This window comes from Nycticebus coucang, chromosome 16 (genome assembly GCF_027406575.1).
Source record: "Nycticebus coucang isolate mNycCou1 chromosome 16, mNycCou1.pri, whole genome shotgun sequence".
Lineage (NCBI taxonomy): Eukaryota > Metazoa > Chordata > Mammalia > Primates > Lorisidae > Nycticebus > Nycticebus coucang.
In genome coordinates this window covers 46,869,219-46,941,307 of record NC_069795.1, presented here as the reverse complement: position 1 = coordinate 46,941,307, position 72,089 = coordinate 46,869,219, and the positions used below count along the sequence as shown (strand labels likewise).

At 36.8% G+C, this 72,089-nt stretch overlaps 2 protein-coding genes and 1 pseudogene across 2 annotated transcripts; 1 reads left to right on the top strand and 2 right to left on the bottom strand.

The window, feature by feature from the left end:
* Nucleotides 1–1,748: 1,748 nt before the first annotated feature.
* On the bottom strand, nt 1,749–2,702 carry LOC128567417 (olfactory receptor 5H8-like; the record flags this gene model as incomplete). Its single annotated transcript, XM_053564613.1, has 1 exon — nt 1,749–2,702. A coding segment is annotated over one exon (954 nt), but the record flags the coding sequence as incomplete, so codon positions are not given.
* A 48,181-nt stretch (nt 2,703–50,883) lies between these two features.
* LOC128567904 (olfactory receptor 5H8-like) lies at nt 50,884–51,834 on the bottom strand. Its single transcript, XM_053565510.1, has one exon. It carries the CDS (start codon nt 51,811–51,813, stop codon nt 50,884–50,886), a length of 930 nt encoding a protein of 309 aa, XP_053421485.1. The 5' UTR covers nt 51,814–51,834.
* Nucleotides 51,835–63,687: 11,853 nt separating this feature from the next.
* On the top strand, nt 63,688–66,005 carry LOC128567416 (olfactory receptor 5H8-like; annotated as a pseudogene).
* Nucleotides 66,006–72,089: the final 6,084 nt, after the last annotated feature.

Genomic DNA, 72,089 nt, shown 5'->3' with positions numbered 1-72,089 from the left:
CAGGTTGGGTTTGAACTCACCACCCTCGGTGTATGTGGCTGGTGCCATAACCACTGTACTACAGGCTCCAAGCCTATGAATGAATGATTTTTTCATTTGTGTTTTTTGTATTTTCCACTTTTTCTAAACTGACCAGGTATCACTCTCATAGAAAGGATGTCCTTTTCGTGATTTGTGATTTCTCTCTCCTCTTATTCACACAGCAGAGTCAGATTTTCTCCTTTTAAGCAGAATCCTGCTATGGTTACTAAGGAGCAGAGACTAAGTCTTCGACACCCAGTAAAGGACGGCTGCACTGGAGGTATTGACAGCAAGCTTGGAGCTGAGGGCACACCATGAAATTCACCAGGAGCGTTCTGTCCATCTCCCCTTCTGTACTGATGAGAGTTGAGAATCCCTTCACATGGGATCTCACCAACTCCAGCTGTGAACCCCCAAAAAGGCCAACTGTACAATCACCAAAATCTATGCCAGAGCCATCTGGTCCTTAAATGCAGCCTGAAGATTGTTTTGTTTGGAGAACATGCTACCTCCCGGACATTAAATTAAAACACACAATTAGATTTCCATTAAGTTACAGCAAATTCTGCTGAATTGATCTAATTGGCCTCCATTCCTATGTGACATCATGCTTTAAAGGCTTGGCCTGAACATAAATACTTAACGTAATAAATAAGTCTGAAATAAAAAAAAAAAGAGGAAATTTTATGTAAGCAAATTTTTCTGAGTTAGTGAAGGTCACTGGTGAGCAAGATATATAAGTGAATCATATTTAGAATACACAGCAGCTTTAGATGTATTTATTGGAGAATACAATGAAAGGTTCACCGGCTTTGAGGATCATGACACTCAAATTAGCATTTCAGCCTCACCTAGGTGTATATCACCAAGGCACCTAAACAAGCACAGATGGAATTGATTCAGCTCTCAGTAAATGACATAAAAGTCATGGGCTGATGCCAAGAAAACTCCAGTTGAAACATGGAAAAAGTCAGGAGGACACCTCCTGCAATGTTCCCCCAAAATGCATTCTTACTTTCCAACCATTTATCGCTGTGAAGCTACCTAACCCAAATCAAGATGCCCTTAATGTCACAAATGACCAATACCCACCTAGAAGATCAGCTGAAACTGGACCTCCATGTTGTAATCAAATATTCAAATGGTTTCTAACAAGAAGCGATGCAATAAAGTTCATTAAAAGGTTAGTTAATTTTAAAATTAACAAATAGTTTTCAGTTTTTGAAATACTTAAGCACATTGTAGGTAGAGTGTTACAAAATAACATACATTTTTAAGTACAACTAATTGCAATTTCTTGAATATAGCCTTATACGATTGCAGCTAAATTAATGCAGCCTTCCAATTTGAAAACATTCCTCACCCCTGATCCAGGCTATGTCAATTATTTGCTATATACTTTATCTTACTCAATTTCTGTTCAGGGAACAATACAATATTAGCATCTCATGAATTTATAAAGCCAAATGAAGAGGATATAACCTGTAAAATGTTTTTATTTGTTTTCTGCTCTAAATATTCTAGTAGGACAGGAATATAAGATTATAATTTCACATTGTTTTGAATAATAGATACATACATTTTAGTGTTTTAGGTACTAACACTTTAAGTCACTAAAAAGCTAGAACAATTGCAATTGCTATAAAGTTTCAACTTGTACAAAATCATACCCACATCTACACTATAAAAGTTTTGTAATGATTATACTAAAAACCAAAATAAAAGCCCTAAACTAATTTCTGTAATGTTTTTGTCAATGACTCTATGACTTTCTTATTTCTCAGACTGTAAATAATTGGATTTAAGAAAGGAATTATAACAGTGTAAAATAGAGAATCCATCATATCTCCATCATCAGCTTGTGGCGACCGAGGGTGCACATACATGAAGAGCAGAGGGCCATAGTACAAAGACACAGATAGGAGATGAGCCCCACAGGTGGAGAAGGCTTTCCTGATGCCTTTGGAAGACTTCCTTTTTAAGATGGTAAAGAGAACAAATGTATAAGAGATAAGAATTGTTCCAATAGTGAATACTTGAATTGAACCTGAGAAAATAAAAACCATTAGGTAATTAATAGAAGGATCAGTGCAAGAAATTTTACACAATGGGATGATATCACAGTAGAAGTGATGTATTACATTGGAGTCACAGAAAGTTAATCTGAATAAAAATCCTTCATGAAGTACAGCATGAAGAAAGCCACCTACAAAAGACAAGACTAATAGCCGGATGCACAGTGTGTTGTTCATAATCACTGGGTAGAGTAAAGGTTTGCATATGGCAACATAGCGATCATACGCCATTGTCGCCAAGAGAAAGCATTCTGTGGTTACACTGACTGCCAAGGAAAAAAACTGTATCATGCACTTGGAGAAAGAGATCATCTGACTCTCGGCTAAGAAGCCGACCAGCATGTTGGGGGTCACTGTGGATGATAACAAAGTGTCCACAAAGGCTAAATTCCCAAGGAATAAGTACATGGGGATGTGAAGGTGAGGGTCATTCCAGATGAGAGCAATCAGACCCAGGTTGCCCACAATTGTGATGAGATAGATCACTAAGAATGCCAGGAACAAGGGGATCTTCCACTCTGATTGATGTGTAAGTCCTGTGAGAATGAACCGTGTCAGCAACGTTGCATTTTCCTTTTCCACGCCCTCACTTGGTGTCCTCTGAAATAAAATGCAGAAAATGTAAAAAGTATATATTCACTATGTAATTATGACAAGTTGAAAATGGGGGATGGAAGTTGAAAGAAAATCAAACTGGTGCCAGATTGCCTGTTAATTAATTTTATTTTTTAATATTGAATTGAAGGAAAGTAAAGGAGGGAAAATACAATTAGTCTCCATTCAAAACTTGAGCAAGATTTACCATCTTTAGGAAAAGAAAAGGCATTCTGAGCCTGCGCTAAATTTGTGGGGGCCATGATTGAATATGGTAAAAAAAAAAAAAATCTTGTTCCTGAGACATGAATTCAACATCAAATGAAAAGATATTGGAAGGACCAGGAGGTGCCATATTAAGAGTCTTGAACTTTAATTCTCAAGTGATAGTCATGCATTGAAAACGTTTCATATTGTGCATGGCATTGTGAGGTATTTTTTGAATCAAATATTTCATGTGTAGAAAATACGCTGCAAGTAGAGGCAACTGGAGTTGGGAGCACGATCCAGGGAGCTGCTACTTTTTCCTAGTTCTCCAAATAGATAGCACATCATAATTGTCTGGCAGAGCTTGTGAGAAATATAGATTACAAGGTAACAGTGTAGAGATGCACACAATAGTGCAAGAATGAGGCTCAGGGGTCTTCATGTTGAAAACGCTCCTGGAAGGACATGAGCGCATGTGAGGTGATTAGACCGCGAGTAACAGGGCTTTGGAAGTGATGACAACAAAGAGATAGACAGGAGACACACAGAGTCACTAGGACTGGTGCATATTGGTTATGGAGGATGAATAGTGAAGGAGAGTTGTGTCACTGGAGACTGGGTAGATGATCATTAAATATTAAGATCGAGGACTTAATTGCATTAGCGGAATAGAGAAGGAGGGTCCCCTGAGTATTTATATGACTCGTACTTATAGCACAATCTATTAAATATTAATAAAAATGACTTTGGAGTCATGGGAGTAGTTATAGCACAAGGTATAGACCAAGTATCCATTGGAGACTTTACAAAAGAAAGGGAAAAAGAGGAGCTTATGTCAGAGAGATGAAAGTGTCAGAACAGTAGTCCCAGCTTTTGTGTAGTTTTGCTTTCCATGGTTCCAGTAACCTGTGACCAACTGCAGGCCAAAATGATCACAAACCAAAAAATATTTTGAGACACAGAAGGAAAGGTCACATTGACATAACTTTTATTACACTATATTGTTATAATTGTTGGATTTTATTATTAATTATTGTTGTTGATCTCTTACTGTGACTAACTTATAAATTAAACTTTATGACAGGTAGTATGTAAAAGAAAAGCATAGAGCAGAACAGATAGGGTTCAGTACTGCTTGACATTTCAGGCATCCACTGGGGGCCGTGGAAGGCATGCCTGCTAATAAGGGGGGCTACTGAATATGTCATTGATGACAACACCTGATCCCCTTTTCCACCACATAATGCTTGGAGGTGAGCAGAGTCTAGCACCCAGTCCAGAAGTCAACAAAGCTGGAAAGATATTTTTCCATCAACCTTGCACCTTGAGTAAGGGCATTTGATCTATGTTTGCCCTGTCAGAGTTCTCTAATAAGGACAGAAACAGAGATAGACAGTTAAATGATCAGAAGAGAATTTTGGTGGCAAAAACAGCAGGGCAGCAGTAAGCATCCTGCACCCATCACAATGACACTGACACTGTCCGGGCATCTGAGGCCAGCAGGAGCAGCAGCAGCTTCCACTGAGCTAATGTTGAACGTAGTTCTTGCTGGTGACTACATGTCCTGCTTCCTTCTTTTACTGCCCATTTTTCCAGCTCGTCTTCAAACCTTAGTACCTTTTTTGTGGGAGAGAAAATGCCCATTCAATCCACTCATCTCCTTTTGCAACTGAGGCCCTGCCTCCAACAAATGAAAGACTAGAAAGAGACCAGGAAAGGATACCGTGCAGAGTGGTCAGAGAAGCAGGAGGGATGTGGAAAAGCTGAGTTCAAGAGGACAAAGTGAGGGACAGGCCACATGCCAAAATAAGTGCTGTAGTAAAACAAGGAGTGAACAGAGATTATTTGCATAAGGAAATGTTTAGAACCTTTGAGGGAGCAGTTTCCATTTTGTGATAGAATTATAGTCAGAGAAAAATGAGAATTCAGTGGGTAACAAGGGACTTGATTGTAAATGAAACAAAATGGAGCATTCTAAGAAATGAGGAGCACAGTTGGCAGGTGTTTGCTCCATAGAGATTATAAATTTTTCCATAGAATATTTGGCTAAGATTTTAAGGAGATAAGACAGGAAAGTATGGAGAGGGGAAAGGAGACAGAGGTGGAAAAAACAACTTGGATGGATGAAAAAAGAACAAAGAGGAAGAAGAAAAATAGGTGGAAAAGAAGAAATGCGTACATGGATCAGTGTCAAAAAGACAAACCAAAAGCTGGAGTAGAGAAGATTAGAGAAAGGCTGATGACTAATAATGAGCAAGGTCCAAGGCTTAGGGTCATAAATGTTTGTCTTAACCCTAGGACTTATTAAAAGATGGAATTTTTCCTTTTGCTTTTATTCAAAATTCAGAGTTTACTTTCCTTTGCTGTTTTTGCATGAAAGAGAGCTTTGATTTTAAATTTTACCTTCAACACTTTGCATTGCAGGTACTAACACTGCCTGAAACGTCTTTGCATATTTAAAAGACAATTTATCATTGTTTTTTAAAATGATTACAACTGGCTTTCTGTGGGAATCTTATTGAATTTACTATGAGAAAACATTCTTTTCCCAATCAACTTTTTAACAGAATAAAATAAAGTCAAAGACTGGAACCTGATACAGGTTGTATGAATGGCAAAGCCAATGATTATAGCTGTTAAATATATTCTTATTTTATATGGCTTCCTTTTATGTATTCCTAAGTCACTACATGTCTGAAAATATTCAAATTTAATTTGTGTATGGGTGCTTACAAAGTCATAAACACCAGAACTTATAAAATAATAAACTGATCATTAGAAATATATTTTCTGCATGTTTCCTTTGACATACATATATGTGCATATTATTAATATTTTTACAAATATATAGCACAAAATTAAATCACTGTCAGAAGTAAGTTAAAGGATATAGAAGCTAACATATAAGTGACTTACCTTAAAAGTTTCAGAACATATATTTAATTCAACACAATGAGTTTTTATGTTTGAATTATCAGAGAGATTGCTTATTTAAGAATCATTATGACAGAAATTTTTAAACCTGGTTTTCAATTATTCACCCTTTCATATTACCAGAACTTATAAATTCATCATAGTTAGATTAATAAGATAACAAAACATTGTTAGAGAGGAACAGTCTTGCAACTATTTTGCTTATATAGATTAAGTCATGGAAAAATAAAATATACAGAAAATTTACAATTTGCTTCCCATTTCTCACCTATTTTGGCACTTTATGAATCCAATCTAAAGTTATTATAAATTAAACAGCATTTTTAACTTTCTATATGAAAGGCAGTAAATATTAAAGATTTCTCTTTTACCCATATCCTGAAAGAATTTGTGAAGATCTTTTAAAAGTGTTAGGCTTTTGAAAGCGCAAAAACTACAATGGCATAGGAATGCCGATTATAAAGGTAGCAATTTGTTGCACAGCGATTCATTTTGTAAGCTCCTTTCCCAAGCTCAGAAAAATATGGTTTATATAAATTTGCTTTCAACATAAGGGTCAACCAATGGTATAACTGTGTGCTTTTGCCAGAAGAGGAAGGAGTGGAAAACTGAAATTCCCCTAAGAGCACCTGAGGATTTCCTGTAGGACGATGAAGTGAAGCTGCTTGTACTGGGCATTGTGAATTCAGACAGATTGTCCCACAGGTCATCACAGTCTTTGTGATAAGCACCCACTAATTGTGATTCTTTTAACAACTGAAATTATACTTCATACCCCTATTTTCCACCACAGGTAAAATTTCTGATATTTCCAGGCAAAGCTCAGTATATATATATTTAAATTGTTGCTCCAAGTACCTTGATTACTATGATTTTGTCTGAACTAATTAAAACACAATTTTAATGCAGCTGAAGGTCTAGATTTCATTCAGGGGCCAACTCCTAAGTTGTCATTCTCATGCAAATTGCAACTTGAATGCAGACATATACCAGCTCCCCTGCTTTTAACTGATGAGAATTTAGCTAGAAAAATAAGGGAGGCCAAGTAGTAACAAATACCAAGGACCAAGTGGGATGACTAATAAAGTTGAGCATCACTTCCAGTTCTCATTTGCCATCCCTGATTCTTCTTTGCTTAAGTGTTCATATCTTTTGCCCATTTTAAAATTGTTCTGTTATTATTGAGTTCTGAGAACTCTGTGTATATTCTGGATACAAACTCTTTACCAAATATATGATTTCCAAATACTTTACGAAAGTCTACGTGTTGTTTTCTCATTTTAACAATGTTTTTGAGAAGCAGAAACTTTTCATGTGGATACAGTTAATTTAACACTTATCTTTTTACTTGTACAGTTTGTGCTGTAGGTGTTGTATTTCTGGGTTGTATGTTGAGGCCTATGATCCATTTGATTCAATTTTTGCCTATTAGCTGGACCAAAGTGGCTTATTTTTCCCTCACATAAATCCTATTGTTCCAGCATGATTTGTCATAAACCTCGACTTTCTCCATTGAATTACCTTTTTACCTTTGTTCAAAGTCAGTTGCTTATACATGATGGTTTTATGTGCCTATTCTCTGATCAGTTTCCTTTACTTGTATGTCTTTCCAACAGTCTCACACTATCTTGTTACTGAAGTTCTAAGTTTAGTCTTAGAATCAAATAGTGGTAGATTTCCAAACTTCTTCTGCAATGTGATCTTTTACCATTATGTATCTTCTACTATTTCATGAGGATATTACATTCATCTTGTCAATTTCTATAAGAAAGTCTTCTGGAATTTTGATATAGATTGTATTAACCTATAGATACATTACAGGAAAATTTACATTTCTTCAACATTGAGCCTTTCTTTTTTGTTGTTGGGGATTCATTGAGAGTACAAAGAACCAAGCTACATTGATTGCATTTGTTAGGTAAAGTCCCTCTTATAATCGTGTCCCACCCCCAAAAGGTTGTCACATATCGTGAACCCCCAGCCCCCTTCTCTCCTTCCCTCTCTCTGCTTTCCCTTCCCCCATCCCGTACTAGGGGGTCATTAATTGTCCTCATATCAAAATTGAGTACATAGGATTCTTGCTTCTCCATTCTTGTGAAGTCTCCATCTTTTTAAATGGATGAATAGTATTCCATGGTAGACATATACCACAGCTTGTTAATCCATTCCTGCGTTGGTGGGCATTTAGGCTGTTTCCACATTTTGGTGATTGTAAATTGAGCTGCAATAAACAGTGTAGTTTAAGTGTCCTTATGCTAAAAGGATTTTTTTCCTCCTGGGTAGATGCCCAGTAATGGGATTACAGGATCAAATGGGAGGTCTAGGTTGAGTTCTTTGAAGTTTCACCATACTTCTTCCAAAAAGGTTGTATTAGTTTGCAGTCCCACCAGCAGTGTAAAAGTGTTCCCTTCCCTCCACATCCACACCAGCATCTGCAGTTCTGAGATTTTGTGATGTGGGCCATTCTCGCTGGGTTTAGATGATATCTCAGGGCAGATTTGATTTGCATTTCTCTAATAATTAGGGATGATGAGCATTTTTTCCTATGTTTGCTAGCCATTCATCTGTCTTCTTTGGAGAAGTTTCTATTCATCTCTCCTGCCCATTGATATATGGGATTGTTAGCTTTGTTCATGTGGATTAATTTGAGTTCTCTATAGATCCTAGTTATCAAGCTTTTGTCTGCTTCAAAATATGCAAATATCCTTTCCCATTGTGGAGGTTGTCTATTTGCTTAGCTATATAGAAGCTTGTCTCCTTAGCTGTACAGAAGCTTTTAAGTTTAATAAAGTCCCATTTGTTTATTTTTGTTGTTGCAATTGCATGGCAGTCTTCTTCATAAAGTCTTTCTCCAGACTGATATCTTCCAGTGTTTTTTCCTATGCTTTTTTGAGGATTTTTACTGTTCCATGCCTTAAATTTAAGTCTTTTATTCATCTTGAATGAATTTTTGGGAGTGGAGAAAAGTGAGGGTGCAGTTTCAGTCTTTTACATGTGGATATCCAGTTCTCACAGCACCATTTATTGAATAGGGATTCTTTCCCCCAGTATATGTTCTTGTTTGATTTATTGAAAATTGGGTTGCTATAAGATGTTAGTTTTATTTCCTGGTTTTCTATTCAATTCCAAATGTCCATGTCTCTATTTTTATGCCAGTACCATGCTGTCTTTACCACTGCAGCATTATAGTACAGCCTAAAATCTAGTATGCTGATGCCCTTGGCTTTGTTTTTATTGCTTAGAACTGCCTTAGCTATATGGGGTTTTTTCTGCTTCCATACAAAATAAAGAATTTTGTTTTCCAAGTCTTGAAAATACTATGCTGATACTTTAATAGAGATGGCATTGAATCTGTAGATTGCTTTGGAAGTATAGACATTTTAACAATGTTGATTCTTCCCAGCCATAAGCATGGTATGTTCTTCCATTTGTTAATATCCTCTGCTATTTCCTTTCTTAGGGTTTCATAATTTTCTTTTCTTTTTTTTATTTCCTTTTGTAAAGATTATTATTATTTTTTTAACTGATTTTAAGGTATACATTGTGGTTTTTTGTTAGTTTCTTGTATGCTCTTTTTTATTGTTAAATAATAGCTGTGTACATTAGTGAAATCAAGGGGTACATGTGCTAGTTTCATGTACAATCTGAAATATTCTCATCAAACTGTTCAAAGTAGACTTTGTGGCATTTTCTTAGTTATTGTATTTAGACATTTGTCTTCTGCATTTAGTAGGTTTCTCCTGTACCCATTCTAAGATGCACCGTAGGTGTGGCCCCACCCATTGCCCTCCGTCCACCCTGACCTCCTCCCTCCTTTCCCCTCCCTTGGCCCTTTCCCCATATTCTTGTGCTATATTTGGGTTATAGCCTTCATATGAAAGCTATAAATTAGCTTCATAGTAGGGCTGAGTACATTGGATACTTTTTCTTCCATTCTTGAGATACTTTGCTAAGAAGAATATGTTCCAGCTCCATCCATGTAAACATGAAAGAGGTAAAGTCTCCATCTTTCTTTAAGGCTGCAAATTATTCCATGGTATACATGTACCACAGTTTGCTAGTCCCTTCGTGGGTCGATGGGCACTTGGGCTTCTCCCATGACTTAGCAATTATGAATTGGGCTGCAATAAACATTCTGGTACAGATGTCTTTGTTATATTGTGATTTTTGGTCTTCAGGGTATATACCCTGTAAAGGAATTATAGGATCGAAAGGCAGGTCTATTTTTAGATCTCTAAGTATTCTCCAAACATCCTTCAAAAAAAAAATGTATTGGTGTGCATTCCCACCAGCAGTGTAGAAGTGTGCCCTTTTCTCCACATCCATGCCAACATCTCTGGTTTGGGGATTTTGTTATGTGGGCTACTCTTACTGGGGTTAGGTGATATCTCAAAGTAGCTTTGATTTGCATTTCTCTGATGATTAAGGATGATGAGCTTTTTTCATGTGTCTGTAGATTGTGTTTCTGTCTTCTTTAAAGAATTTTCTTAAGCTGTGGTATATGTATACCATGGAATACTATTCAGCCATTAAAAAAATGGAGACTTGACATCCTTCGTATTAACCTGGATGGACGTGGAAGACATTATTCTTAGTAAAGCATCACAAGAATGGAGAAGCATAAATCCTATGTACTCAATTTTGATATGAGGACAATTAATGACAATTATGGTTATGGGGGGGAAGCAGAAAGAGGGAAGGAGGGAGGGGGTGGGGCCTTGGTGTGTGTCACACTTTATGGGGGCAAGACATGATTGCAAGAGCGACTTTACCTAACAATTGCAATCAGTGTAACCTGGCTTATTGTACCCTCAATGAATCCCCAACAATAAAAAAAAAAAGGAAATACGGGCTCAGGGTAGAGCACAGATAGCATCGTATGTCAAGGTAAGAAGTTCAGGCTTTATTTTGAAGGCAATGGGACAGCAGTGATTTTTTTTGAGCTTAGGGTGACCTGGCCAGGCTGGTGTTTTATGGAAATCAAGCTTGGGACAACTTACACCCCTGACATATTTTGTTAGATTTATATATAACACAATACACCACATTCTATGAGTCATTTCTTCTAAATAAATGTACTGTTCCATAAAAAAAAAAAAAGAAGTTTCTCTTCAAGTCCTTTGCCCACACTGAGATGGGATCACGTGTTCTTTTCTTGCTAATACGTTTGAGTTCTCTGTGGATTCTGGTTATTAAACCTTTATCAGAGGTATAACCTGCAAATATTTTCTCCCAGTCTGAGGGCTGTATGCTTGCTTTACTTACTATGTTCCTGGCTGTGCAGAAGCTTTTTAGTTTGATCAGGTCCCAGTAATGTATTTTTGATACTGCTTCAATTGCCTGGGGAGTCCTCCTCATAAAATATTCACCCAGGCTGATTCATTCAAGAGTTTTCCCTGAACTTTCTTCAAGTATTTTTATAGTTTCATGTCTTAAGTTTAGATCTTTTATCCAGCAAGAGTCTATCTTAGTTAATGGTGAAAGATGTAGGTTCACTTTCAGTCTTTTACAGATTGCCAGCCAGTTCACCTAGCACCATTTGTTAAATAGGGAATCATTTCCCCACTGAATGTTTTTAATTGGCTTGTCAAAGATCAAATAATGGTAAGTATCTGGGTTCATCTCTTGGTTCTCTATTCTGTTCCAGACATCTACGTCTCTGTTTTTGTGCCAGTACCATGCTGTTTGGATCACTATTGATTTAAAGTACAGTCTCAGGTCTGGTAGTGTGATTCATCCTGCTTTGTTTTTATTGCTAAGTAATGTTTTGGCTATTCGAGGTTTTTTCTGATTCCATATAAAACGAAGTATTATTTTTTTTGAGATCTTTAAAATATGACAATGGAGCTTTAATAGGAATTGCATTAAAATTATATATTGCTTTGGGTAGTATAGACATTTTAACAATGTTGATTCTTCCCAGCCATGAGCATGGTATGTTTTTCCATTTGTTAACATCTTCAGCTATTTCTTTTCTTAAAGTTTCATAGTTCTCTTTGTAGAGATCTTTCACATCCTTTGTTAGATAAACTCCCCAATATTTCATCTTCTTTGGCACTACTGTGAAAAGAATAGAGTCCTTAACTGTTTTTTCGGCTTGGCTATTGTTGGTATATATAAAGGCTACAGATTCATGGGTGTTAATTTTGTAGCCTGTGAGATTGCTGTATTCCTTGATCACTTCTATAAGTTTTGTAGTAGAATCCCTAGTGTTTTCCAGATATGCGATCATATCATCTGTGAAGAGTGAAAGTTTGATCTCTTCTGACCCTATGTGGATACCCTTGATCGCCTTTCCTTCCTTAATTGCAATGGCTAAAACTTTCATTACAATGTCAAAGAGCAATGGAGACAAAGGGCAACCTTGCCTGGTTCCTGATCTAAGTGGAAATGATTTCATTTTAACTCCATTCAATATAATATTGGCTGTGGGTTTGCTGTAGATGGCCTCTATTAGTTTAAGAAATGTCCCTTCTATACCAATTTTCTTAAGTGCTCTGATCATGAAAGGATGCTGGATATTATCAAAAGCTTTTTCTGCATCAATTGAGAGAATCATATGGTCTTTATTTTTTAGTTTGTTTATGTGCTGAATTACATTTATAGATTTATTTATGTTAAACCAGCCTTGAGACCCTGAGATAAATCCGACTTGGTCATGGTGTATAATTTTTTTGATGTGTTGTTGGATTCTGTTTGTTAGGATCTTATTGAGCAATTTTGCATCAATATTCATTAGTAATATTGGTGTATAATTTTCTTTTCTTCTTGGGTCTTTCCCTGGTTTAGGGATCAAGGTGATGTTTGCTTTGTAGAATGTGTTGGGTAATATTCCTTCTTTTTCTATATTTTGGAAGAGGTTTAGTAATATAGGTACTAGTTCTTCTTTAAAGGTTTGGTAGAATTCTGACATAAAACCATCTGGTCCTAGGCTTTTCTTTTTAGGGAAATTTTGTATAGTTGATGCTATTTCAGAACTTGATATAGGCCTGTTCAACATTTCCACTTCATTCTGGCTAAGTCTTGGTAGGTTGCGTACTTCCAAGTATTGGTCAATTTCTTTCAGATTTTCACATTTGTGAGAGTAGAGTTTCTTATAGTATTCGTTAAGGATGTTTTGAATTTCTGAGGGGTCTGTTGTTATTTCATCTTTACCATTTCTGATTGATAAAATTAGAGATTTTACTCTTTTTTTTCCTGGCTAGGTTGGCCAAATGTTTATCTATTTTATTGATTTAAAAAAAAAAAAAACAACTTTTGGATTTATTGATCTGTTGTATTACTCTTTTGTTTTCAATTTCATTTAATTCTGCTCTAATTTTGGTTATTTCTTTTCTTCTGCTAGGTTTGGGGTTGGAGTGTTCCTTCTTCTCCAGTTGCTTGATATGTCCCATTAAGCTATTAATTTCCTCTCTTTCTGTTTTCCTGAGGAAGGCTTGCGGTGCTATAAATTTCCCTTTTTGGACTGCCTTTGCAGTATCCCAGCGATTCTGGTAATTCATTTCTTGATTGTTGTTTTGTTCCAAAAATTTGGTGATTTCTTTCTGAATCTCGTATATAACCCATCTATCCTTCAGCATAAGGTTGTTTAGTTTGCAAGTTTTTGTATGGGTATGTAGGTTCCTGTTGTTATTGAGTTCAACTTTTATTCCATGATGGTCTGAGAAGATGCAAGGAATAATTTCTATTTTTTAAAATTTCCTGCAGTTAGATTTGTGGCCTAGGATGTGGTCGATTTTGGAGTATGTTCCGTGGGCTCATGAGAAGAATGTGTATTCAGTTTTGTTGGGATGAATTGTTCTGTAGATGTCTGTTAAGTCCAGATGTTGAATGGTTAAGTTTAAATTTAAAATTTCTTTGCTTAGCTTCTTTTTGGAGGATCTATCCAGCACTGCTAAAGGGATGTTAAAATCTCCAACTACTATGGAACTGGAGGAAATCAAGTTGCTCATGTTAGAGTTTCCCGTATAAATTGAGGTGCATTCTGGTTGGGTGCATAAATATTAATAATTGAAATCTCATCATATTGAGTATTACCTTTAACAAATATGAAGTGTCCATCCTTATCCTTCCTTATTTTGGTTGGTTTAAAGCCTATTGCGTCTGCGAATAGGATTGCAACACCTGCTTTTTTCTGCTTTCCATTTTCCTGGAGTATAGATGACCATCCCTTCACCTTGAGTCTATATTTGTCTTTTAATGTAAGATGCAATTCTTGGAAGCAGCAGATATCTGGCTCGAGTTTTTGTATCCAGTCAGCCAACCTGTGCCTCTATAGAGGACAATTTAAACCATTCACATTAATTGAGAATATTGATAAGCCTTTTGAGAGTCCTGTGAACATTTTTAATCCTTTTACAACTGTGGAAGTTGGAATTTGATCAAAATTTTCTGAGTGGGTTTACTTTTATGGTGGAGGATTATGGTGGTCTTTATGAAGGATAGGTCTGAGAATATCCTGGAGAGCTGGTTTAGTTATGGCAAATTTCTTCAACACGTGAATGTTATTAAAGTATTTAGTTTCTCCATCATAAATGAAACTCAGTTTAGCTGGATATAGGATCTTGGGTTGAAAGTTATTTTGTTTTAGGAGATTAAAAGTCGATTACCATCCTCTTCTAGCTTGAAAGGTTTCAGCAGAGAGATCTGCAGTTATTCTAATATTATTCCCCTTGTAGGTAATAGTTTTCTTTCCTCTGGCTGCTTTCAGAATTTTTCTCCTTCATATCAACTTTAGTGAAATTGATTATGATGTGTCTGGGGGATGTCTTGTTCGGGTTGAGTCATGCTGAAGTTCTGAAACTGTTTGCTATCTGAATTTCAGAATCTCTTGGCATGTCTGGAAAGTTCTCTTTTACAATCTCATGGAGAAGAGACTCTGTGCCTTGTGAAGCCACTTCATCACTTTCAGGGATCCCTATAAGATGAATATTATTTTCTTTGTATTATCCCAGAGCTTTCTGAGAGAATGATCTGTTTTTGCCCTCCATTTCTCTGATTTTGGGAGTGTTCAAAAGCTGTGTCTTTAATGTCAGAAATCCTTACTTCTGCTTCCTCCATTCTGTTACTGAGGGATTCTACTGAGTTTCTCAGATCTTTGAGAGCTGTAACTACTTGTCTCAATGTGTCAAAATCTTTGGTCATTTGGTCTTTGAATTTATTGAATTCTTGATACATCTTTTGGGTTATTGCTTGGAATTCTAATTCGATTTTTTTTTTCTATCCAGATTCTGAATTCAATTTCTGACATCTCAGCTATTTGTTTGTACATGGGATCTTGTACTGTGTCTTTCCCATTGTTCCTTGGGGGAGTTGATCTAGTCTGATTATTCATTTTGCCAGAGTATTTCCATTGATTTTGCCTCATGATTGTTTTTCACCATTGCCTCTGGCCATCCTCAGAGTTGGGGAGGTGTCTCTCCAAGATTAGACTCCAGTGGGATCACTCTATTGTTTCTGGATCTTTGTAGGGAGTGACCCCATGTAGCTCCTCTGGGGCTGCTCCAGCCAGGGAGTTCTGGTAGTGGGAGCAGCTCCGGAGCATGATACACCTGGATCCAGCAACAGGGCAGTGTGTGGTGCACATGGTTCTGGGAGTGCCTGGCGCCCAGTGACTTTGGCACAGAGGCCCCATGGTTCCAGCAGTCTCTGGCCAGGAGAAGGGCTCCATGCAGAGACAGGGAGGGCTCTGGAGGGCACATGGCTACCAGAGTCCCTGGCCAGATGAGCGGCTGGTGTGGAGGCAGAAAGGGTACAGGAGGAAGGACGCAGGGGTTGCATGTCTCCCGGAGTTCCTGGTCAGGGCATGTGAAGGGCTGGTGGGCGCGGGTCACGGGTCGCTGATCTGCTCATATGGAAGTCCAGGCAGGCACTGGTCACGGGTTGTGGTGCAGCTCGTACAAAGTTCCGGGCTGGTGCCCTCATAATTTTCTTTATAGAGTTCTTTCACCTCTTTTATTAGGTTTATTTCTAGGTATTTCATTTTCTTTGAAGCCTTGGTGAAGGGAGTTGTGTTTTTAATTAGCCTCTCATCTTTGCTGTTTTTGGCATATACAAAGGCTACTGACTTATGGACATTGATTTTATATCCTGAGACATTACTGTATTTTTTTATATCCTGAGACATTACTTCCAGGAGTCTTGTGGTTGAGTCTCTGGGGGTTCTCTAAGTATAAGATCATATACTGAATGATTCTTTTGTTTTCAATGTAATTGATCTCTGATTTAATTATGGACATTTCTTTTCTTCTGTTGGGTTTAAGCTTAGATTATTCTTCTTTTTCCAATCCATAAGATGGCTTGTGAGTTTGTCAATGCACTCTCTTTCTGTTTTTTGGATGTAGGCATCTAAAGCAATAAATTTTTCTCTTAGGACTGCTTTGCTGTGTCACACAGGTTTTGGTAGCTTGTGCTTTCATTGTTGTTATGCTCAAGGAAATTAATAATTTCTTTTTTAATTTCTTCCTGCACCCAACTATCATTCAGCATAAGGTTGTTTAATTTCCATACCTTTGTGTGTGTTTCAACGTTTTTGTTGGAGTTGTGTTCCACCTTTAATGCCTTGTGGTCTGTGAAGATACAAGGTTAATTTTCAATTATTTTGATTCTGGTAAGATTTGTTTTGTGTCGTAGGATATGATCAATTTTCAAGAATGCTCCATAGGCCAATGAGAACAATGTATATTCTTTAGCATTGGGATAACATGTTCTATATATCTATCAAGCACAATTGTTCTAGGGTCTCATTTAAGTTCCTTATATCTTTCTTAATTTCTCATTTAGAGGATCCGTCTAGCTCTGTAAGAGGAGTGTTAAAGTCCCTTGCAATTATGGTGTTTTGGGATATCATATTGCTCAGACTAATTAAGGTCTGTTTCAGGAATATGGGAGCATTTAAGTTGGGTGCATAAATATTTAGAATTGAAATGTCTTCTTCTTGTATTTTTCCCTTGACCAATAAGAAGTGTCCATCTTTGTCTTTTTTGAGTTTAGTTGCTTTAAATCCACTTGTATCTGAAAATAAGATTTCAACTCCTCCTTTCTTCTGAATTCCATTTGCCTGAAAAATTGTCTTCCATGCCTGAATGCTGAGTTTTAATTTGTCCCTTGAGGATAGGTGTGTTTCCTGCAGACAGCAAATAGATGGTTTGTGTCTTTAATCTAATCAGCCAGTCTATGTCTCTTTAGTGGGGAATTCAAGCCATTAACATTTATTGAGATAATTGATAAGTGTGGTAGCATTCTATTTACCTGATTTTGTGAAAGTCCGTTCCCTAGTTTTATCTTTTGCATCATTGCAGAAGCTAGGTTTTGTCCTTTAGTTTCTGAGTGCTTACTTGGCTGGTAGTCTATTGTGATGGTCAGTGTGAAGAATAGGTCGAAGTATTTCCTGTGAAGCTGGTCTTGCTGTGGTATACCTCCTGAATGTTTGCATATTAGTAAAAGATTTGCTTTCTGTATCATTTTTTAGCTTAGTGGAATATAGAATTCTGGGATAGAAATTGTTTTGTTTAAGTAGATTAAAGGTAGATGACCATTGTCTTCTGGCTTTAAAAGGTTCATTAGAGAAGTCTGCATTCACACTGATAGATTTGTCCAAGTAGATCAATTGGCGCTTACTCCTTGCAGCTTGCAGAATTTTTTCTTTTGTCTTTACTTTGGACAGGTTCATCACAATGTGTCTTGGAGAACATCTATTAGACTTGAGGTGACCTGGGGTCTGATATCCCTCTGAAAGAAGTGTGTCAGAATCTTTGGTGATATTTGGGAAATTCTCATTTATAATATTCTCCAGTTGGCTTCCATTCCTCTGGGGCATTCTTCTTTCCCTTCTGGGATACCTATAACTCATATGTTTGGATGCTTCATGTAGTCCCTTAATTCTGTCAGTGAATTTTCTGCTTTCTCTCTCTTCTGCCTCTTTTACTTTCTGAGTTCTCTCAAGAGCTTTGTCCTCTTCCTCTGAGGTTTTTCTTCTGCATGGTCTACTCTATTATTGATACTTTCTACTGCATCTTTAACTTCCTTAATTGACTGCTTCAATTCCTTCAGCTCTGCTATGTCCTTTCTATATTCTTCATATTGTTCATCTGTTATTTGTTTCTGTTTTTGGATTTCCTTTTGGTTATTTTACACTTTCTCAGCAATTTCCTTCATTGTTTTACTTATCTGTATTTTAAATTCCCCTTCTGTCATTTCTAACATTTCTTTATTGGTGGAATCCTCTGCAGTAGCTACCTCATGGTCCCTTGGGAGGGTTACTCTGGTCTGGTTTTTCCTGTTACCAGGATTATTCTGCTCTTTCTTCTTCATGTGTATTTTCTTTTGCCCTAATTTTTATTTCACTTCCTCTTGCTCTTTAAGTTACTGTGCCTGTCACCTAAGTTGTTGATGATTTCTTCTGGTGAAGGATTAAAAGGATGAGGAGATTGAAGAGCAAGAAGGGAAAAAAGATTAAAAAAAAGAAAAGAAAAAAGAGAATGGAAAGGGGGTAAGTAAACAGGTAGATTAAGGAGCAGAGAGGCACAGAAAGAGGGAGACAGGAGTAATAAAGGTGTAAAGTAGGGTATTTTGACCCACACCTTAGAAACTCCCTGACTTCTGGGAGTGCTGTGTTGGGTGGTTCCCTTGAGGTCAACAGCTCTTTGCCAGCCTGAGCAGATACAGTACCCCACCTCTACCAAATAGATAGGAAAAACCAAAATATTATAAATCAAACCAAACAAACAAAGGAAAAACCTTACAGGATAAATTGGGGAAAAATCAAATAACAGGGGCAGAAACACTAGCAAAAATGAAGTTCTTATTCGTAAACAAGGCAACCATGAAAAATTATATTTACACTTAGAAAAATGAAGAAAAAGAAAGAAAAAAGAAAAATTAGACCTGCCATTTGATCCTACAATTCCTCTACTAGGTATATATCCAAGAAGACCAAAAATCACATTATAATAAAGATATTTGTACCAGAATGTTTATCACAGCCCAATTCATAATTGCTAAATCATGGAAGAAGCCCAAGTGCCCATAGACCCATAATGGATCAATAAATTGTGGTATATGTACACCATGGAATATTATGCAGCCTTAAAGAAAGATGGAGACTTCACCTCTTAAATGTTTACATGGATGGAGCTGGAGCATATTCTTCTTAGCAAAGTATCTCAAGAATGGAAGAAGAAGTATCCAATGTACTCAGTCCTACTATGAAACTAATTTATTGCTTTCATAGGAAAGCTATAACCCAATTATAGCCTACGAATATGGGGAAAGGGGGGGAGGATGGGTAGAGGGAGGGTAATTGGTGGGACCATACCTACAGTGCATCTTACAAGGGTATATGTGAAACTTACTAAATGTAGAATATAAATGTCTTAACACAATAACTAAGAAAATGCCAGGAAGGCTATATTAACCAGTGTGATGAAAATATGTCAAATTGTATATAAAATCAATGTATGGTACCCCATGATTGCATTAATGTACACAGCTATGATTTAAATAAAAAAAAAAAAGAAAAGAAAAGAAAAATCTAAGGGGGAAAAGTTGAAATAAAAAAAGAAAAATGAAACAAAAACAAAGCAATATATATATCTTGTTGAATATTTCCTGGGCAACAAGTGATCTTCTAGGGTATGAGATGCTAATCACAGTGCTGACACAGCTGTATAAGATGAAGACTGGCGGCTTCTGCTGAATTCTTTGCCCTCAACCCTTTGCCCATAGGGTTGAGAGCATGAATCTCTCCTCAGCCTGCCTTTGATTAAGCAGAGGCTTTCCCAGGAAAGCAAGTATTGCTGGGATCTCTCCTGAAGTGGCCGCCTGCTTATCAGGCATGCCAAAAGCAGCCTCACTCTAAGCAACTGAGGGCCGAGGCTGCAAGGCAGTTCTCCTACTGCTAAACACCAAAAGCTCGGCTCTTCCCTGGAATCTCAGTCCCAACCTCTGGGCGCTCTTCAAAATCACTACATTACTCACCCAAGGTCTCCAGCACCTTGCTCTGGTCAGAGCCTATAGGGTATTTCTCCCACAATGGCTGCATGAGGACAACGAAAGCTCCATTCAGGCCCAGTGGCTCACTCCTGAACTCTGGACACCACTCAAAGTCACTTTTACACTTGCCCACGCTCTCCCAAGGTAATTCAACCAAGTGCCCAAGTCCAAAAAAAAAAAAGAAAACCACCCACAAAGAAGGCTTTCCCTGTCTGCAATCTCGCTGTTGTTATAGCTACAGCTGTGGCAGGCGCCATGGCCTCAGACTGAATGCAACCACTTGTGACTTCCCCACTGCATTTTGTCCTCCTCCTGGGGTCCAGAAGTCTCCTGCTGCCTCCCTGAATCCCCAAAGGGATGTTTCTAGGCAGAGCCCACAAGCCAGAGGTACGTGGACTCTTCTCTCTCATGCACCCAGTTGCAAAGAAGCTGTTACTCCACTGCCATCTTGCTCTGCCTCTCCAACATTGAGTCTTTTGACATAAACACAGCACATCTTTCTCTTTGTTTAGGTTTTCTTTAATTTCACTCTGAGTGGCTGGGAGCAATGGCTCACACCTGTAATCCCATTAGTCTGAGAGGCCAAGGCAGGTGGATCAGCTGTGCTCAGGAGTTCAAGATCAGCCTCAGGAGATTGAGACCTCCATCTCTACTAAAAATAGAAAACTAGCTAGGTGTCATGGCAGGGGTCTGTAGTGCCAGTTACTCCGGAGGCTGAGGCAAGAAGATCACTTAAACCCAGGAATTTGAAATTGCCGCGAGCTATGATGCCATGGCACTCTACCCAGGGTGATAGAATGAGACTCAGTCTCAAAAAGAAATAATAAAATAAAATAAAAAATAACAATTTCTCTCAAAATTTATTTTACCATATAGGTCTTGCATGTCTCTATTTTTTAAAAATTATAAATTCTGCTTTATCACTGAATTTCAATTTTTACAAATAATCAATCCAGGTAACTGAGGTATTGAGGTGAAATACCTGAACATGATTAACTATTACAGGCTCAGTTTTTCTATAAATATATCGATGGATTAATAAACATTGTCAAAGAAATAAATTGTTTTCTTATAGCCATAGATCACTGAATAAATGTTTACAAAATGCCATAAACATGCATCTCTTCTTTATCTGGAGGATGAAGTATCAGTCCCCCTTTCAGGTTTTATTTTGACCATTTATCCTTCAGCAAAAAAAGTGTGTTAATTTTTTTTTTTTTTGTAAACATAGAGAATTGATTTTTACCTGCCTGAATGTTGGCTGACAATTAAGCATTCAAAATTTCCAAAATACAAGGCAGCACCCATAGCTCAATGGGTAGGGTGACGGCCACATAGACCAAGGCTGGCAGGTTTGAAACTGGCCCAGGCCTGCTAAAACAATGACAATTGCAATAAAAACATAGCCTGGTATTGTAGCGGGCACCTATAGTCCCAGCTTCTTGGAAGACTGAGCCAAGAAAATTACTTGAGCCCAAGAGTTTGAGGTTGCTGTGAGCTGTGATGCCGCAGCACTCTACCCAGGGTGACAGTTTGAGACTTTGTCTCAAGAAAGGAAAAAAAACTCCAAAATACGGAAAACTCCCAGACCATACAAGATCATGCTCCGATTTCTAAACAGAGTACATTTTCTTAATTATTGAAATAACAGGTTCACCTTTGCTTTCTTTAAAAAAGACTGTTTGGCATTACTCTCATTAGAAAAATCAAGCAGCAAAATGAAGAATACTATATTTTGGATGGATCTATTGTATAATGCAGGCCCCAAGGCATAAATAATATCCTTGGTAGACTGATGGCATTTGTTATCCAAGAAAAGGACGATGAGTGGTGGAGGGAAGAAAAATTCACTTTAAAATGGTAATAGATTGCACTCTTTCCCTATAAAGGTCAGTAGACATGGAAAGTGTTGAAATCTAGGGGGGAATTTCCTCTTTTATTTTTCTTAGAGTGACAAAACTCAGATCCTGCCTGTGGGTGCTCTTTGGGAAACAGCTGCAGAGCCACACTCTGGCCTACGGTGGAGAGCAGACAGAATGCTCATGGATCACACCCAGGATAACCTAATAGGCAATCATGTGTTCCCAGTGTTTGGATGGTTTACTCTTATCTAGAAGGATCAGTATTTATGCTAAGTGTTAGCTGCTCTTTCTAGAGCCAATAATTTTAATTTTAATAAGAGCAACAAGACTCTTATTAAGAAAGTATTATACAGCTATGCTGGAATCAATAACAGCTCATGTACAGAAGGGGTAGCACTGACTACAGGAAAACTATATCAAAAGCTAAAGACAGCTGTAGTTTTCATTAGTGTTTTCAAGTCAGGAAAGAGATGTCAAAGCAGATGAAAATGTAGGCAGTAGGGATCAAAAAGCACCACAGAAGCACTGTTGTTTAAATCTGATGGGGCAGCCTCTGATTTCTTTGGATATTACTTTCAGGAAAGAATTTTATAAATACCAGTGTCAAAAATGTTTTGACACTGCTTGCAATTGAAATTAAGTATGTTACATTTTGTGTAAAATATTAGGGAGATTCAAGAATTTTCTATTTCAGTAGCTGGTAAGCTTGGCTTTAGTTAAGTGGCTATCTAGATTTTATAGGTGTGAATCACAGTTTTTTAAAATGATAGAAATATTTGCTGTGAAAGGGCAAATGTGTTCAACATGGAAACAATTTTATATCAACATCTTACACTTTATACTACATTTCCATATATACACAAATTTCATGTTTACAAACACAAAGGGGAAGGAGCAGCAAAGACTCTAAGCGGCTGCATCATCAACTATATTCAACAGAATTAATGCTGTCATCCCCATTCCCCATTTTCTAAATCCAGAGGGAAATGGGAAATGCCACCGCATACACAGACTCCACTGTTAGAAGTTGGCGACTGTGGAGTTGGCACACATCTGGTTTCCTGCAGAGCTGGACTGAGACCCCATTATGTATGTTTAAGGCCTAATCAACCAGAAGGTGGTCATCTGTTGCTATTTGAGTTTCATTGCTGGTGGAGGACACACTCCCCTGGTTTCAAAACCAGAACTCATGGTGTATGTTTCTGCATTGTTCAACTGAACTTTACTTTCCACAGCAAGTAATTTTTAGCAGCAAAAATTCTTTCAGTTTGGGTCTCTGTGTCAGATGAGTCGGGAGTAGTGGAAAAGCTGAACTGTTATAGAATATTTCCGGAATAGATGAGGGCTACTGCCTAACAGAAGGATAAGTCTCTGTGTGTGTATCAAAATCTGAAGGCCTTGGAAATTACAAATTCTCCTATATCCATAGCAGAGGTGTCTGTGTAAGAAGTAGTTGGGGTCTCTACATCCAGTGATTCCAAGGCTTGTTCGGTGTTTATGGTGCGATGTTCACTCTCTTTAAAGACAGAAATAACTGTTTGACTTGAAAATTTATTTCAACAATTTGGGTTGGACCACATGGGAACTGAGTCAGTTTCAAGATTTATGTCAGAAAAAAAAAAAACAACAAAAAAACCCCCAAAAAACTACGATCATCCAATGTTTCACCAGGCAGATTACTTGATAGGATGATTTCTAAATACTTTCCATGGTTTGGGTCTGATTACCCATCATGTTCTGTGAAGGAAACATACTATTCTCTGAACTGAAGTATATGATTTCTCAATATCTGATTTAAAACCTTAGGGCCTTTCTGAGGTAACAAACTATGAGCTACTGTCTCTGCTAGTAAACTGTTGCTTCTAATATTGTCTGTAACAACACTGAATGATGAATGAACACTCTCAGAAATGTTTCTGCACCTTCCAGCCTGGTCCATCTGTACGTGATCATCTTTCAGTCTTTGTCCCACATCACCTTGAGTTCCTCTGGAGAACCCACCTGACTGAAAACTGGTGCCTATAAACTCATCAATCTCAGTGGCTACAGATGAAGTTATCTTAGAACGGAACACTATGGGAAGGGACACTCACAAAACAAGCAACAAATCAGTTTGAAAACAAGACCATACAGCAGAATTAGAGCTAGCCCCCTGTGAAGAGATGTAAAGATCGATGAGGTGTGAGACGTTCTGTCAGTACACGGACTGAAGAAGTGCTGTGCTCTCACCGTGGGCCTTCGTTCTTGTAAAGGATTAGGTGGACTTTTACATGCTTTAACGCCTCTACTAACAGGCTCTATTTGGAAAGAGGCAGGCTGTCCTGAGGAAAGCGCTCCTCTAAGTCTAGGCTGAAGATCAGATTCTTATTAACAAGGGCATAAGAGCATGGCCTCATGGCAGAGCCATGATTGACACCTGACAGCACAGGGTGGGTGGAGGAGTTGGCTGTGGGCACACTGTCAGGTATAGGAGACTCCTGCATCACTGGTAATTTATCCAAAGCTCCACTTGGGGTTTTGATAGAAGCAACTTCTGGAGATTTTCTCAGAGGGGTTAAAAGAGTGTTTTCTGACAGTAGAGCAGCAAGAGTATTCAAGAGAAGCTACTAGCATTATTTCTGAAGATTCTAGTCTGGAGTGTCTGTTGTAGGGATCAGCTATGTGTGGCGACAGCTTCTGACATCTCTCAGGGACATTCCAGTACTGCTAACTACTGTCTCCATATACTATCCATTAGGTCTCTAGACTTATTGACCCATACATTAGGTCTCTAGATATACTCCTAACTATTATCATCATACTGTACATTAGATCTTTAGATTTATTAGCATTCCAAATACTGCTGTGCATATTTGGCTTTTTTAGGTTCTACATACATGTATAAATGAGATTATTCACCATTTTGTTTCCTTTTTCAGGCTTACTTCACTAAGCATAATATCCTCCAGAGTCATCCACATTGTCATAAATGTCATGATTTCCAAGTTAAGATTGAATAATATACATTATATGTGCAAATTACTCAAATACAATGTAAATATCATGCACACTCTGTATCTTCATCCATTTGCTAGTCAATGGACACTTTGGTTGTTTCCATATCTTGGCTAAATATGTGTAATATGACAGCGAACATGGGAACATAGATATGTGTTTGATGTACTAATTTTATTTCTTTTGGGTATATACCAAGAATAGGAATTGCTGAAGTATATGGTAGATCCATTATTTATTTTTTGGGGGGAAACTCCATACGCTTGTCCACAATGACTATACTAATTTGTATTCCCTGAACATAAGACTTCTCCTTTCTCTATATTTGTGCCAGTCTTATCTTCTGGATTTTTGATAATAGCCATCCTAAGAGGTATGAGGTGATATTCTATTGTTGTTGTGATATGTATTTCCCCAACTATTAGTGATTTTGAGCACTTTTTTGTCTTCTTGTTGAACATTTGTGTGTCTTTCATGGAAACATTTTAGTTCAATCTAGTTTCATTCGTTTATTCTTGCTTTTCTGCCCTGTGATTCGGTGTTTTATCTTAAAAATTGTCACCAATATCTTTTTTGCGAAGTGATTTTTGGTCTTTTGGATATACTCCTAGTAGAGGAATTGCAGGATCCAATGGCAGGTCAATTTATAGATCCCTGAGTGTTCTCTGAACTTCTTTCCAAAAGGAACGTATTAGTTTGCATTCCCACCAGCAGTGGAGAAGTGTTCCCTTTTCTCCACATCCATGCCAACATCTGTAGTTTTGGGATTTTGTTATGTGGGCTACTCTTACTGGAGTTAGATGGTATCTCAAAGTGGTTTGATTTGCATTTCTCTGATGACTAAAGATGAAAAACATTTTTTTTTTTTTTTCATTTGTCTGTAGACATGCGCCTGTCTTCTTTGGAGAAGCTTCTGTTCAGGTCTCTTGCCCATAGTGAAATGGGATCACTTGTTCTTTTCTCGTTAATATGTTTATGTTCTCTTTGGATTCCGGTTATCAGACCTTTGTCGGAAACATAACCTGTAAACATCCTCTCCCATTCTGAGGGCAGTCTACTTGTTTTACTTACTGTGTTCTTGGCAGTGTAGAAGCTTTTTAGTTTGATCAGATCCCAGCAATGTATTTTTGGTATTGCTTCAATTGCCCTGGGGGTCCTCCTGATAAAGTTTTCTCCCAGGCCAATTTCTTCAAGTGTTTCTCCTGCACTCTTTCCAAGAATCTTTATTGTTTCATGTCTTAGGTTTAAGTCTTTTATCCAGTGAGAGTCAATTTTTGTTAGAGGTGAAAGGTGTGGGTCCAGTTTCATTCTTCTACAAGTCACCAGCCAATTCACCCAGAACCATTTGTTAACTAGGGAGTCTTTTCCCCGGATTATTCATTGCAGCTCAATTCATAATAGCTAAGTCATGGAAGAAGCCCAAGTGTCATTGATCCATGAATGGATTAATAATTTGTGGTAAATGTATACCATGGACTACTATGCAGCCTTATAAAAAGATGTAGCTTTTATAAAAAGATATAGCCTTTACCTCTTTTATGTTTACATGGAGGGACCTGGAACATATTATCCTGAGTAAAGTATCTCAAGAATGGAGGAAAAAGTATCCGATGTATTCAGTATTTCTATGAAATCTACTTATATTTACTCATACTTTGTTATGAAAGATAGAACACAACTATAGCCCAGGATGAAGGACAGAAATGGAGTGGGAAGTGAGGGGAGAGGGAAGGTTTGATAGAGGGAGGTAAAAGGCCGGACCACACCTATGGAGTATATTACAAGGGTACAAGTCAAATCTGTCAAGTGTAGAACATAAATGTCTTAACACAATAATCAAGTAAATGAGGCGAAAGCTATGTTGCTTGGTTTGATGTAACCACATCAGATTATATAAAAAAAAATCAACACATTGTACCCCACATATGCATAAATGTATTCATGATCTATGTGTATTTGACTTAAAAAATTTTTTTTCGCCAAGACCAATTTCAAAAGTCCAATTTCATTCTTTTGCATGTGGATACTCAGTTTTTCCAGTACCACTTTTTGAAGAGATTATCTCTGTCCCATTGTATGCATATTTTTGGTGCCTTTGTTGAAAATTAGTTAACTGTATATGTTAGGGTTTATTTCTGGCCTGTCTATTTTCCTCCATTAGTTTGTATCTCTGTCTTTATGCTAGTATGATACTGGTTTTATTACTATAGCTACATAACATAATTTGAGATCAGGAGTTATGATGTCTCCAACTTTCTACTTCTTTCTCAAGATATTTTTAGATATACAAAATTTAGAATTTTCTTTCTATTTCTGTGAAAAATAACATTGAGTTTTGATAGGTGTTGAATCTGAAAAGAGTTTTGGATGATAGGACATTTAAACAATATTCATTCCTCTACTCCATTTCTTTCTCTTTTTTTATTGTTAAATCATAGCTGTGTACATTAGGGCAATGAAGGGTACAATGTGCTGGTTTCATATACAATATGAAATATTCTCATCAAACTGTTCAACGTAGCCTTCATGGCATTTTCTTAGTTATTGTATTTAGACATTTGTATTCTGCCTTTAGTAAGTTTTGCCTATATCGATTCTAAGATGCACCGTAGGTGTGGCCCCACCCATTACCTTCCCTCCACCCTAACCTCCGCCCTCCCTTCCCCTTCCTTAGCCCTTTCCTCATAGTCTTGTGCTATAGTTGAATTATAGCCTTCAGGTAAAAGCTATAAATTAGCTTCATAGTAGGGCTGAATACAATGGATAATTTTTATTCCATTCTTGAGATACTTTGCTAAGAAGAATATATTCCAGCTCCATCCATGTAAACATGAAAGAGGTAAGTCTCCATCTTTCTTTAAGGCTGCATAGTATTCCATGGTATACAGGTACCACAATTTGCTAGTCCATTCATGGGTCGATGGGCACTTGGGCTTCTTCCATGACTTAGCAATTATGAATTGGGCTGCAATAAACATTCTGGTACAGATGTCTTTGTTATATTGTGATTTTTGGTCTTCTGGGTAAAAACCTAGTAAAGGAATTATAGGATTGGATGGCAGGTCTATTTTTAGTTCTCTAAGTATTCTCCGAACATCCTTCCAAAAAGAAGTATTAGTGTGCATTCCCACCAGCAATGTAGAACTGTGCCCTTTTCTCCACATCGACGCCAACATTTCTGGTCTTGGGATTTTTTTTATGTGGGCTACTCTTACTGGGGTTAGGTGATATCTCAAAGTAGTTTAGATTTGCATTTCTCTGATGATCAAGGATGATGAGCTTTTTTTCACGTGTTTGTAGATCATGCATCTGTCTTCTTTAGAGAAGTTTCTCTTCAAGTACCTTGCCCACCCTGAGATGGGATCACTTGTTCTTTTCTTGCTAATATGTTTGAGTTCTCTGTGGATTCTGGTTATTAGACCTTTATCAGAGGTATAACCTGCAAATATTTTCTCCCATTCTGAGGGCTGTCTGCTTGCTTTACTTACTATGTTCTTGGCTGTGCAGAAGCTTTTTAGTTTGATCAGGTCCCAGTATTGTATTTTTGATACTGCTTCAATTGCCTGGGGAGTCCTCCTCATAAAGTATTCACCCAGGGCAATTCCTTCAAGAATTTTCCCTGCACTTTCTTCAAGTATTTTTATGGTTTCATGTCTTCAGTTTAAATCTTTTATCCAGTGAGAGTCTATCTTAGTTAATGGTGAAAGGTCTGGGTCCGGTTTCAATCTTCTACAGGTTGCCAGCCAGTTCACCCAGCACCATTTGTTAGATAGGGAATCTTTTCCCCACTGAATGTTTTTAATTGGCTTCTCAAAGATCAAATAATGGTAAGTAGCTGGATTCATCTCTTGGTTCTCTATTCTGTTCCAGACATCTACTTCTCTGTTTTTGTTCCAATACCATGCGGTTTTAATCACTATCGATTTATAGTACCGTCTCAGGTCTGGTAGTGTGATTCCTCCTGGTGTGTTTTTATTGCTGAGTAGTGTTTTGGCTATTCGAGATTTTTTCTGATTCCATATAAAATGAAGCATTATTATTTTTAAGATCTTTAAAATATGACAATGGAGCTTTAATAGGAATTGCATTAAAATTATATATTGCTTTGGGTAGTATAGACATTTTAACAATGTTGGTTTTTCCCAGCCATGAGCATAGTGTGTTTCTCCATTTGTTAAAATCTTCAGCTATTTCTTTTCTTAAAGTTTCATAGTTCTCTTTGTAGAGATCTTTCATGTCCTTTATTAGGTATACTCCCAAATATTTCATCTTCTTTGGTACTACCATGAAAGGAATAGAGTCCTTGACTGTTGTTTTTTTTTTTTGGCTTGGTTATTGTTGGTATATATAAAGGCTACAGATTTATGGGTGTTGATTTTGTAGTCTGAGACATTGCTGTATTCCTTGATCACTTCTAACAGTTTTGTAGTAGAATCCTTAGTATTTTCCAGATATATGATCATATCATCTGTGAAGAGTGAAAGTTTCATCTCTTCTGACCCTATGTGGATAACCAAGATCGCCTTTTCTTCCCTAATTGCAATGGTTAAAACTACCATTACAATGTTAAAGAGCAATGGAGACAATGGGCAACCTTGCCTGATTCCTGATCTAAGTGGAAATGATTTCAATTTAACTCCTTTCAATATAATACTGGCTGTGGGTTTGCTGTAGATGGCCTCTATTAGTTTAAGAAATGTCCCTTCTATGCCAATTTTCTTAAGTGCTCTGATCATGAAGTGATGCTGGATATTATCAAAAGCTTTTTCTGCATCAATTGAAAGAATCATATGGTTCTTATTTTTTAGTTTGTTTATGTGCTGAATTACATTTATAGATTTATGTATATTGAACCAACCTTGAGACCCTGGAATAAATCCCACTTGGTCGTGGTGTATATATATATTTTTATTTTATTTATTTTATTTTTTATTAAATCATAGCTGTGTACATTAGTATGATCATGGGGCACCATGCACTTGGTTCATAGACCGTTTGATACATTTTCATCACACTAGTTAACATAGCCTTCCTGGAATTTCCTTAGTTATTTTGCTAAGACCTTTACATTCCACATTTACTAAGATTCACATATACCTTTGTAAGATGCTGTGTATAATTTTTTTGATGTGTTGTTGGATTCTGTTTTTTAGGATCTTATTGAGTAATTTTGCATCAATATTCATTAGTGATATTGGTCTATAATTTTCTTTTCTTGTTGGGTCTTTCCTTGGTTTGGGGATCAAGGTGATGTTTGTTTCATAGAATGTGTTGGGTAATATTCCTTCTTTGTCTATATTTTAGAAGAGGTTTAGTAGTATAGGTACTAGTTCTTTAAAGGTTTGGTAGAATTCTGACATAAAGCCATCTGGTCTTGGGCTTTTCTTTTTAGGAAGATTTTGTATAGTTGATGCTATTTCAGAACTTGATATAGGCCTGTTCAACATTTCCACTTCATTCTGGCTTAGTCTTGGTAGGTGGTGTACTTCCAGGTATTGGTCGATTTCTTTCAGATTTTCATATTTCTGAGGGTAGAGTTTCTTGTAGTATTCATTAAGGATTTTTTGAATTTCTGAGGAGTCTGTTGTTATTTCATCTTTGTCATTTCTGATTGATGAGATTAGAGATTTTACTCTTTTTTTCCTGCTTAGGTTGGCCAAAGGTTTATCTATTATATTGACCTTTTCAAAAAACCAACTTTTTGATTTATTGATCTGTTGTATAATTCTTTTGTTTTCAATTTCACTTAATTCTGCTCTGATTTTGGTTATTTCTTTTCTTCTGCTGGGTTTGGGGTTGGAGTGTTCTTCCTTCTCCAGTTGCTTGAAATGTGCCATTAAGTTATTAACTTCCTCTCTTTCTGTTTTCTTGAGAAAGGCTTGCAGTGCTATAAATTTCCCTCTTCTGACTGCCTTTGCAGTATACCAGGAGTTATGGTAATTCATTTCTTGATTGTTGTTTTGTTCCAAAAATTTGGTGATTTCCTTCTTAATCTCATCTATAACCCATCTATCCTTCAGCATAAGGTTATTAACTTCCATGTTTTTGTATGGGTTTGCAGGTTCCTGTTGTTATTGAATTCAACTTTTATTCCATGATGGTCTGAAAAGATGCAAGGAATAATTTCTATTTGTTTTTAATTTGCTGAGGTTAGATTTGTGTCCTAGGATGTGGTCGATTTTGGAGTATGTTCCATGGGCTGATGAGAAGAATGTGTATTCAGTTTTGTTGGGATGAAATGTTCTGTAGATGTCTGTTAAGTCCAGATGTTGAATGGTTAAGTTTAAATCTAAAATTTCTTTGCTTAGCTTCTTTTTGGAGGATCTATCCAGCACTGCTAAAGGGATGTTAAAATCTCCAACTACTATGGAACTGGAGGAAATCAAGTTGCTCCTGTCTACTAGAGTTTCTCTTATAAATTGAAGTGGATTCTGGTTGGGTATATAAATTTTAATAATTGAAATCTCATTGTATTGAGTATTACCTTTAACAAATATGAAGTGTTCATCATTATCCTTCCTTATTTTGGTTGGTTTAAAGCCTATTGCATCTGCGAATAGGATTGCAATGCCTGCTTTTTTCTGCTTTCCATTTTCCTGGAGTATAGATGACCATCCCTTCACCTTGAGTCTATATCTATCTTTTAATGTAAGATGCGATTCTTGTATGCAGCAGATATCTGGCTTGATTTTTTGTATCTAGTCAGCCAACCTGTGCCTCTTTAGAGAACAATTTAAACCATTCACATTAATCAAAAATATTGATAAGCCTTTTGAGAGTCTGGTGGACATTTTTCATCCCTTTGTGACTGTGGAAGTTGGAATTTAATCAAAATTTTCTGAGTGGGTTTTCTTTTGTGGTGGAGGATTATGCTATTCCTTATGAAGGATAGGTCTGAGAATATCCTGGAGAGCTTGTTTAGTTATGGCAAATTTCTTCAACATGTGAATGTTTTTGAAGTATTTAATTTCTCCATCATAAATGAAACTCATTTTAGCTGGGTACAGGATCCTGGGTTGAAAGTTATTTTGTTTTAGGAGATTAAAAGTCGATGACCATCCTCTTCTAGCTTGAAAGGTTTCAGAAGAGAGATATGCAGTTAGTCTAACATTCTCGCCCTTATAGGCGATGGTTTTCTTTCTTCTGGCTGCTTTCAGAATTTTCTCCTTCATATTAACTTTAGTGAAATTATCATGATGTGTCTGGGAGATGTCTTATTTGGATTGAGTCGTGCTGGAGTTCTGAAACTGTCAGCTATCTGAAATTCAGAATCTTTTGGCATGTCTGGAAAATTCTCCTTCATAATCTCATGAAGGAGAGAGTCTGTGCCTTGTGAAGCCACTTCATCACTTTCAGGGATCCCTATAATATGAATATTGGTTTTCTTTGTATTATCCTAGAGCTCTCTGAGAGAATGATCAGTTTTTGCCCTCCATTTCTATTCCTCTTTGGAAGTTTGGGAGCATTAGAAAGCTTTGTCTTCAATGTCAGAAATCCTTTCTTCTGCTTGCTCCATTCTGTTACTGAGGGATTCTACTGTGTTTCTTATACCTTTAAGGGCTGCAACTTCTTGTCTCAATGTGTCAAAATCTTTGGTCATTTGGTCTTTGAATTCATTGAATTGTTGATATATCTTTTGGGTTACTGCTTAGAATTCTAATTGGATCTTATTTGCTATCCAGATTCTGAATTTGATTTCTGACATCTCAGCTATTTGTCTGTGCATGGGATCTGGTGCTGTGTCTGCCCCATTGATCCTTGGGGGAATTGATCCACTTTGATTATTCATATTGCCAGAGTTTTTCCTGTTGATTTCACCTCATGATTGTTTTCACCATTGCCTCTGGCCATCCTCAGAGTTGGGGAGGTGTCTCTCCAAGATTAGACCCCAGTGGGATCATTCTATTGTTGTTGGATCTTTGTAGTGAGTTACCCTGTGTAGTTCCTCTGGGGCTGCCCCAGCTGGGGAGTTCTGGTTGTGGAAGCAGCTCCAGAGTGTGACACACCCAGATCCAGCAACAGGGCAGGAGGTGGTGTGCATGGTTCTGAGGGTGTCTGGCACCCAGTGACTTTGGTACCGAGAGCCTAAGGCTCCAGCAGTCTCTGGCTAGGAGAAGGGCTCTGCACAGAGGTAGGGAGAGTTCTGGAGGGCACACAGTTACCAGAGTCCCTGGCCAGATGAGCGGGCCAGTGTGGAGGCAGGGAGGGTACAGGAGGAAGAATGCAGGGTTGCTGGCTCCCGCAGTTCCTGGTCAGGGCATGCGGAGGCTCGGTCGGTGTGGGTCGCGGGTCGGGAGTCATGATGCAGCTCTTATGGAGGTCCCGGCAGTGCTAAGCCCAGGAGTTTGAGGTTGCTATGAGCTGTGATGCCATGACACTCTACCCAGGGCTACTGCTCAAGGTTCCAGTGTGCCAAAACCCAGTCTCACTCTGCCCCTGAGGGTTAAGGCTGTATGGCAGCTCAGTCCCCGCCTTTAGGCTGCTCAGTCACTAGGTTACTAGCTCCCACCCGATCCTTGCTCTGTAACCCCAAGGGCGGAGCTTGCTGGGGCAGTTCTTTCACAATGGCTCCCTGTGGCCCACAGCCAAACACTATTAGCTCCGTCTGGCTCAGGGGCTCAGTCTGGGGCCCTAGACAATGCCCAAAGTTCTCCACACTCCTGCTCAAGTTCTCCCCCAGGCAGTTCAACTGTGTTCCAAGTCCAAAAACACTGAAATAGTTCACTAGTAAGACCTTTCTGGTTTGCAGTCTCACTGCTGTTTGTACTTATGGCTGCCAGTGGGATTAGGTCGATCGAACACATGAAACCACTTGCCAGTTTTCCACTGTTTTTGTCCTCATCTTGGGGTCCAGAAGTCCCTTGCTGACTCACTGTATTCACAAAAGGATGATTAAAGGCAGATCCCACCAGCCAGAGATGCCTAGAGTCTTATCTCCCCAAACTCACCATACCCAGTTGCAGGAAAGCTGTTACTAAGCCACCATCTTGCTCCACCTCCCCTACTCCATTTCTTTGTTTCTTCTTCAATTTCTTTCATCAATGTTTTATAATTTCCAGCATAAAGATTTTGCATCTCTTTGATTACATTCACTTCTAAGTATTTTATTCTTTCTGATTTTATTGTAAATGAGATTATTTTCTTGATTTTTTTCATTTAAATTGCTGTTAGTGAAAAGAAATGCAACTGATTTTTTTAAGATGACAATTACTTTATTTTTTATTTTTTTTTATCTTTACATATACATGTGTTTATTAGGTTTCCATTTTTTGCCTTCACAAAATTAAAGAGGCTTAAAATTTAATAACAATAACAATGTTTAGATAGGGCTAGAAACAAAAATTTCATAAAGAATGAACGAACGTAAATACATTCAGAGAATTGCTGCATTGAAATAGTAAGCCATAATAATCATAATAGTAATAGTAATGCAAAGAAAGTAACTTCACAAGAAAGAAAATTCACAAATAACAAGAAATCAGAGAATTGCTGCACTGAAATATTAAGCCATAATAATAATAATAATGCAAAGAAAATAACATTTATATTGTCAAATAACAATGCAAAGAAAGTAACTTTCACAACATTCACATTGTTATTTGACAATATGAATGTTACTTTCTTTGCATTACTATTATTATTATTATTATGGCTTAATATTTCAATGCAGCAATTCTCTGATTTCTTTTCTGAATGTATTTATGTTTGTTCATTCTTTATAAGATTTTTGTTTCTAGTCCTTATCTTAAACATTGTTATTGTTATTAAATAAGAGTATGTCTGTTATAGAATGCTTTGACTTTGAGGTTCGGTTTCAAGGCTTCAGTTAACTTCTTATTTTTTTTTAAGTCTCAAAAAATAGACAACTAATATTTATAAATAAAAGTAACAGATAATTTTGAAAAGCAGATCATGTCAAATCTTATAGACAATAGAAAAAGAAGAAATGCTTCAAAATCATTCTACTTGATCTGGGTACATGTGATATTAAAATTTAAGAAAATATATTATTATAAAGGGGAAATTACAAACATATGTCACTTATAAATGAGGATGCAATATCCTAAACAACATATTAACAAGTTGAATTAAAAATTAATGTTTAAATAATGTACTTTGGTCAAAATTAAATCCTATTTATGTGAGAATTTGTCACTATTCGATTTATAGGAATCAATCCCTCAGTCATTTCTGATTGAGGTTACTAGAGATTTTACTTTTTTATTTCTAGTTAGTCTAGCCAAATGTTTATCTATTTAATTTATTTTTTTCAAATATCCAACTCCTTGTTTCATTAATTTTCTGAATGATTCTTTTGTTCAATTTCATTAATCTCTGATTTAATTTTGGATATTTCTTTTCTTCTGCTTGGTTTAGGCTTCGATTGTTCTTTTTCCAATTCCATCAGATGGCTTGTGAGTTTGTTGATGTGCTCTCTTTCTGTTTTTCAAATGTATGCTTCTAAAGAGATAAATTTTCCTCTCAGGACTGCTTTTGCTGTATCCCATAGGTTTTGGTAACTTGTGTCTTCATTGTTGTTATATTCAAGAAAGTTAATGGTTTCATTTTTTATTTCTTCCACACCCAACTGTCATTCAGCATAATGTGGTTTAACTTCCCTGCCTTTGTGAGAGGTTGATCACTTTTCTTGGAGTTGAGTTTCACTTTTAGTGCCTTGTGATCTGAGAAGATGCAAGGTAGAATTTCAATTCTTTTGATTCTGTTGAGGTTTGTTTTGTGTTCTGGTATATGATCTATACTTGGAGAAAGTTACTTGGGATGATGAGAAGAATGTATATTCTTTATCTTTGGGATGAAGTGTTCTATATATGTCTATCAAGCACAGTTGTTTTAGGGTCTCATTTAAATCTCTAACATTTTTGTTTAATTTCTGTTTAGAGGATCTGTCCAGCTCTGAGAGAGGGGTGTTGAAGTCCCCTGTTATTATGGTGTTATAGAATATCATACTGCTCAAACTAAGTAAGGTCTGTTACAAGAATCTGACTGTATTTAAATTGGGTGCATAAATATTTAGAATTGAAATGTCCTCTTGTTGTATTTTTCCCTTGACCAATATGAAGTGACCATTATTGTCTTTTTTGACTTTAGTTGCTTTAAATTCATATGTATCTGAAAACAAGATTGCAAACCCCTCTTTTCTTCTGAATTCTGTTTGCCTAAAAAATTGACTTCCAACCTTTAATTCTGAATTTTAATTTGTCTTTTGATGTGAGGTGTGTTTCCTACAGACAGCAAATAGATGGCTTGTGTTTTTTAATCCAATCAGCCAATCTATGCCTCTTCAGTGGGGAATTCAAGCTATTGACATTTATTGATAATTTATAAGTGTGGTAGTGTTCTATTCAGCTTATTTTGTGAAAGTCCATTCACAGTCCATTGAAAGTTCATTCATTCCGGGGGAGGCGGAGCAAGATGGCAGCCAAGTAACAGCTTCCTTGCATCTGGGCACCGTGAGTCTGGGGAGATAGGACTCCAGGCATCTCTGGCTGGTGGGAACTGCCTATCATCACTCCTATGAAGATACAGGGAGTCAGCGAGAGACTTCTGGACCCCAAGAGGAGGACTAAAACAGTGGAAAACCGGCAAGTGGTCACGTGTATTCAATCCGTCTAAACCCGCCCACAACTGTAAGTTCAGTAGCAGCGAGACTGCAAACCAGAAAGGCCTTACCTGTGAACTGTTTTGATGTCCTTGGACTTGGCACTGAGTTGAACTGTCTTGGGGAAGGCCTGAGCGGGAGTGCGGAGAACTTTGGCCGTTGTCTAGGGCCCCAGTCTGAGCCGCTGAGCCAGACGGAGCTAATAGTGTTTGGCGGTGGGTCACACGGATCCATTGTCAGTGATCTGCCCCGGCAAGCTCCGCCCTCAGGGTTGCAGAGCTAGAAACGGGTGGGAGCTGGTAACCCAGCAACCAAGTAGCCTAAGGGTGGGGTCTGAGCCGCCTTGCAGCTCTGACCCTCCGGGGAAGAGTGAGACCGGTTTTGGCACACTGAGTAAGTGGATAGCCACTTCAGCAGCGATTCCAGCGAGAAAGCTGGGAAAGCTTCTGCTCAGCAAGTTTACAAGTTCAAAGTGCCTTTTAAGTAGGCTGAAGAGAGATTTAGGGTGTCTACCTGCTGGGGTTTGAGAAATCAGCAGCCTCCAGTCATATCAGAACTGTGACTAACATCTCATACCCTAGAAGACCACGTGTTGCCCAGACAATATTCAATAACATATACAAACTGCTTTGTTTTTGGTGGTGTATTTTTTTCTTCTTTTTTTTTTTTTTGGTTTGGTTGTTTTTTTTTTGTTTGTTTATTTTGACGTTGCTGATGTTCTTTTGTTTTTTTAATTTCAATCTTTTCCACACAGATCCCTTTTTCTTTCTCAATTTTCCTAGTTTAATTATAATTTCCCATTGCTACCTTTCTAAATAACTTCAACTTCATTTTTGCTAGTGTTTTTACTGATATAATTTGGTTTTTCACCCAATTTTATCCCCGTAAAGTTTTCTGTTTGCTTCTTTTGGTTTGATTTATATCATTTTTGTCTTTCCTCTCTACTTGGTGGAGGTGGGGTACTGTGTCTGATCAGGTTAGCAAAGAGCTGCTGACCTCAAGGGAACCACGCAACTGGGCACCCCCAGAAGGTGGGGTTTTTAAGGTTGTGTCAAAGTACCCTACTGTACACCTATATTGCCCTGTCTCCCTCTTTCTGTGCCTCTCTTCTTTTTGTCAATATTCCTTATACCCACCCCCTCTCCTTTCTCTATCTTTCTTTTTTTCTTATCACTCGGTCCTCCTTTCTTTCATCCCCTTTTTTTGCTCTTCAACCTTCTCACCCTTCTGGTCCTGTAACCCTTAGTCCACAGGCACAAAAACTTAAAGAGCAAGTGGAAGTGAAAGGAAAATTAGGGCAAGGAAACAGATAAAAGAAATCACTCATGAGGAAGAATCCGCAGAAAACTCCAGGCAACATGAAGAACCAGTCTAGAACAACCCCACCAAGGGACCATGAGGTAGCTACTGCAGATGATTCCACCAGTATAGAAATGTTAGGAATGACAGAAAGGGAATTTAGAATACACATGTTGAAAACAATGAAAGAAATGATGGAAACAATGAAGGAAATTGCTAATAAATTGGAAAATAACCAAAAGGAAATCCAAAAACAGAATCAAATAAGAGATGAACGATATGAAGAATATAAAAAGGATATAGCAGACCTGAAGGAACTGAAACAGTCAATTAGGGAACTTAAAGATGCAATGGAAAGTATCAGCAACAGGTTAGACCATGCAGAAGAAAGAATTTCAGAGGTAGAAGACAAAGTTTTTGAGATAACTCAGACAGTAAAAGAGGCAGAAAAGAAGAGAGAGAAAGCAGAACGTTCACTGTCAGAATTATGGGACTTTATGAAGCGTTCCAACATACGAGTTATAGGAATTCCAGAAGGGGAAGAAGAATGCCCCAGAGGAATGGAAGCCATACTAGAGAATATTATAAAAGAAAATTTCCCAAACATCACCAAAGAGTCTGACACACTGCTTTCAGAGGGCTATCGGACCCCAGGTCGCCTCAACTCTAACCGAGTTTCTCCAAGACACATTGTGATGAACCTGTCCAAAGTCAAGACAAAAGAAAATATTCTGCAAGCTGCCAGGAGTAAGCGCCAGTTGACCTACAGGGGCAAATCCATCAGAGTTACCGCAGACTTCTCTAATGAAACTTTCCAAGCAAGAAGACAATGGTCATCTACCTTTAATCTACTTAAACAGAACAATTTTCAGCCCAGAATTCTGTACCTTGCTAAGCTAAGCTTCAAAATTGACGGAGAAATCAAATCATTTACCGATATACAAACATTGAGGAAATTCGCCACAACAAGACCAGCTCTACAGGAAATACTTCAACCTGTTCTGCACACTGACCACCACAATGGATCAGCAGCAAAGTAAGAACTCAGAAATCAAAGGACAAAACCTAACCTCCACACTGATGCAAAAGATAAAACTAAGCAATGGACTCTCACAAAATAAGACGAATAGAATACTACCACACTTATCAATTATCTCAATAAATGTTAATGGCTTGAATTCCCCACTGAAGAGACATAGATTGGCTGACTGGATTAAAAAACACAAGCCATCCATTTGCTGTCTGCAAGAAACACACCTGGCCTCAAAAGACAAATTAAAGCTCCGAGTCAAGGGTTGGAAGACAATTTTTCAGGCAAACGGAATTCAGAAGAAAAGAGGAGTTGCAATCTTATTTTCAGATACATGTGGATTTAAAGGAACTAAAGTAAAAAAAGACAAAGATGGTCACTTTATATTGGTTGAGGGAAAACTAAACAAGAAGACATTTCCATTCTAAATATTTATGCACCCAATTTAAATGCTCCCAGATTCCTGAAGCACACCTTACTCAGTCTGAGCAATATGATATCTGATAATACCATCATAACAGGGGACTTTAACACACCTCTTACAGAGCTGGACAGATCCTCTAAACAGAAATTAAACAGAGATGTAAGAGAATTAAATGAGACCCTAGAACAACTATGCTTGATAGACGCATATAGAACACTCCACCCCAAAGATAAAGAATATACATTCTTGTCATCACCCCATGGAACATTCTCCAAAATTGATCATATACTGGGACACAAAACAAATATCAACAGAATCAAAAGAATTGAAATTTTACCTTGTATCTTTTCAGACCATAAGGCACTAAAGGTGGAACTCAACTCTAACAAAAATGCTCAAGCCCACCCAAAGGCATGGAAATTAAACAATCTTCTGTTGAATAACAGATGGGTGAAGGAAGAAATAAAACAGGAAATCATTAACTTCCTTGAGCATAACAACAATGAAGACACAAGCTACCAAAACCTGTGGGATACTGCAAAAGCAGTTTTGAGAGGAAAATTCATCGCTTTAGATGCCTACATTCGAAAAACAGAAAGAGAGCACATCGACAATCTCACAAGAGATCTTATGGAATTGGAAAAAGAAGAACAATCTAAGCCTAAACTCAGTAGAAGAAAAGAAATATCCAAAATCAAATCAGAGATCAATGAAATTGAAAACAAAAGAATCATTCAGAAAATTAATGAAACAAGGAGTTGGTTTTTTGAAAAAATAAATAAAATAGATAAACCATTAGCCAGACTAACTAGAAATAGAAAAGTAAAATCTCTAATAACCTCAATCAGAAACGATAAAGGGGAAATAACAACTGATCCCACAGAGATACAAGAGATCATCTCTGAATACTACCAGAAACTCTATGCCCAGAAATTTGACAATGTGAAGGAAATGGATCAATATTTGGAATCACACCCTCTCCCTAGACTTAGCCAGGATGAAATAGACCTCCTGAACAGACCAATTTCAAGCACTGAGATCAAAGAAACAATAAAAAAGCTTCCAACTAAAAAATGCCCTGGTCCAGATGGCTTCACTCCAGAATTCTATCAAACCTTCAAGGAAGAGCTTATTCCTGTACTGCAGAAATTATTCCAAAAAACTGAGGAAGAAGGAATCTTCCCCAACACATTCTATGAAGCAAACATCACCCTGATACCAAAACCAGGAAAAGACCCAAACAAAAAGGAGAATTTCAGACCAATCTCACTCATGAACATAGACGCAAAAATTCTCAACAAAATCCTAGCCAATAGATTACAGCTTATCATCAAAAAAGTCATTCATCATGATCAAGTAGGCTTCATCCCAGGGATGCAAGGCTGGTTTAACATACGCAAGTCCATAAACGTTATCCACCATATTAACAGAGGCAAAAATAAAGATCACATGATCCTCTCAATAGATGCAGAAAAAGCATTTGATAAAATCCAGCATCCTTTTCTAATTAGAACACTGAAGAGTATAGGCATAGGTGGCACATTTCTAAAACTGATTGAAGCTATCTATGACAAACCCACAGCCAATATTTTACTGAATGGAGTAAAACTGAAAGCTTTTCCTCTTAGAACTGGAACCAGACAAGGTTGTCCTCTGTCACCTTTACTATTCAACGTAGTGCTGGAAGTTCTAGCCAATACAATTAGGCAAGACAAGGAAATAAAGGGAATCCAAATGGGAGCAGAGGAGGTCAAACTCTCCCTCTTTGCTGACGACATGATCTTATACTTAGAGAACCCCAAAGACTCAACCACAAGACTCCTAGAAGTCATCAAAAAATACAGTAATGTTTCAGGATATGAAATCAATGTCCACAAGTCAGTAGCCTTTGTATACGCCTATAACAGTCAAGATGAGAAGCTAATTAAGGACACAACTCCCTTCACCATAGTTTCAAAGAAAATGAAATACCTAGGAATATACCTAACGAAGGAGGTGAAGGACCTCTATAAAGCAAACTATGAACTCCTCAGAAAGGAAATAGCAGAGGATATTAACAAATGGAAGAACATACCATGCTCATGTATGGGAAGAATCAACATTGTTAAAATGTCTATACTTCCCAAAGCTATCTACCTATTCAATGCCATTCCTATCAAAGTACCTACATCGTACTTTCAAGATTTGGAAAAAATGATTCTGCGTTTTGTATGGAACCGGAAAAAACCCCGTATAGCCAAGGCAGTTCTTAGTAACAAAAATAAAGCTGGGGGCATCAGCATACCAGATTTTAGTCTGTACTACAAAGCCATAGTGGTCAAGACAGCATGGTACTGGCACAAAAAAAAGAGACATAGACACTTGGAATCGAATTGAACACCAAGAAATGAAACTAACATCTTACAACCACCTAATCTTTGATAAACCAAACAAGAACTTACCTTGGGGGAAAGACTCCCTATTCAATAAATGGTGTTGGGAGAACTGGATGTCTACATGTAAAAGACTGAAACTGGACCCACACCTTTCCCCACTCACAAAAATTGATTCAAGATGGATAAAGGACTTAAACTTAAGGCATGAAACAATAAAAATCCTCCAAGAAAGCATAGGAAAAACACTGGAAGATATTGCCCTGGGGAAAGACTTCATGAAGAAGACCGCCATGGCAATTGCAACAACAACAAAAATAAACAAATGGGACTTCATTAAACTGAAAAGCTTCTGTACAGCTAAGGACACAATAACCAAAGCAAAGAGACAACCTACACAATGGGAAAGGATATTTGCATATTTTCAATCAGACAAAAGCTTGATAACCAGGATCTATAGAGAACTCAAATTAATCCACATGAAAAAAGCCAACAATCCCTTATATCAATGGGCAAGAGACATGAATAGAACTTTCTCTAAAGATGACAGACGAATGGCTAACAAACATATGAAAAAATGTTCATCATCTCTATATATTAGAGAAATGCAAATCAAAACAACCCTGAGATATCATCTAACCCCAGTGAGAATGGCCCACATCACAAAATCTCAAAACTGCAGATGCTGGCGTGGATGTGGAGAGAAGGGAACACTTTTACACTGCTGGTGGGACTGCAAACTAGTACAACCTTTCTGGAAGGAAGTATGGAGAAACCTCAAAGCACTCAAGCTAGACCTCCCATTTGATCCTGCAATCCCATTACTGGGCATCTACCCAGAAGGAAAAAAATCCTTTTATCATAAGGACACTTGTACTAGACTGTTTATGGCAGCTCAATTTACCATTGCCAAAATGTGGAAACAGCCTAAATGCCCACCAACCCAGGAATGGATTAACAAGCTGTGGTATATGTATACCATGGAATACTATTCAGCTATTAAAAAAAATGGAGACTTTACATCCTTCGTATTAACCTGGATGGAAGTGGAAGACATTATTCTTAGTAAAGCATCACAAAAATGGAGAAGCATGAATCCTATGTACTCAATCTTGATATGAGGACAATTAATGACAATTAAGTTTATGGGGGGGAAGCAGAAAGAGGGATGGAGGGAGGAGGGTGGGGCCTTGGTGTGTGTCACACTTTATGGGGGCAAGACGTGATTGCAAGAGGGACTTTACCTAACAATTGCAATCAGTGTAACTGGCTTATTGTACCCTCAATGAATCCCCAACAATAAAAAAAAAAAAAAAAAGAAAGTTCATTCATTCCAATGGACTTTCACAACTGATTTTTTTAAAGGTTGATTTTGTACCCTCAACTTTAGTAAATTCCATCATTAGTTCTGTTTTTGTGGAATCCTTAATGTTTTGTAGTGATCATGTCATCTACAATCAGGGATAGTTTTACTTCTTCTTTTATGATCTGGGTTACTTATTTCTTGTTTGGTCTTGCTAGAACTTCTTGTGCTATGTTGAAGAGAAGTGAGGAGAGTGGGCATCTCTACCTTTTTCCCAATTCTGAGGAAAGCTTTCAGTCTTTCCCCATTATTGTTATCTTAACTCAAGGCTTTTAATAAATGGCTTTCAACAAATGGATTTTATTGTGTTGAGGAAAGTTTCTTCTATACTTTTGATGAGAGTTTTTATCTCTAACTTGATGAAATGATGTAGAATTCTATTGAATGCTTTTCCTGGAGCCATTGAAATGATCATGTGGTTTTTAATCTTTGATTGTATTAGTGTGATACATCAAACTGATTGATTTACATTTGTAAAACTTGCATCTCAGAGATAAATTCTACTTGATTATGATATATCATCATGCAGGTGTGTTAAATTTAGTTTGCTGATATTTTACTGATGATTTTGTAATCTGCATTTGTTACAGATATTGGTTTGCAGTTTTATTGTTGTGTCATTGTCTGGCTTTAGATTCAGGATGATACTAGCCTCATAAAATTAGTTTGGAGAGTTCCCTCCTACTTTAGGAAGGACTGGCATTAAATGTACTTTCAATGATAGAGTTTAGCTATGAAACCTTATGATCCTCACCTTTTCTTTGTTGATGACTTTTTTGATGACTACTTCAATCCCCTTGTTCTCTTTATTGGTTTACTCAAATTTTCTACGTCGTCTTCATTTAATCTGGTTAGATTGGATGTTTCTAAGAATTTATTCATTTCTTCTCAGTTATCTATTTTATTGGCATGTAATATTCCATAATAACTACTTATTATATTTTTACTTCTTTTTTTATTGTTGGGGATTCATTGAGGGTACAAAGATATACTTGTACTTCTAAAGAATCTATTCTCATATCTCTTCTTTTCTTTCTGGTTTTGTTTATTTTAGTCTTTCCTCTTTTTTAAGCCAAGGGTTTATTGATTTTGTTTATTATTTTAAAAATCAACTCACTTTTGTTGACTTTTTCTGTAGTTTTCTTTTCCTCACTTGTTACTGCTCTGATTGTTATTATATCCATCCTTGTAATAACTTTGGGTTTAGTTTTCTTTTATTCTAGATCCCTAATGTGTAAGTTTCAGTTTATTTGAGATGTATCTTTGTTTAATATAGGCATTTACCTCTTGTAACTGTTTTTGCTGTGTTCCATAAGTTTTGGTGGGTTATTTTTTGTCTTTGTTCACTTTGAAATAGTTTTGTGTATTTTTATTTTTTAATTGATAAACAAAAATTGTATATACTTATGGAATACATCACGATGGCTTGATATATGTATACATTTTAAAACATCTAAATTAATATAATTGACATATGTATAAGCCCAAATACTTATCATGTTTTATGGAAATAGCACCCAAAATCAACTTTCTTAGGAATTTTCAGTATATAATATATTGGTGTCATGGTCTAGACCTTTGCTTTAGAAATTTCAATACCTATAAATTTCCTAGGATTAAAATGCAGATCTTGCTTTAGTAGTTCCATGGTGGGGCTCTGGAATCTTCCTTTCTGGGAAGGTGATGAAAGAGAACAAGGGGATTGAACCATCACCAGGCTCTTGACTATTGGGGCAGCTATACTATTTTATCACAGATACTTCACGATTTGAGAAATACAAACTTGTAAATGTGACTGGCCTATAGAGAGAGAAGCAGAAAGGAGCTAGATGAGACCAGGGAGGAAAGCATGGGTGAAATCTCAAGGGATGTTCAAGGCTAGGTCATAAAATTTATTCATTGTTCATCTAAAAGGTAAAAAAGTGAAGGATATTTCACATGGTAGTTTTAATTACATATTCAGGTTTTCCTCTTAAGGTTAAAGAGTCATAGATGAGTATTCATCAGTAAAAGAAAATTTAACTTATTTAATTCATAACACTTAGATTTGATAACAGAATAGTGACATCTAAGTATTGCCACAGTCATTCAAAGTCTAAACAAATTTATATCTAAGCACATCTCCAATAAAAAATTGTGAAAAAGTGAAGGAAAAGAATTTTATAACACAGACCAGGAAAGAATCACAAAATATAGTTTTAATTATTACTTTCATATTTTAAAAAACTACCAAGAAAAGCAAATGTAAGTATTCTAGTAAGACTTGTCATTCTGAATAATGTAACATTTTTTCTAAGGTCTATAAATATAGTAGAAGCTTTTAAACACATCCTACTTAAAGATGTTAACTATTGGGATCTTTTTAAAATTCCCACATCACAAAATAAAATGTATTGACATGATATGGCATATGATTGTACTGCGTAACCTTCAACATCAATCCTTAGTACCTCAAATAATGACACAAAGTCATAACATGCTTTTTACACAAGGATCAAGATCGAGCTATTTTAAAAATTATCTAAACGGTCTTCAAACATTTTCCAACTTCAGTGCAAATGTGAACACGTATAATACTTCCAATGAGTAAGAATGCTTTGAGATTTTCTCTGTGTTACATGAATAACCATTATTTTTCATTTTAAAATAAATTACTACACAAAAAATTTACAGTTCATGGATCCTTTTTCATATTTTCCTAAGCAAAAGATTTTGCTATGGAAACACATGCACATATAACTAGTTTACAACCAGCACTCACAGCACAAATCAAGAGCGAGCAAGACCAGAGGACAACCAAAGCCTCCAATGTGACCTAAGCTTTTGTAACTTCAGCTCCTAGGGCAGCTTTAAATTCCTAACAATAATGTTAACATCAGGTAAGAGTGTAAGTCAGAAACGAATATTGTGTGTACCTCTCCCAAGTTGGTAAAGTCAATGAAATTGCATTTAAATGACCAAAAGCACAATATCTTCATAAATCTTTGACCATAACTTTCTCTTTTGTCCTCCTATTTACTTGATGCTTTATTTATTCTTGTTTATTGACATTTATTTTTGTTTAGGCACTCCTACCTTTTTACCTAAGTGAGAAACTTAAACACATAGATATTTTTGCTGATAATGCAAGAGATTTAGCTATGTTTATTAATATTAAACAAGACTTATCAAAAATCACACAAATACAGATCATTTTCTTTTGGATGGATTTATAGTTTTATGATTTTTTGTCAAACCCTCACATCTTAAAACATGAAAATGTAAGTAAACAAAAATGTATGCTGATAATTTTGAAGACTTTTTTAACTTTTATTTTAATTTTTTAAAATCCAGCTTACTTATCCAAGATTACCAAATCCACAAGAATGCAAAAAACATTTGAGATTATTTGTTTAGTTTATGAGAGCTTCTTTTCTTTCTAAGCCAGTTTGGTACATGTGGATATAATCTACGCACATATACAAAACACATGCACATACACAGAGTTTCAATAACTTTTATCTCAGATTTTTAGCCATGAGATAATATGAACTTACCAATTTGCAAAAGAAGGTTGGATCTGAATTATATCTTATGATGGGAATTTGTTCATATGGCTAATTTTATTTATATCAATGAGTAATCTAATGAAGGTTATGGACCATAATTTTGGGTAAAGCAGCATCCATGGTAGTTAGTGTTTTTAAAAGTCTCTTTTAACCTTCTTGTTTTCCTTCAGTTTCAAATGAGTTTTCAATGTTTACATTTTAGCCAGAATGGAAAAAATTGTATAAGAATCCAACACACATGGATGGCACCTGTGGCTCAGTGAGTAGGGTGCGGGCCCCATATACTGAGGGTGGCAAGTTCAAACCCAGCCCCGGCCAAACTGCAACAATAACAACAACAACAACAAATAGTCAGGCATTATAATGGGCACCTGTAGTCCCAGCTACTTGGGAGGCTGAGGCAAGAGAATTGCCTAAGTCCAAGAGCTGGAGGTTGCTGTGAACTATGATGCCACGGGACTCTACCGAGGGTGAGAAAGTGAGACTCTGTGTCTTGAAAAAAAAAAGAATCCAACATACATAAGTCTTCAATTAACAAACAATTCATCTCAAAAATTATTGCTTAGCAACTGCAGATTCAAGATAGGCAGAGCAAAGAAAAAAGAAAAGAAAGAAAAAAAACGAAAGTAGGTGGAACAGAAAATAGAGATATAAACACAAAGTTTAACAGACTCTGAATTTTAATGCTATGATGGCATATTAACAATTTGAGCTCTGGAGTTTTCTTGATGTGATTTTTCCATTAGTTTAAATGTTTACACATGAACAAGCAATAATATGTAACCAGTTAGAGTCCTGGAAAATCTGACATACCTTTGAATTTTCTCATAGACAGCACATTTATATGCTTACCTAATCTCTCCAGAATTCAAAAACTATTACTGAGTATTCTTATTTTTATGGAAATAGTTACTTGTACAAATTTAATAAGACTCTATTATCCTTATAAATAGATTTGGAAACATTGGTTATATTACCAAAACTTTACCAACAGAATGTTGTATTGAGAACGTGTATGGAATTAGGAATAATCAGATAGTTTTAAGACTTGACTCTTTGAAGTGAAGTAAACCCTATTTGGTCCATTAAGCATTGCTATAAAAGATAGGTAGTTTACGAAGAAATAAGGTCTATTTGGTGTGTGGTTTTGCAGGCACCAGCATATTCACATTGTTTCCACTCATGGCAAAAAGACAAAGCGCAATCAGTAAATCCAGAGGACACACCACCAGACAGAAAGCAGGAGCAAGATGGAGAAGACCTTTTTTAGAAAGCAGCCCTGATGGGAAGTAATAAAGTGAAGATTCATTTTTACTGTGAGGACAGCACCAAGCTATTCATAAGGGATCTGCTCCCATGACCCAAACACCTCCCATTAAGCACCACCTCTAATAGTAGGGATCAAATCCCAACTTGAGAGTTAGAGGAGTGAAACAAATCAAACTATAGGATTTTATCCCTAACCCACAAAATATCATATCCTTTTCACATACAAAATACAATCCATCTCTTCCCAATATTTCCTGTAAATCTTAACTTGGTGGAAGATTGAACTTAAGTAACAGCGATGACCTAGGAATCTGGCAGAAGAAAATTCCCAGCACAAAAGTGTCTAAGAAGTGGTAGGGATGTGCTTATCAACTTATGCTCAAATATAGCAAAAAAATAATGGCCTAAAGCTAGGATTTAATAAACGAAGACAGAACATAAAAATTTGAAAAAGCAGACTAAAAAATGAGACAATCACTATTCTCACTGCATTTATGTAAACAGGTGAAATTTAATGACAGTAGAACTCTTTTTCAAACAAATTAGTCTTATTATGGCATATTTGATAGAAATGGATGTGGCTTTATAGAAAAAAACATGTAATAGAAAACTATAATGTACCCATTATTAGATTCCAATTCTATTATTTTCTTTGAGGTCTTCTTGTCCTCCTATAACCTGCCCTATTCCTGAAGTGTTACAAGCTAGAACTAAAGAACTTGATATTAAACATTAAAGGACAAGCTTCATGCCTGTTGCTGAGTAGGACACTCGGGAAGTTACCCCAAAACACCCAATGACATAAACAGAGACTTTTGGAATGTAAACCAGGAAAATTGTCAGAAGCAACTGCCACTTTTTTTCATCATCTAAAGATGCTTTGAGCCCAAATATAGAAATCGTCTCAACTAACTGCCCTGAGAATTCAGATACTGAATTTATAGATTGTTCTAACCATTAATGTTTGTTTTTATTTTGTTTATTTTAATTGTTTTGATTCATGAGCACCTTGGCTATAAAGCAAAGCCCAGCCTCTTGATATTATACCCACAATAATCATCATTGTAATCTCCCTGATGTGCTGCTTTCTCTCAAGAGTCTTAAATGCAAGCGCATAGCCATCAATGTATGCCAGATTTGCAAGTTCATAGCCATCAATGTATGCCAGATTTGTGATTAGAACAATAAAAACAAGATGAACAAAAAAAAAAACATTTCTTCAAGAGACCAGACCTAGTGACTTCTGAGTTCCATGCTGAGATAAAGACAAATCGGCTGTGAGAGTGACAGAAAGTGGCATATGTGCCTGAGTATTGGTCAATTTACTATAATTGAGATGCTGGCCGAAAGAGGAGAAATTGTTTAAATAATTAGATGCCAGCTGAGGTGGCACCAGCAAAGTGAGTTCCTACTTCAGCAAACAGAAACCCAACTTAGTGTAAATGGTAAAACAAAAATTAAGCATAGCCAATTAGAAACTCCCAACTAGAGACTTTCCCCTAGAATTATCTAAATAATTCCAAGCTTACTGCTCTATTTTAACCAAATATTTTCTTTATCTTGCTTCCATATTCAACTTAAAAGCCTTACTCTCTCACCCTAGAACACCCACAGTATGGCACCATCCAATTTATGAATCCCTGTCTACTCAAATAAGCTCAAAATTTTTAATGTGTCTACACTTAAAATATATATGCATGTATACATGCATGTCATATGACAATACATACACATAAAAAATACAAATATGCACATGTATAATTACAGATATAGCTATCTAAAACATACTTGCATATGATCTGGTAGCAACCACGATCCAATAAAAGGTATTGAAGGAGGACATAATTAATTAGAGTCAAATAATTATAATTAATTATAAAAAAAAATTCAATAGCTATGTTGAGTAAGAGTGCTAGAAGGATGGAGAGATTAAACAATTACAGTTTTCCAAAAATGGTGATCAGTAGTTTTTAGGGTGAGGGCCTCAGTGGCATCAGCAAGAATGTGAGAATAATTTCAGTGTTGAGAGATGAAGAGCATCATTTAATGAATAGGTATTCTTTCCCCAGTGTATGTTTTTGTCTGCTTTGTCAAAGATCAGGTGCGAATATTAGGATGATGTCATATCTGGGTTCTCTGTCCTTATACATAGGTCTTTGTCTCCCTTTGTTAGCCCAGCCCATCCCATATAGGTACAATGGTCCTATAGTATATGCTTATAGAGTGTGATGTGAAGAAGGCTAACAATCAAGAACTGTTTGAGATATAAAATATCCAAATTCTTCTTCATTTTTTATATTTTTCACTTCCACTCACTAGACACTATGATGTCATATTATTTTGACATTTTTTAAACTTTGACACTATACACTGAAAGCCCCTGTCTGTCAATAATATAGTCCAATAAGCTTGCCAAATTACTGAATTCTTTATCTTAATAGCTTCATTTTTTTTTATTTTAGAAAGGTTGAATACTTCTTGCTACATATTATGCTACTTATCTTTTCTTCATCATGCCTATTCCAACTTACTTCTTCTATTTAAACTGTTAGTTTGCTCTATTAGTAAAACTATTGCCCCCAAACACAAAAGCTATCAGAGACAGAGGCAACTTGCCTTTTGTTATTTACATCACTACACTGAGCTAAGAATCTCCTTTTGCACTTGGACCTGCCATTCACTGTCTTAACTTCTCTCTCCCTTTTTCCTTGTTGCATTTCCATTTGTTTGTTTCTTTGCTTAATATGTGAGTGACTCTCTCAAAGAAGTAAAATTCACCCTTTCACAGCAAAATAGAAGGAAGGACTTCTGACGGCAAGAATTCCAGGGATTCACCTGTTCACTCAAATACAAATTTGCCTGCACTGTGAAGTTCAATGTGATGAAACTTGTAGGCAATACAGCTGTATTAGAATAGAGACATGTTATTCAAATCCTTATCAAATAAACCACTATCCTAGCATATAATGCATTCATAAGGCAACACTGAGTAACATACAAGACTTCAAAAATAATTATATGCTCCCTAATTATAATAAATCTATTTTGATATAAAACCAATATATTATATTTTGATATAAAACCAATTATTTGAATAATTTTGAACAACAAAAGAATACTTTAATGAACTTAATAGGTACTAATACCTTCAGCAATAAAAATGCTAGGATGGTTGTAATAGCCAAAAAATACTGAACACCAGAGAAACAAATAGATAACTCTAACATGTACAATTTTGTGAATATTTTACTAAAACGAGAAAAGAGATTAGCATAAGATCTAACCATTTCCTTTTAAGAGTTTTGTGAGTGAATCTATGACTTGCTTATTTCTAAGACTATAGATAATGGGATTTAACAAAGGAATTATGATCATGTAAAATACAGAGTTCATCATATCTTGATCATCAGCTTGTGGCGATCGAGGACTTACATACATGAAGAGAAGAGGGCCATAATATAAAGACACAGATAGGAGATGAGCCCCACAGGTGGAGAAGGCTTTCCTTATGCCTTTGAGGGATTTCTTTTTTAAGATTGTAAAGAGAACAAATGTATAAGAGACAAGAACTGTCACAATGCTGAATACTTGAATTGAACCTGAGAAAATAAAAATCATTAGAAAATTAATAGAAGGATCAGTGCAGGAAATCTTTAACAATGGAACAATATCACAGTAAAAGTGATGTACTATGTTGGAATTACAGAAAGTTAATCTGAACAAAAATCCTTCATGAAGTACGGCATGAAGAAAGCCACCGACAAAAGACAAGACTAATAGCCAGATGCACAGTGTGTTGTTCATAATCACTGGGTAGAGTAAAGGTTTGCATATGGCTACATAGCGATCATACGCCATTGCTGCCAGGAGAAAACATTCCGTGGTTACACTGACTGCAAAAGAAAAAAATTGTATCTTGCACTCAAAGAGAGATATCATCTGACTCTCAGTGAAGAAGTTGACCAGCATGTTGGGAGTCACTGTGGAAGATATCCAAGCATCCACAAAGGCTAAACTCCCAAGAAAAAAATACATGGGGATGTGAAGGTGAGGGTCATTCCAAATGAGAGCAATCAGACCGAGGTTCCCCATGAGGGTGACAAGATACATCACTAAGAACATCAGGAACAGGGGGATTTTCCACTGTGGTTGATGTGTAAGTCCTGTGAGAACAAACTCCGTCAACAATGTTGCATTTTCCTTTTCCATGCCCTCACCGTGTGTCCTCTAAAATAAAATAGAGTAAATATAAAAGGAATATTGGCAGTGCAATTATAAATTCAAACTGGGAAAGAGGATTTTAAATAAACTATATGCTAATCAAGCCCTCATAATTTTAGTTATAAATACTGTTATTGTTGGACACAAATACTTGAGTAATTAAAGAAATTTTTTAAATGCTGCATTTCTTTCACAAAAACGTGCAGGAAGTAGCATGTTTAGAAAACAAGAGAGGCATTCTACATGTGTACTAAATTTATGTGAACACCATTGAACATGGTAGAAAAGTCCTATGTCTGGGATATGAATAGTGTCAAAGGAAGAGGGTTTATGGTCCTAAAATAAAATAAATGAATTGAATACCATGTGAAGGATCCTGAACTTTATTCTTCATGAAATAAGCATGTACCAAAAATATTAAGAAGGAGAATAGCATAATAATATATTTTTAAATTTATTTTTGATAGTGTAGAAAATATGCCATAGGAAAAGGAAATTGGACACAGGTATGTTAATTAAGAACCTGTTAACAAGGTCCAGGGAACCCAAAATCAGAGTAAATATGAGAATTGTCTGAGAGTACTTTAATATAACTTGTAATATTTTAATGTAGAAATGAATTAAGTAGTTTAAGAATGTGTTCTAGAAATCTGCATTTTGAAAGTGCCCTCATTAAGCGATTTAAACGCAGATGAAGTATGTAGAATGATATTGTAGATTCAGAATGTAGAATTCTATTGAATTCTGTAGATTCTGTACTCTGTGACATATTTGACGTGAAAGAAGCATTCATGAAGGAGAGAGGAGTCACTTGGTGGCTTGGTAGATGATCATTAAGAACTGAGGTTAAGAACTAGACATACCAACAAGTTTATGGAGTGAACATCCCCTGAACTACCAGGTGAGATCTAGACAGGAATATAAATGTGCTACAACTTGGTAAACATTATGCCTTGACATCATTGTGATTGTAGAGGGAGTAGTTGGGGATGACCTATCCATAGGAAAGTAGACAAAGAAAGGAATGACAAGAAAAGAAACTTGAAGAAGTTACAGTAAAAAGGTAACAAAGTAGATATACGTCATTTATAAGGATGGCGAGGATGTCATTTATAAGGATGGCCAAGATCTGATCCTCTTTCCTGCCACTCAATGCTTAGCGACTGTCAAAGGTTATCTACTATTCTAAGAACCAGAAAACTAGAAACTCATTTTCCCATTCCTCTTGCATCTACAGTGAAGGGACATGATATAGGCTGGCCAATGACACATACTCATTCTACATTTGACAAGTAGAGAGAGGAAGAAAAAGGTACAGGGACAAAAGTGAATTTTGGTTTAAGGCAGAGAGGGCAGCAGTACAAGAGCTCCATGGAACGCATCCTTCATGCACATCAGTGGTATTTACAATGTGAGCTTTGTCATGTGAAGTTAGTAGCGGTCTGAACAGTCCTCATTGGGCTAGTGTTGGGGCATGATGTTGGCTGTTCACTGGCTGCCTTACTACAAAATTTTCTGTTCCTACCAAATTTTTCAGCTGATTACTCCAACCTCCCTAAGAATTTCTAGGTAGAACCAACATCCATTAAATATGTTCACCTCATAATGCAACCAAGAGCTAACTCCCAAAAGAGATGATAAAGAAGCAGAAAGTATATTAAGCAGGGTGACCAGAAAAGTGGGAGGAAATTAGAAAGCTGAGTTTTCTGGTCATAAAGGAGGAAAGACATTAGCAGACAAAGTGAAATACTGTGCCTAAATCCAAACTAAATGCTCTGAAAGCACAATGAGTGAATAAAGATCCTTGAGTGACTGACCTTACAAGTAGTAATGAGAGAATGTGATTAAAAAGAAGACATGCATTTGTATCAAAGTAATCAGAAATAATTCTAAAATAAAAATCATTATCACTTGAATCTTTAAACCCAGTTTTAAATAGTCTAATGTTCTATTTCATCACAAGCTACCTTACACAATAAGTATAATAAGGTTAAAATAGTATGATATCATTAAAAGAATAATTCAATCTTATAACTAGTTCTCATTTCCATATGTACTTATAAAAAATATAAAGATAATTCAATAATACTTATCCAATTTTAACCTGGTTAACTCTACAACTTGTACATGCAATCTAAAGCTATAGTATATCAAATAACATTTTAATCTTTTCTATAAAGTATAATGAAGATTGTAGAAATCATTTCTCTCTTACCTGTATCTTAAAAGAAATTTTGATCTCTGAAAAATGTTAGGCATTCTAATGTGGATAAAAATACAATAGAAGAAGAAGAAGAATGCCAAAACACAGGTACCAATTCACTGGACTCTCCTTCATTTTGGAGGCTTCATTTCCCAATCTCAGAAAAACGGTTTTTAGACAAATTTATGTTGAAGAAAAGAGGCAGCCAGTGGTACAACTCTGTGCTTTTGCCATAAACAGAAGATTTGAAAGAGTAATAAGAGTGCCAGAGAATTTCCCATAGGACAAATTGAAGGTGTTCTACTGGGCATAGTGGATTTGAAGATGTTCTACTGGGCATAGTGGATTGGAATGTTTATGAGAAGTCCATGTTGTCCCAAAGGCTATTACAAACTCCTGGAATCACAAATTTCATTTTATTATAGATGCATATGTAGGACAGAAAACCAATGGTATGGCCACAGTTAGATTAGGTTAGGAGATTACTTTGGCTAGAAGAAAACCAAGTGTTATTCATCAATGGGATAATGACTCAGAAGGCGTTTGAGAGATCTTTGAGGCTGCTATATCCATCATAGGCCCAGAGTACCAAGGCTTTGAGGGCAGAATGTTTTCAAAGGAGGGGCTCGGGGCACCTATGAAACCTTGGGACTCATGGCTCAAGGCCACTTTTAGTCTCTGTTAACCTTAATTCTGGCATAGTTCTCCTTGCCCATGCCAGTCAGGGTTCAGGAGAGCCCAGGTGTAATTTAAGCTATTCTTGCAGAGGACACAAGCATTAAACTTCGTCAGTGTCCCTGTGCTGCTAATTCTTTAGGAATGTAGAGTGCAAGAACTGTGGAGGCATGGCTTCCTCCATGTAGATTTCAAAGGATGCCTCAGAAAAACTCACACCTTAGCAGAGATATGTTATAGGACAGAGCCACCCCTGAGAGCTTCCACTATGGCAATTCCCAGCAGTTCTTTGGTAAACATGAGAGCTGTGGTGTGGTCTGCACCCAGAAACCCACAGAGGTGGGCTTCCTTGGAATGTTCGGAACCCCACCCTGGCAACACTGTATTTGGAAGATAAGACATGGAGACAAATGTTATTCCCAAGTTTTAAGATTTAAGGTTTCTTTCTCTGTTGGGTTTTGGACTTACTTGACACCTGTTAGCTCTTTCTTGTTTCCTATTTCTCCCTTTTAAAATAGGAGTGTCTGTTCTGTGCCTGTCCTACCATTGTATTTTGGAAGCAGGAAACTCGTTTGATTTTATAGGTTTATAGCTGGCAAGTAATTGCCTCAGAATGAAACGTATCTTTGGGTCTCACCCATATCTAATTTAGATGATACTCAACACTTTGGACTTTGCAGTTGATGCTGGAATGACTTATAAGTTTTTGGAGTATTGCAATGATATGAATGTATTCTGCATCAGAAAAGGACGTGAAGTTGGGGAGGGGGTTCCTTTGGGCAGAATGGCATGAATTGAATGTGTTTCCTCTAAGATTTAACTTACAACTAATGTGATGCTATTAAGAGTTGAAGATTTTAATTAGAAAAAGATGCTGGATTTTATCAAATGCTTTTTCTGCATCTATTGAGAGGGGTTTTTGGTTTTACTTCTGTTGATATGGTAAATAACATTTATAGACTTGGGTATATTAAACCAAACTTGCATCCCTGGTATGAAATCTACTTGATCATGATGTATGATTTTTTTGATGATAAGCTGTAATCTATCGGCTAAGATTTTGTTGAGAATTTTTGCATCTATATTCATTAGTGAAATTGGTCTGAAATTCTCCTTTTTAGATGGGTCTTTTCCTGGTTTTGGTATCAGGGTGATGTTTGCTTCATGGAACCTGTTGGGGAAGATTCCTTCCTCCTCAATCTTTTATAATAATTTCTGCAGTATAGGAATAAGCTTTACTTTGAAGGTTTGATAAAATTCTGGTGTGAAGCCATCTGGACCAGGGCGTTTTTTGGTTGGAAGCTTTTTTATTGTTTCTTTGATCTCAGTGCTTGAAATTGGTCTGTTCAGGAAATCTATTTCATCTGGGCTAAGTCTAGGGAGAGGATGTGATTCCAAATATTGATCCATTTCCTTCACATTGTCAAATTTCTGGGCATAAATTTTCTGGTAGTATTCAGAGATAATCTTTTGTATCTCTGTGGCATCAGTGGTTATTTTCCCTTTATCATTTCTGATTGAGGTTACTAGAGATTTTACATTTTTATTTTTAGTTAGAGTGCCCAAAGGTTTATCTATTTTATTTATTTTTTCAAAAAACCAACTCCTTGTTTCATTAATTTTCTGAATGATTCTTTTGTTTTCAATTTCATTAATCTCTGATTTAATTTTGGATATTTCTTTTTTTCTCCTGGATTTAGGCTTAGATTTTTGTTCTATTTCCAGTTCCATCAGATGGCTTGTGAGTTTGTTTATATGGTCTCTTTCTGTTTTTCTAATGTAGGCTTCTAAAGCAATAACTTTTCCTCTCAGGACTGCTTTTGCTATATCCCATAGGTTTTGGTAGCTTGTGTCTTCATTGTTGTTATGCTTAAAGAAGTTAATAATTTCCTTTTTTATTTCTTCGTGCACCCAACTGTCATTCAGCATAAGGTTGTTTAACTTCCATGCTTTTATGTGAGTTTGAACTTTTTTGTTGGAGTTGAGTTCCACTTTTAGTGCCTGTGATCTGAGGAGATCCAAGCTAGAATTTCAATTCTATTGATTCTATTGAGGTTTGTTTTGTGTCCTAGGATATGATCAATTTTGGAGAATGTTCTGTGGGACGATGAGAAGAATGTATATTCTTTATCTTTGGGATGGAGTGTTCTATATACATCTATCAAGCAAAGTTGTTCTAGAGTCTTATTTAAGGTCTTGTATCTTTGTTTAATTTCTGTTTAGAGGATCTGTCCAGCTCTGAGAGAGGGGTGTTAAAGTCCCCTGTTATTATGGTGTCACAGGATATCATATTGCTCAGGCTAAGCAAAGTCTGTTTCAAGGACTTTATGACTTGGTTAAGTATGTGGCCTCTTTCCCTTCTGAATGAGATCAAGGCCCTTATAAAAGAGCCTTCACATAGCCTTGGGTTCATTTGTCCTTCTACCTTTCACCACATGAGGACACAGTTTTTCTCCCTTCCAGGAAATTCAGCAAAAAGGTGCCTTCTTAGAAGCAGAGCAAAGTCCCTGGGCAATCATACCTAATGGCACCATGATTTTGAACTTTGGAACTGTAGATTTCTGGGTTTATAAATTTCTGTGGTCTTCTGTCACAGGAGCACAGATACACTTAAGACAATGTTTGTAGCTCATGTGAATATTCACCCAAGTGTTATCTCAGCAGAAGAGGATTTTAATAATCAAAAAATAAAAAGGATAGAATGAACATTCTGTGGAAACCATAGTCTTCAAATGACCATGATGATAGGGATGGAGGCTTTGCATGGGCTCAGCAACATGTACTTCCACTCACCAAAGCTGGCCTGCAAATCACCATTCAACCAGGTGGCATGATAGTTACACTGGACTGCTTTTTATTATAGCAGTGTTTTGTTTCTGGTGGATTAGATACTCTGGATACAGAAATGCCTTCTCTATGCACAGTACTTCAGTCAAAGCTACTAACCATGGACTTTTAGAATTTCTTATTAATTGTTATGGTATTCTACACAGCCTTCCTTATGAGCAAGAAAATAACTTCAAAGCCAATGATTTGGAGCAACAGGGCCAAGTTCATGGAATTCACTTATTTGAACATATTGCCATGATCCCTACCATCCTGAAATAGCCAGTATAGTAGAGCCATGGAATGAATTTAAGATGCATTTACAGTACCAACTAGGTGGCAAAACTTTGCAGGGCTGGAGAAAGATTCTCCAGTAGGCAGTAGATTATCTGAATTAGCTTCCAATATATGGTGCTGTTTGTTTCTTTCCTTTTTTTTTTTTTTTTTTTTTGTGCTGTTTGTTTCATGGCAGAATCCATGAGCCTAGAAATAGAAATGATTGCAATGGGACTGGGACCATTCTGTACCTCTAGTGACCCACTAGCAAAGTTTCCTTCTTGTTCCTACACTTTTATGCTCAGCTGGTATAACAGGCTTAGTTCCAAAGATGGACACACCATGATTCCATTGAACTGGAAGCTAAAACTTCCACCCAGGCACTTTGGTCTCCTTATCTCTCTGAATCAATTGGCTAAGAAAGGAATGACTATGATGATTGGGGTGATCTTGACTACTAAGGAGAAATTGGACTACAAATCCATAATGGAGGAAGAGAAGCTATGTCCAGAATTAGAAGATTCCTAGGAAATCTCTCAGTATTACCATGTTCTATGATTAGAGTCAATGGAAAGCTATAACAACCCAACTTAGGCAGGACTACTGACCAAGAATCATCAAGAATAAGTATATAGGTCACCATATCAGGGAAAGAACTACCACTGCTGAAGTGCTTGCTATAGACAAAGGGAATAGGAAATGAGTAGTTTAAGAAGATCATGAATACAAACATTGACCACAAGACCATTTACCAAAATTAAGATTGTAATTATCACAAACATTTCCTCATTTTTTAAAAATAAGTGCATATGTGTATATGTGCATACACAGAGCAAAAAAAAAATCTTATATTTTTGTTTTCTTTCATATTGCTTTATCACATCATATAAGATATGTTCACATTATAGTGTAGATAGTTTTTAAGCACTGTTCATTTTACAAGATAGTACTTCAGCTGCCAGAGTTCAAAGAGAAGACTAAACATTATTTAAGACTTAACCTCTTCTTCTGTAGAAGGTGTTCACCAGTTAACAGATGTATGCAGGACAGTTACATCAGATTAGTCAGATTATGACTTCTTTTTTTTTTTTAACATTTACTATGGATTAAGTAGATGTATATGAGTGCCAAGTTGACAAAGGAGAGACTTCTGATGTATATTTTTATTCATCACTTTGACTTAGCCATGGAATGCCAGATATCTGATTAGACATTCTTTCTGGATGTGTCTTGAGCCTATTTCCAGAAGAAAATCACACTTGAATTGGTGGTCTGAGGAAAGTAGATGGAACTCCCCAGTGTGAAGGGGAGTTATCCAATCTACTGAGGTGAGGAATGTAACAAAAAGTCAAATAAAGTTTGAATTCACTCCTCTCTTCTGGAATAATTGAACTGGGCCTGCCAAACAATGACAAGTACAACCAAAACAATCACCCATTGTGATGGGTGACACATTGCGATGGGCTACTTGGGAGGCTGAGACAAGAGAATGCCTAAGCCCAAGAGCCAGAGGTTCCTGTGAGCTATGATACTACAGCACTCTACGGAGGGCAACAAAGTAAGGCTCTGTCTCTAAAAAAAGAAAAAAAAATTATTAGTGTGTTTTGATTAGCTTAGGGAAGACCATACTAATAAAGATACTCAGAGCAACAAATTTTCTATCTATCTATCTATCTACCTACCTACCTACCTACCTATCATCTATCTATCTATTATCTCTCTGTCTATCTCAGCTGATGTTTGCCTGGACACATCTTAAGTATTACCTGAAATACTTAAGAAAGAAAATAGTGGCATAAAGTGTAATTTCAGTTGTTAAAAGTACTGTCTTTTCATAGTTTTAGTTGTTAAAATTTTCACTTGTTAAAAGAACTGCAGTTAATGGTTGCTCATCATTTCAAAGACCTTAATGACCTGTGGGACAATCTGTCCAAATCCACAGTGCCCAGTAGAAGAGCTGCACTTTATCTTCCTACGTGAAATCCTCAGATTCTCTTCAGGGAATTTCCCACTCCTTTCTTTTCTGGCAAAATCATTCTGCTGTATCATCGGTTGACTCTCATGTTGAAAGCAAATTTACATAAACCACATTATTCTGAGCTTGGGAAATGAAACTTACAAAATGAATAGCTGTGCAACAAATTGCTGTCTTTGTTATTGGCATTCCTGTGCTACTGTCGTTTTGTGCTTTAGAAAGCCTAACACTATTCAGGATCTCCACAATTTTTTCAAGATATGTGTAAGAGAGATGCAATTTCTATAATATTCACTGTCATATATGTATATGCATGTGTGTGTATATATATAGTTTCAAATGATGTTTAATTTGTAATGATTTTAGATTGGATTTAGAAGATGCCAGAAGATGGGTGAGAAATGTAGAGCAAATAGTAAATTTTCAGTACATTTTATTATCATGACTTAATCTGGACAAACAAAATAGCTATAAGACAGATTTTTCCCCTTTCACATATTTTATCTTATTAATTTAATTTAATGAATTTATAAGACAAATTCTGGTGAACTAAAAAATAAATAACTAAAAGCTAATTTAGAAATTCTGTCATAATGATTCTTATATAAGCCATCCTTCTTATGATTCGAATATAAATCTTCATTCTGTTGAATTAGGTATATATTCTGAATTAAACTTTTAAGTCATTCCTATATTCTTTCACCCACCCTGACAGTTATTAGTTCAGTTATCATAAATAAAATATGAATAATTTGTACATCATAGGAAAAATACAGAAAATATATTTCTAATAATCAGTTTATTACTGCATAAATTCCAGCCTTTATGGTTTAATAAGTATCCACACAAATTGAATTTGAATATTTTCAGAAACATGGTGATTTGAAAATTTTCAAACTCAATTTGTTTTTAGATACTTATCAAACCATAAATACTAAAATTGATGAAATAATAAACTGATCATTAGAAATATATTTTAGGATTACATCAAAGAAAACCATATCAAATAAAGGTGCATTTAACAATTGGAATTAGGGTGGCGCCTGTGGCTCAGTTGGTAGGGCGCCGGCCCCATATACCGAGGGTGGTGGGTTCAAACCTGGCCCCGGCCAAACTGCAGCCAAAAAATAGCCGGGCGTTGTGGCGGGCGCCTATGGTCCCAGCTGCTCGGGAGGCTGAGGCAAGAGAATCGCTTAAGCCCAGGAGTTGGAGGTTGCTGTGAGCTGTGTGAGGCCAAAGCACTCTACCAAGGGCCATAAAGTGAGACTCTGTCTCTACAAAAAAAAAAAAAAAAAAAAAAACAATCGGAATTACTAGCTTTACCATTTATATAATCAGTATTAGTTTCCAGTCTTTGTTTTATTCAGGTTAAAAGCATTGTGGACAAAAACCATGTTCTCAAGTAGTAAAATCAGTAAGATTCCCAGAGAGCGTCAGGTGTAATCATGGTATAAACAAAGATGAAGCAACTTTTATCAATAAATATGTAAAGATATTTCAGGAAATGCTGATGTCTTTATGAACAACACAATGTTTGGAAAGTGAAATTTAAAATCAAACCTTTCTTTCATGTAAACACATCATAGGAACATAAAAGTTGAATTTTGAATAAAAGAAAAAGTAAAGAGTCCAGGCTTGTCATCTTTAAGTAAGACCGGGGTTGACACAAACATTGACCCCTCAAGCCTCCAACCTTTCTCCTTTATTCAGTCTTCAGCCTTTCTCCAGGGCTTGTCTTCTCCAGTCCCTTTGCTTTGCCTTTTCTGATCCATATATGTGTCTGTCCTTCTCTACCTACTTTTCTTCTTCCTCTTGTTCTCTTTTCACCCAGTCAAGTTTCCTTTTCCACCTCTCTGTTCCCCTTCTCCTCTCCAGCTCTTCTTCTTTTCTTGCTTTGAAGACTTTCCTTAAATGTTCCTTAGAAAATAATTTACATTTGTCTATAGCAGCAAACAAACACTGACAGACAAATGCCAACTATGCTCCTCATTTCTGAGCGTGCACGGTCTTATTTCACTTGCTGTTGTGACACTTGTTACTCATTTAATTCTCATTATTCTCTCACCTCAATTCTATCACAAAATTGAAAGTGCTCTCAGGAAAGCCTCTAAACGTTCCCTGATTTCTTTTCTTAGAGTTTCATAGTTCTCTTTATAGAGATCTTTCACATCCTTTGTTAGATAAATTCCCACATATTTCATCTTCTTTGGCAACCTGCAGAAGACTGAAACTGGACCCACACCTTTCACCATTAACTAAGATAGACTCTCACTGGATTAAAGATTTAAACTTTAGACATGAAACTATAAAAATACTAGAGGAGAGTGCAGGGAAAACCCTTGAAGAAATCAGTCTGGGTGAGTATATTATGAGGAGGACCCCCCGGGCAATTGAAGCAGCTTCAAAAATACACTACTGGGACTTGATCAAACTAAAAAGCTTCTGCATAGCCAAGAACACAGTAAGTAAAGCAAGCAAACAGCCCTCAGAATGGGAGAAGATATTTGCAGGTTATACCTCTGATAAAGGTTTAATAACCAGAATCCACAGAGAATTCAAACGCATTAGCAAGAAAAGAACAAGGGATCCCATCGCAGGCTGGGCAAGGGATTTGAAGAGAAACTTCTCTGAAGAAGACAGGCGCGCGGCCTTCAGACATATGAAAAAATGCTCATCATCTTTAATCATCAGAGAAATGCAAATCAAAACTACTTTGAGATATCATCTAACACCAGTGAGACTAGCCTATATCACAAAATCCCAAGACCAGAGATGTTGGCGTGGATGTGGAGAAAAGGGAACACTTTTGCACTGCTGGTGGGAATGCAAACTAATACATTCCTTTTGGAAAGATATATGGAGAACACTTAGAGATGTAAAAATAGATCTGCCATTCAATCCTGTAATCCCTCTACTGGGCATATACCCAGAAGACCAAAAATCACATCATGACAAAGATATTTGTACCAGAATGTTTATTGCAGCCCTATTTATAATTCCTAAGTCATGGAAAAAGCCCAAGTGCCCATCGATCCACGAATGGATTAACAAATTCTGGTACATGTACACCATGGAATACTATGCAGCCTTAAAGAAAGATGGAGACTTTACCTCTTTCATGTTTACATGGATGGAGCTGGAACATATTCTTCTTAGTAAAGTGTCTCAAGAATGGAAGAAAAAGTACCCAATGTACTCAGCCCTATTATGAAACTAATTTAGGGTTTTCACATGAAAGCTATAACCTAGTTACAACCTAAGAATAGGGGGAAGGGGGAAAGGAAGGGGAGGGAGGAGGGACGTGGGTAGAGGGAAGGGGATTGGTGGGATTACACCTGCGCTGCATCTTACAAGGGTATATGTGAAACTTGGTAAATGTGGAATGTAAGTGTCTTGGCACAGTAACTGAGAGAAGGCCAGGAAGGCTATGTTAACCAGTGTGATGAAAGTGTGTCAGACGCTCTGTGAAGCTAGTGAATGATGCCCCATGATCATATCAATGTACACAGCTATGTTTTAATAAAAAAAAAAAAAAAACATTGCCTGATTTCCACACTCAGTGATCTCTGTTCACTCCTTCTACTAAAGCATTTATTTTGGTATGTGGCCCTGTCCTTCACTTTGTCCTTGAAAAGCTGTCCTCTCCTCAGGTCCACACACTCAGGTTTTCAGCATTCCTCCTGCTTCCCTGATCACTCGGCCTGGTATCCTTTTCTGGTGTCTCTCTAGTCTTCCTTTTGTTTGAGTAAAAGCTTTGTTTGACAAAAGAAAGTAGTTTATTGAATGGATATTTTCTCTAACACAGAAAAGTTGCCATGGTTTGAAGAACCAACCGGAAAAATGGGTAGTAGAAGAAGAAAGCAGACCAGCAAGTCAATAGCAGCAATCATGTCCCATCATTAGCTCAATGAACCTAAGTTCTCAGTCTCAGTTTTCAGATTTTGCCAATGGACCGAAGTTCTCAGTCTCCGTTTTGAAGAACTTCTACCCAGTAATCAAGTGACTCAACTCTCCTTCACTAACCATCCACTCCACATCTAAAGGTCACCAGTACTAGTGACTCTATGTTTTGAGCTCCTTGAATCTATCTTTCTGTTCTCCTCTTCACTTGCAATGTCATATAATTCATGATCTAATCATTTTCTGTGCATTTGAATAAATTGGGAAACATTCTCTTTTTCTTCTTTTTTTTTTGTTGTTGTTGTAGTTTTTGGCCAGGGCTGGGTTTGAACCCACCAACTCCGGCATATGGGCCTGGTGCCCTACTCCTTTGAGCCGCAGGCGCCACCCTGGAAACATTTTCAAAATGAAGATTCCTAGGTCCAAGCCTGGTTCTACAGTGTTACTTTGCTATCAGTATTTCTCACAACAAAATACTCCCACATACAATTCTGATCTGTAATCTGTTTTGCAAGAATCCCTGGAAATAGCAGCAGCATCATTTTATGTTTCTTTTTTGGAGACAGAGTTTTACTTTGTAGCCCTCAGTAGAGTGTAGTGGCGTCATAGCTCACAGAAACCTCAAACTCTTGGGCTCAGGCAATTCTTATGTATCAGCCTCCTAAGTAGCTGGGACTACAGTCACCCAACACAACGCCCAGCTATTTTCAGAGATGGGGTCTCATTCTTGCTCAGGCTGATCTTGAACCTGTGAATTCAGGTAATCCACCTGCCTCATCCTCACAGAGTGCTGGAATTACAGGCGTGAGCCACCGCAGCCCACCTATATGTTTGTTTGTTTGTTTGTTTTAGCAGCAGCATCTTGATTAGTATTTCTGACCATTTTCCACTATTTGCAGCCTGTTTTCTATGCTACCAAATATTTGATTTAAAAAATATTTTATAATATGCCATTCTCAATTTGAAAAGTCTCAGGACATGACTATTGCAGAGAATTAAAGGTCATTATGTTTAAAATGGCATTTAATTCCTTTATGAATGTAGGTCTATCTCCTGACCTTGAGTCCCTGTCCCAGACATAGGATCTCTTTACCGTATTCAACTGTGTCCTCATAAATTTAGTAAATGCTCAGAATAGCTCTCATGTTTTTCTAATTCTGTTAAATCTTGTGTACATTTTCAGTGGAAAGTAATTGTATTTTCGTTGTCTTCTTTTACTTCCTAAATATAGCTTCCTTCAGTTTAGTGGTAATACATAAAATTGAAAGGCAATCAATCTGATGACAGTTTGTTTTTTTCCCAATTTCCATCTCCGAATTTCCACTTATTGTAATTACGTACTGAATATATATTTTTTACATTTTCTGCATTTTATTTCAGAGGACACCAAATGATGACACGGAAAAGGAAAATGCAACTTTGCTGACACAGTTTGTCCTCACAGGACTTACACATCCACCACAGTGGAAAATCTCCATTTCTCGAGTTCTTGGTGACGTTATCTCATCACCATTGTGGGCAACCTTGGTCTGATTTGCTTTCATCTGGAATGACCCTCACCTTCGCATCCCCATTTACTTATTCCTTGGGAATTTAGCCTTTGTGGACACTTGGTTATCATCTACAGTGACTCCCAACATGCTGGTCAGCTTCTTAACAGAAAGTCAGATGATCTCTCTCTCTGAGTGCGTGATACAGTTTTTTCCTTTGCAGTCAGTTTAACCACAGAGTGTTTTCTCCTGGCAGCAATGGCGTATGATCGCTGTGTAGCCATATGCAAACCTTTACTCTACCCAGTGATTATGAACAACGCACTGTGCATCCGGCTATTAGTCTTGTCATTTTTATGTGGCTTTCTTCAAGCCATAATTCATGTGGGTTTTTTATTCAGATTAACCTTCTGTAATTCCAGCATAATACATCACTTTTACGGTGACATTATGCCATTGTTGAAGATTTCTTGTACTGACCCATATTAATTATCGAGTGGTTTTTATTTTTGCAGGTTCAATTCAAGCATTAACTACTGGAACAGTTCTTACCTCTTATACATTTGTTCGCTTTACAATCTTAAAAAAGAAATCCCTCAAAGGCATCAGGAAAGCCTTCTCCACCTGTGGGGCTCATCTCCTATCCGTGTCTTTATACTATGGCCCTCTGCTCTTCATGTATGTGCTTCCTGCATCTCCACAAGCTAGCAATCAAGATATGATAGACTCTCTGTTTTATACTGTTATAATTCCTTTTTTTAAATCCCACTATCTATGCCTGAGAAATAAGCAAGTCATAGACTCATTGAAGAAAGCATTAGGAGGAAAAGTTTAGATCTTGTGTTAACATCTCTCCTCTTTTTAGTAAAATAGTCATAAAATTATGTAGGTTATGTGTGGGTATAATTTTTTACATGTTGAAATTTTTTGCAATTGCAATTGTTCTAGATTTTCAATGACTTAAATGTTAGAATTTAATAATTCAAAATATCTGTATTCAAAACCATACATGAAATTTTAATCAAATATAAGAATATTTAGAGCAGAAAAAAATGAAAATATTTTATAGGTTATGTGCACTTCATGTGACTTTATAAATACATGAAGTGATAAAATTTTGTTGCTACTCAGAAAATAACTCAAGTAAGATAAACCATACAGTGAACAGAGGTTTATAGGATGATAACTCACATCACATATACCCTACATTGGGTAACAGGTTTCTGTTTAGGTGAGCAGAGCAGAATCCCAGGAATTCTGTTATTAAGAAAATTGCACTGGCTCCTGAGATAGACTGTTAAATATCAGAGAGAAGCTATCCTAGCTTATAAATTAAAGAATGTTAAACTTATGTACTTAAAACAAATACCATTACTCTTTATTTGTGGAGGTCCAGTACACAAGATTCGATCACACAATTTGCTATTTTTTGTTCTTCTGAGAGATACCAGCACACCCAAGGGAAGTGAGTAGATGGATGATAATCCAGCTGTCCTTATTCTTTCACACTAGAGAATTAATATTATTGCATATGTCTTTAATTTGTTCATTTTTTTACTGTGTGATATGTCTATTGTGCTAATGGTTGCTTGTCAATTATCTAGAGTTTTGCTTATTCATTCACTGTTACGACCCAAAGTCTAGATTGATACTATAAGCATTCAGTGTCTCTTTCTTCTGCCATTTTCAAGGTTTGTTTTTCTAACTGGCCTTTTTCTTGAATGAGAAAGTAGATATGAAGCCATAAGTATATGGGGCAGACTATGTAAACTGTTAAGTCCTACTTTAGATTGGGTGAATGTGGCGGGGGAAGTTGGGAGCTACCCGGAAACTCAGATGTCCTCTGCATCCTTCTCTTGTACATGTCTAGTCTACAAATGCCTCTTTTCTGGTTTGTTTTTCAGTACAATCACAAGTCCTTTCTACTTTACTGAAATTCAACAAAATTTCTAGTCTATCGGTGTGATCTCATTAGCACTTATTTTATAGATTTATTCCCTTTAGTAAATAAATTTGTCACATAAGTTGGATGTTAGAAAAAAGTAAAATGCAGAATTGTGCAAAGCCTGCATTTTGGACTAGATATTCTTTTTTAAAAAAGAAATACATATACAGTAGAACCTCTGTAAGTTGACCACCCAACGGACTGAAACAAATTGGTCAAATGTAGAAGTGGTCAACATAAGGAACTAGGCCTACCATACTGATATGTACATGTGGTGCATGTCCGGTCTATGAAAATCAGGTCAACTTAAGGGGTGGTCAATGTAGGGAGGTGGACAACTATGGAGATTCTACTGTAATTATATTATAAAAAAAAATACAGAGCTGCAATTAAAATTTTGTTGTATACTAGTAAAATACTGTCATGTAGTATTTATCACAATGTGAAGCAAAAGGAACACTCATGTTATGGGTGGAGGGTATGGTATAGTTAACTAATGAGGAAAGAGGGCATTACTGGTAAAGTTCAACACAAATATGATGAAGAGCCCAACACTTTCAATTTAGGTAAATACAATGCATAATCTCCTACATATGAATACAAGATACATGTACAACATTATTTGTAATGAAAAAAAGATAGATATAGTCTAAAGGTCCAAATGCTAGAGCATGTAAAGTTACTACAATTTATCCAAGAAAATACTATCCCCATCAGTGTAAACAACAGAACCACACAGTTAGCAAAACAACATGAAGGAATCTCACAAACATAATATTGAGTGGGAGCAAGAGAGTTGCCTTGGTGTATGTATAAACTGATGTTATAATTCAAAAGCTCACACAATTTATCAGAATTTGGCTCCTCCGTGTTGACTCATTCTTAAGCCTCACAGGTTTGCAAGATGTCTGCAGCATCACTAGTTTCTTTAAATCCTCTTGTGCTCATATCTAATAGGAGCTGAAAAGGATCTGTTTCCTTCTTATAAAACACTGTAAATTAGATCTGATAGTCACCGATATGTCTAGTCTTGGGCCAGTACACGTATTGGCTTATGCTACTATGGAAGCTGAAAAATCCCATAATCTGGAAGCTTTAAGCTTGACCCATGAAAGCAAACAATTGAGAGCCATAGAATTGATAGTATAGATCACTGCCTAAATCTGAGGGCCTGAGAACTAGGAAAACCAAGAGCAGAAGAGAGGAAGAATGTCCCAGTTCAATTATTCCAGAATAGAGGAGTGAATTCAAACTTTATTTGACTTTTTATTTCCATTCATTGCCTTAGTGGATTGGATGACTCCCATCCACACTGAGGAGTTCCACCTAGTTTACTCAGTCCACCAATTCAAGTGTGATTTTATTCTGGAAACAGGCTCAAGACACATCCAGAAAGAATGTCTAATCAGATATCCCGGCAGTCCATGGCTAAGTCAAAGTGATGAATAACAATATACATCAGAAGTCTCTCCTTTGTCAACTTGGCACTCATATACATCTACCATAGTAAATGTTTTAAAATAAAACAAGACTCATAATCTGACTAACATGATGTAACTTCCTGCATACATCTGTTAACTGGGGAACACTTCCTACAGAAGAAGAGGTTAAGTCTTTTAGTAATGTTTAGTCTTCTCTTTGAATTTTGGCAGCTGAAGTACTATCTTATAAAAAGAACAGTGCTTAAAAACTATCTACGCTATAATGTGAACATATCTTACATGATGTGATAAAGCAATATGAAAGAAAAAAATATTTGCTCTGTGTGTGCACACAAACACATAGGCAGAGATTTTTAAAAAATGAGGAAATGCTTGTAATACTTACAATCTTAATTGTGGTAACTGGTCATGTGGTCAAGGTTTGTATTTATGACCTTTTAAAAAATTATTAGATTATAGCTGTGTACATTAATGCAATCATGAGGGACAATGTGCTGGTTTTCAAAGATATTTGTACCAGAATGTTTATTGCAGCTCAATTTACAATTGCTCAGTCATGGAAAAAGCCCAGGTGTCCATCGATCCATGAATGGATCAATAAATTGTGGTATATGTACACCATGGAATATTACGCATCTTTAAAGAAAGATGGAGAATTTACCTCTTTCATGTTTACATGGATGGAGCTGGAACATATTCTTCTTAGTAAAGTATCTCAAGAATGGAAGAAAAGGTATCCAATGTACTCAGCCCTACTATGAAAATAATTTATGGCTTTCATAGGAAAGCTATAACCCAGTTATAACCTAAGAATATGAGGAAGGGGGAGAGGGAGGGGAGGGAGGGGGGAGGTTGGGCAGAGGGAGGGTAATTGGTGGGATTACACCTGCAGTGCATCTTACAAGGGTACATGTGAAACTTAGTGAGTGCAGAATATGATTGTCTTAACACAATAACTAAGAAAATGCTGGGAATGCTATGTTAACAGTGTGATGAAAATGTGTCAAACTGTTTATAAAACCAGTGCATGGTGCCCCGCATTAATGTACACAGTTATGATCTAATACTAATAAAAAAAATACAATTTGAAATATTTTTTTGGGCTACAATTGGGTTATAGCTTTCATAAGAAAGCTATAAATTGGTTTCATAGTAGGGCTGAGTACATTGGATACCTTTTCTTCCATTCTTGAGATACTTTGCTAAGAAGAATATGTTCTAGTCCCATCCATGTAAACAAGAAGGAGGTAAAGTCTCCATCTTTCTTTAAAGCTGCATAATATTCCATGGTGTACATATACCACAATTTAGTAATCCATTTGTGGGTCAATGGGCACTTGGGCTTTTTCCATGACTTAGCAATTATGAATTGGGCTGCCATAAACATTCTGGTACAAATATTGTTGTAATAGTGTGATTTTTGGTCTTCTGGATATATAACTAGTAGAGGAATTGTAGGATCTAATTGCAGGTCTAGTTTTAGATCTCAAAGTGTTCTCCAAACATCTTTCCAAAAGGAACGTTTTAGTTTGCATTCCCACCAACAGTGCAGAAGTGTTCCCTTTTGTCCACATCCTTGCAAACATCTCTGGTTTTGGGATTTTGTGATGTGGGCTAATCTTACTGGAGTTAGATGATATCTCAAAGTAGTTTTGATTTGCATTTCTCTGATGATTAAGGAAGATGAGCATTTTTTCATGTCTGTAGGCTGTGCACCTGTCTTCTTCAGAGAAGTTTCTCTTCAAGTCCCTTACCCAGCCTGAGATGGGATCACTTGTTCTTTTTTTTTTTTAATTTTTTTTTATTGTTAAATCATAGCTGTGTACATTAGTGCAATTGCCTGTACCCATTCTAAGATGCACCATAGATGTGGCCCCACCCATTATCCTCCCTCCACCAAAACCTCCCCCCTCCCTTCCCCTTCCTTGGCCCTTTCCCCATAGTCTTGTGCTATAGTTGGGTTATAGTCTTCATGTGAAAGCTATAATTTAGCTTCATAGTAGGGCTGAGTACATTGGATACTTTATCTTCCATTCCTGAGATACTTAGCTAAGAAGAATATGTTCCAGCTCCATCCATGTAAACATGAAAGAGGTAAAGTCTCCATCTTTCTTTAAGGCTGCATAGTATTCCATGGTATACATGTACCACAATTTGCTAGTCCATTCCTGAGTCGATGGGCACTTGGGCTTCTCCTATGACTTAGCAATTATGAATTGGGCTGCAATAAACATTCTGGTACAGATGTCTTAGTTATATTGTGATTTTTGGTCTTCTGGGTATAAACCTAGTAAAGGAATTATAGGATCAAATGGCAGATCTATTTTCAGGTCTCTAAGTATTCTCCAAATATCATTCCAGAAGGAACGTATTAGTGGGTATTCCCACCAGCACTGTAGAAGTGTGCCCTTTCCTCCACATCCACGCCAACATTTCTGGTTTTGGGATTTTGTTATGTGGGCTACTCTTACTAGGGTTAGGTGATATCTCAGAGTAGTTTTGATTTGCATTTCTCTGATGATTAAGGATGATGAGCTTTTTTTCATGTGTTTGTAGATCATGAGTCTGTCTTCTTTAGAGAAGTTTCTCTTCAAGTCCCTTGCTCACCCTGAGATGGGGTCCCGTGTTCTTTTCTTGTTAATATGTTTGGGTTCTCTGTGGATTCTGGTTATTAGACATTATCGGAGGTATAACCGGCAAATATTTTCTCCCATTCTGAGGGCTGTATGCTTGCTTTACTCACTATGTTCTTGGCTGTGCAGAAGCTTTTTGACCAGGTCCCAGTAGTGTATTTTTGATACTGCTTCAATTGCCTGGGGAGTCCTCCTCATAAAATATTCACCCAGGCTGATTCCTTCAAGAGTTTTCCCTGCACTTTCTTCAAGTATTTGTATAGTTTCATGTCTTCAGTTTAGATATTTTATCCAGTGAGAGTCTATCTTAGTTAATGGTGAAAGGTGTGGGTCCAGTTTCAATCTTCTACAGATTGCCAGCCAGTTCACCTAGCACCATTTGTTAAATAGGGAATCATTTCCCCACTGAATGTTTTTAATTGGCTTGTCAAAGATCAAATAACGGTAAGTAGCTGGATCCATCTCTTGGTTCTCTATTCTGTTTCAGACATCTACTTCTCTGCTTTTGTGCCAGTACCATGCTTTTTTGATCACTATGGATTTATAGTACAGTCTCAGCATGATTCCTCCTGCTTTGTTTTTATTGCTGAGTAATGTTTTGGCTATTCGAGGTTTTTTCTGATTCCATATAAAACAAAGTATTATTTTTTCAAGATCTTTAAAGTATGACAATGGAGCTTTAATAGGAATTGCATTAAAATTATATATTGCTTTGGGCAGTATGGACATTTTAACAATATTGATTCTTCCCAGCCATGAGCATGGTATGTTTTTCCATCTGTTAACATCTTTGGCTATTTCTTTCTTAGAGTTTCATAGTTCTCTTTGTAGAGATCTTTCACGTCCTTTGTTAGGTATACTCCCAAATATTTCATCTTCTTTGGCAATACTGTGAAAGG

What these genes read in the sequence shown, in the direction of transcription:
- LOC128567904 (XM_053565510.1), bottom strand. Translation starts at nt 51,813, where the DNA reads ATGGAAAAGGAAAATGCAACATTGTTGACGGAGTTTGTTCTCACAGGA.